This window comes from Triticum aestivum, chromosome 5D (assembly GCF_018294505.1).
Source record: "Triticum aestivum cultivar Chinese Spring chromosome 5D, IWGSC CS RefSeq v2.1, whole genome shotgun sequence".
NCBI lineage: Eukaryota > Viridiplantae > Streptophyta > Magnoliopsida > Poales > Poaceae > Triticum > Triticum aestivum.
This window is the reverse complement of record NC_057808.1, coordinates 10,594,558-10,665,650: the sequence shown is the minus strand read 5'-3', so window position 1 is coordinate 10,665,650 and position 71,093 is coordinate 10,594,558. Positions and strand designations below refer to the sequence as shown.

General features: G+C 48.8%; 2 protein-coding genes and 1 long non-coding RNA gene across 5 annotated transcripts; 1 reads left to right on the top strand and 2 right to left on the bottom strand.

Annotated features, from left to right (window-relative positions):
• Nucleotides 1-17,170: 17,170 nt before the first annotated feature.
• Nucleotides 17,171-22,969, bottom strand: LOC123119111 (CSC1-like protein RXW8). Of its 3 annotated transcripts, XM_044538797.1 has the most exons (12): nt 22,690-22,961; nt 21,782-21,949; nt 21,153-21,514; nt 20,728-20,874; nt 20,417-20,480; nt 20,115-20,324; nt 19,843-20,004; nt 19,446-19,762; nt 18,976-19,252; nt 18,622-18,897; nt 18,040-18,273; nt 17,171-17,903 (listed from the first exon to the last, which is right to left on the bottom strand). In XM_044538797.1, exons 3-12 carry the CDS (start codon nt 21,431-21,433, stop codon nt 17,556-17,558), a joined length of 2,316 nt encoding a protein of 771 aa, XP_044394732.1. In that variant the 5' UTR covers nt 21,434-21,514; nt 21,782-21,949; nt 22,690-22,961; the 3' UTR covers nt 17,171-17,555. The 3 variants fall into 3 exon arrangements, with proteins under 3 accessions (XP_044394732.1, XP_044394731.1, XP_044394733.1); XM_044538796.1 differs by lacking the exon at nt 21,782-21,949 and having other exon boundaries at nt 22,690-22,969; XM_044538798.1 differs by lacking the exon at nt 21,782-21,949 and having other exon boundaries at nt 19,446-19,744; nt 22,690-22,969.
• A 9,357-nt stretch (nt 22,970-32,326) lies between these two features.
• On the bottom strand, nt 32,327-38,514 carry LOC123119110 (CSC1-like protein RXW8). Its single transcript, XM_044538795.1, has 12 exons — nt 38,326-38,514; nt 38,102-38,223; nt 36,714-37,078; nt 36,280-36,426; nt 35,927-35,990; nt 35,632-35,841; nt 35,012-35,209; nt 34,618-34,916; nt 34,033-34,312; nt 33,631-33,906; nt 33,177-33,410; nt 32,327-33,017 (listed from the first exon to the last, which is right to left on the bottom strand). The coding sequence occupies exons 3-12, from the start codon at nt 36,992-36,994 to the stop codon at nt 32,673-32,675; spliced, it is 2,334 nt and encodes a 777-aa protein (XP_044394730.1). The 5' UTR covers nt 36,995-37,078; nt 38,102-38,223; nt 38,326-38,514; the 3' UTR covers nt 32,327-32,672.
• Nucleotides 38,515-64,805: 26,291 nt separating this feature from the next.
• Nucleotides 64,806-66,712, top strand: LOC123124102 (uncharacterized). The gene is made up of 3 exons (XR_006460970.1): nt 64,806-64,891; nt 64,993-65,054; nt 65,168-66,712. It is a non-coding gene; the product is annotated as an uncharacterized lncRNA (long non-coding RNA).
• The last annotated feature ends 4,381 nt before the right edge of the window (nt 66,713-71,093 follow it).

Genomic DNA, 71,093 nt, shown 5'->3' with positions numbered 1-71,093 from the left:
CCTTCTATCACAGATCCGAAGGCAAGACATTCGTTGCTAAGTATGGATCCTTTCTAGAGAAGGAGTTTCTCTCGAAAGATGTGAGTGGGAGGAAAGTAGAACTTGATGAGGTAACTGTACCTGCTCCCTTATTGGATCACAGAAATCTGTTCCTGTGACTTCTACACCAATTAGTGAGGAAGTTAATGATGATGATCATGTAACTTCAGATCAAGTTACTACCAAACCTCGTAGGTAAACCAGAGTAAGATCCGCACCAGAGTGGTACGGTAATCCTGTTCTGGAGGTTATGTTACTAGACCATGACGAACCTACGAACTATGAAGAAGCGATGGTGAGCCCAGATTCCGCAAAATGGCTTGAGGCCATGAAATCTGAGATGAGATCCATGTATGAGAACAAAGTGTGGACTTTGGTTGACTTGCCCGATGATCGGCAAGCAATTGAGAATAAATGGATTGTCAAGAGGAAGACGGACGCTGATAGTAGTATCACTATCTACAAAGCTAGAATTGTCGCAAAAAGGTTTTCGACAAGTTCAAGATGTTGACTACGATGAGAGTTTCTCACTCGTATCTATGCTTAAGTCTGTCCGAATCATGTTAGCAATTGCCGCATTTTATGAAATCTGGCAAAGGGATAAACAAAACTGCATTCCTTGATGGATTTATTAAAGAAGAGTTGTATATGATACAACCAGAAGGTTTTGTCAATCCTAAAGGTGCTAACAAAATATGCAAGCTCCAGCGATCCATCAATGGACTGGTGCAAGCATCTCGGAGTTGGAATATACGCTTTGATAAGTTGATCAAAGCATATAGTTGTATACAGACTTGCGGTGAAGCCTGTATTTACAAGAAAGTGAGTGGGAGCACTACAGCATTTCTGATAAGTATATGTGAATGACATATTGTTGATCGGAAATAATGTAGAATTATTCTGCAAAGCATAAAGGAGTGTTTGAAAGGAGTTTTTCAAAGATAGACCTCGGTGAAGCTGCTTACATATTGAGCATCAAGATCTATAGAGATAGATGAAGACGCTTGATAAGTTTTTCAATGAGTACATACCTTAACAAGATTTTGAAGTAGTTCAAAATAGAACAGTCAAAGAAAAGAGTTCTTGCCTGTGTTACAAGGTGTGAAATTGAGTAAAGACTCAAAGCCCGACCACGGCAAAAGATAGAAAGAGAATGAAAGTCATTCCCTATGCCTTGGCCATAGGTTCTATAAAGTATGCCATGCTGTGTACCAGATCTATTGTATACCCTACACTGATTTTGGCAAGGGAGTACAATAGTGATCTAGGAGTAGATCACTGGACAGCGGTCAAAATTATCCTTACTGGAATAAGGATATGTTTCTCGATTATGGAAGTGACAAAAGGCTCGTCGTAAAAGGTTACGTCGATGCAAGTTTTGACACTAATCTAGATGACTCTAAGTCTCGGTCTAGATACATATTGAAAGTGGGAGCAATTAGCTAGAGTAGCTCCATGCAGAGCATTGTAGACATAGAAATTTGCAAAATACTTACGGATCTGAATGTGACAGACCCGTTGACTAAAATTATCTCACAAGCAAAACATGATCACACCTTAGTACTCTTTGGGTGTTAATCACATAGCGATGTGAACTAGATTACTGACTCTAGTAAACCCTTTGGGTGATGGTCACATGACGATGTGAACCATGGGTGTTAATCACATGGTGATGTGAACTATTCATGTTAAATCACATGGCGATGTGAACTAGATTATTGACTCTAGTGCAAGTGGGAGACTGAAGGAAATATGCCCTAGAGGCAATAATAAAGTTATTATTTATTTCCTTATATCATGATAAATGTTTATTATTCATGCTAGAATTGTATTAACCGGAAACATAATACATGTGTGAATACATAGACAAACAGAGTGTCACTAGTATGCCTCTACTTGACTAGATCGTTAATCAAAGATGGTTATGTTTCCTAGCCATAGACATAAGTTGTCATTTGATTAACGAGATCACCTCATTAGGAGAATGACGTGATTGACTTGACCCATTCCGTTAGCTTAGCACCCGATCGTTTAGTATGTTGCTATTGCTTTCTTCATGACTTATACATGTTCCTTCGACTATGAGATTATGCAACTCCCGTTTACCGGAGGAACACTTTGTGTGCTACCAAACGTCACAACGTAAATGGGTGATTATAAAGGTGCTCTACAGGTGTCTCCAAAGGTACTTGTTGGGTTGGCGTATTTCGAGATTAGGATTTGTCACTCCGATTGTCGGAGAGGTATCTCTGGGCCCACTCGGTAATGCACATCACTATAAGCCTTACAAGCATTGTGACTAATAAGTTAGTTGCGGGATGATGTGTTACGGAACGAGTAAAGAGACTTGCCGGTAACGAGATTGAACTAGGTATCGAGATACCGACGATCGAATCTCGGGCAAGTAACATACTGATGACAAAGGGAACAACGTATGTTGTTATGCGGTCTGACCGATAAAGATCTTCGTAGAATATGTGGGAGCCAATATGGGCATCCAGGTCCCGCTATTGGTTATTGACCGGAGACGTGTCTCGGTCATGTCTACATAGTTCTCGAACCCGTAGGGTCCGCACGCTTAAAGTTACGATGACAGTTTTATTATGAGTTTATGTATGTTGATGTACCGAAGGAGTTCGGAGTCCCGGATGAGATCGGGGACATGACGAGGAGTCTCGAAATGGTCGAGACGTAAAGATCGATATATTGGACGACTATATTCGGACTTCGGAAAGGTTCCGAGTGATTCGGGTATTTTTCGGAGTACCGGAGAGTTACGGGAATACGTATTGGGCCTTATTGGGCCATACGGGAAAGAAGAAAAAGGGCCTCAAGGGTGGCCGCACCCCTCCCCTTGGTCTGGTCCGAATTGGACTAGGGAAGGGGGCGCCCCCTTCCTTCCTTCTCTTTTTCCCTTCCTCTTTTCCTATTCCATATGGGAGGTGGAATCCTACTAGGACTAGGGAGTCCTAGTAGGACTCCACACTTGGTGCGCCCCCTCCTAGGGCCGGCCTCCTCCTCCCTTGCTCCTTTATATACGGGGGCAGGGGGGCACCCCAGAGACACAACAATTGATCCTTGAGATCTCTTAGCCGTGTGCGGTGCCCCCCTCCACCATATTACACCTCGATAATACCGTTGCGGAGCTTAGGCGAAGCCCTGCGCCGGTGGAACATCATCATCGTCACCACGCCGTCGTGCTGACGAAACTCTCCCTCAACACTCGGCTGGATCGGAGTTCGAGGGACGTCATCGAGCTGAACGTGTGTAGAACTCGGAGGTGCCGTGCGTTCGGTACTTGATCGGTCGGATCGTGAAGACGTACGACTACATCAACCGTGTTGTGATAATGCTTCCGCTGTCGGTCTACGAGGGTACGTGGACAACACTCTGCCCTCTCGTTGCTATGCATCACCATGATCTTGCGTGTGCGTAGGAAATTTTTTGAAATTACTACGTTCCCCAACAGGGCCCACGCCCACTCCAGGTGGGCGCGCCCCCCCACCCTCGTGGGCCCCTCGTAAGGCGGTTGATGCTCTACTTTGGCCGGAAGAAAGCTAATTTTTGGAAAAAGATCTGGGCGAAGGTTTCAATCCAATCGGAGTTACGGATCTCCAGATATAAAAGAAACGATGCCATGGCAGAATCCGAGAACGCAGAAACAGAGAGAGACAGAGAGACAGATCCAATCTCGGAGGGGCTCTCGCCCCTCCCACGCCATGGAGGCCAAGGACCAGAGGGGAAACCCTTCTCCCATCTAGGGAGGAGGTCAAGGAACAAGAAGACGAAGGGGCCCCCTCTCCCCTTCTCTTCCGGTGGCGCCGGAACGCCGCCGTGGCCATCATCATCACCGCAATCTTCACCAACAACTTCACCGCCATCATCACCAACTCTTCCCCCCTCTATGCAGCGGTGTAACCTCTCTCCTACCCGCTGTAATCTCTACTTAAACATGGTGCTCAACGCTATATATTATTTCCCAATGATGTATGGCTATCCTATGATGTTTGAGTAGATCTGTTTTGTCCTATGGGCTATTTGATGATCAAGATTGGTTTGAGTTGCATGTTTTATTATTGGTGCCGTCCTATGGTGCTCTCCGTGTCGCGCAAGCGTGAGGGATTCCCGCTGTAGGGTGTTGCAATACATTCATGATTCGCTTATAGTGGGTTGCGTGAGTGACTGAAACACAAACCCGAGTAAGGGGGTTGTTGCGTATGGGATAAAGGGGACTTGATGCTTTAATGCTATGGTTGGGTTTTACCTTAATGATCTTTAGTAGTTGCGGATGCTTGCTAGAGTTCCAATCATAAGTGCATATGATCCAAGTAGAGAAAGTATGTTAGCTTATGCCTCTCCCTCAAATAAAATTGCAATAATGATTACCGGTCTAGTTATCGATTGCCTAGGGACAAATAACTTTCTCATGACAAAAAGCTCTCTACTAAAACTAACTTAGTTGTGTCTTCATCTAAACAGCCCCTACTTTTTATTTACGCGCTCTTTATATTCTTGCAAACCTATCCAAAAACACCTACAAAATACTTCTAGTTTCATACTTGTTCTAGGTAAAGCGAACGTTAAGCGTGCGTAGAGTTGTATCGATGGTCGATAGAACTTGAGGGAATATTTGTTCTACCTTTAGCTCCTCGTTGGGTTCGACACTCTTACTTATCGAAAGAGGCTACAATTGATCCCCTATACTTGTGGGTTATCATCGAGCACCAGGGCACCCGTCGAGGGAGAGGTGTTCGACGACGAAGTGCTTGCCGCCGTCGGGCTTGAGGTCGGCGACGAGCCGAGCGTTGGTGGCGACGGCTCGCAGGAAGAGCGGCTCCTCCACGCCATGGGTGCCAGCTTCCGGAAGCTCCAGGCGCTCCACCGCACCCGCCTGGACAAGGCTAAGTCCAGGACGGCGGTGGTGGAGAAGGCGGAGGCGGACCTCCAGAAGCGCGTCGCCGAGACGCGGGACTGGTTCCGTGAGGCTCGCAACGAGATGAAGGCCGCCCAGGGCGAGCTGGCCAAGCGTGATGTGGAGCTCACCATGAAGCTGGCCGACATCAAGAAGGCCCAGGAGACGGCGGCGAGCTTGGCCGCGGCAGCCGAGGCCGCCCGAACCCAGCACCAGGCCGCGCTGAACTCCCAAGAGGAGGACCTTGCCGCGTGCGAGGAGAAGATTGCCGCCACGCTTCGCGGCAAGGATGAAGAGGTGGAGAAGCTCGTCTTGCAGTGGACCAGTGAGCTGGAGCAGAGGCACAAAGAGGTGCTCGATGCCCAGGCCCAGGTTCACGCCGACAAGGTGAAGGAGCTGGAGGCGGAGCGAGACGGGCTGAAGGAGCATGCCCTGAAGCTGTCCCAGGAGAAGGACACGCTCAACAGCGCCCTGACGGAGGCACAGGGCGCGGCCGTCAGCAGGGCTGGGGAGCTCTCCGAGGCCAACAAGTCCTTCAAGGACCTCACGCTGAAGCTGGAGGGCCTCGAGGGGATGCTCACGGAGGCCAAAACCCGGGAGGGGATCCTGGCCAAGGAGCTGGAGACCGAGAAGCAGCTGCAGAAGAACGAGGCCGCCGAGCACAAGGATTTCAAGGAGGGTGTGAACCGCTGGATCGGCCGCCTCGAGGACGTCGCCGGCAGGATCACCGCGCAGTTGGCTACCATGGGGATGCCAAGCGTGAGGTATGCCCCGGAGCGCAGCGGGACCACCAACGCCAAGTTGACCTTGTTCTTCGAGTGTGTTCTCGGGGCCCTGGAGCAGCTTCATGCCAACCGGGCGGCCTCGCTGGCCGACGAGGCCCGGAGGCTTTGCCAGGGCGCCATGACCAAGGTTCTCACCAAGGTGGCACACTGGTAACCCGACCTCGACTTCGACGCCGCGCTGGAGAGCTTGCCGGAAGGTACCGACCTCGCGCCGCTCAGGGAGCGCATCAAGCCCATCATCAGCCATGTCGGCGAAATTTTGAGGGTGGAGGGCCAGCGCCGGGATTAGGCACCCCGTTTCTTATCGCCGTTGCAGGTTCGCAACCAAGACAATTGCTATCGCTAGTTAGAACCGCAGCAACAATTTGATGTAATATGACTCTGTAGCACTTTTAGTATCATGCATGTTATTTTCCCGTTCGATTTTCCTTTGTGTGTCCACCCTACGTTAACCGGGTAGGTTTGCCGGCGCGTAAACCCAGGGCGGCGTCTTGGGGACGGATCCCCATTGGCCTCCCGGGTGTGCTTGCTGCCAGGCGAACCACCTTACCGCCCTTAGCGCGGCCGCCCGAACTGTCGATTTTGACTCGAGTCAGAGTCGGGAGTGTTGCCAAGTGCGGAAGGCTACCCCGCCACTCTCGACGCGGCCGCTTTGAGCTGTTCAGCGGACTCGAAACAGAACAAGGGCGTTGCCAATTGCGGGAGGGCCCCTTTGCGTGCAGGTTTCTCATACATAGGCAAGATCTCCGAGGACAATAACCTTATACATAAAAGGAAGTAACTCAAAGTTCTGAATGACTTAGCTTTTCTGCTGCCGCGCTGGCATCCTTCGCGTTTGCGGGTGGCGCCCTTTTTCTCCTGGCCATCTCCTTCTTGGGAGTCATGGCGATGAGGAACCGCTAGGCTAGCTACTAGACCAGATTCTCACAATTGCGCCTTCCCCTACCTGGCGCGCCAAAGATGTCGGTGTGGAACGACACCTATGGGATCACAAGAATCCCTACTACGGTTGCCGGGGCACAGGGTTGCGAGAAGAGCAGGATTAGTAATCAGCACGAGGATCGTGTACCCAGGTTCGGGCCGCGAGGATGCGCAAAACCCTAGTCCTGCTTTGGTGGGTGTATTTCAGAGAGTTCTTGAGCTCTCGAACTAGCTATGGTGAGTGTGTGGTTCGAAAAAGCCGAATCCCTCTCCAGTACGCCATGGGCCTCCTTTTATAGGCGAAAGGGGCTGCCACAGTGGCATATAGGAGGTGGAAAGGCGTACAGTATTGCGAGCTTATCGCTTGGATTACAGGACAATTCACATTTAATGCACCGCTGAGGTGTCCCCTAGCTTTATCGGGGATGGGGGCGAGGCCCGTCCCATCCGTCGCCGCTCCTCCTTGCTTCGACACGCGCCATGGCCAGCGATGCGTGCGGCGCCATATAGGCAGGCAGGCAGCTGAGGTGGCGTGGTGGTAGGGTCTTCACGAAGATCTGCATGTCGCCACGCAGGCGCCTGCTGAGTTGGCCTGGAAGCTGCATGTTGCCACGCAGGTGCCTGCCCAGCTGGTTTGGGCTGGCAGCTGCATGTGAACGGTGGTGGAGACTTGGCTGGTGCGGGCCTGGCAGTGGTCCTGCTGGCGTCTTTAGCGAGAGCCTTGCCGAGGGGCCCGGCAAGGGTCTTGCCGTGGCGCGCTGTCGTCCCCGGCAGGAATCTTGCCGGGGGCCTCGTGGCTCTCCTCAGCAAGGATCTTGCCGAGGATTGTTGTCTTCTAATCCTCATCTGATCTTGAATATGTCTTCACAAAGATCTACATGCCACCACAGAGGTGCCTCCCGAGCCCCGGCCCCACGTGGCTGATGGTGTTGGGGACGTGGGCTCAAGGGTGGCTCGCCATGTTGGTGTTGGGCGCGCTGCCCCGGCAAGGGTCTTGCCAAGGCTGCTAAGGCAGTCCCCGGCAAGGGTCTTGCCGGGGGAAACTGCTCCGCCCCTCTGCTTCTTTGCGTTCTTGGTCTTGGCGTTGCTCTGGCTGTCTTGGGCTTCAGTTTTGCCTTGGTTCACCTCCCCTGCTCTGCTTTGTGTGGCCGTGGGCGCGGCTCCGACTGCCTGTGCACAGGTAAAGGGGTACAAGGGTGCGCCCCTTCTTTTGTACACTGACAAGACACTGCGGAGTTCTACCGAGCCGAAGAAGGGGGTTCTACGGAGAAGCTATTTTGGTCGCAGTATGCGATGCCAGAGCATCCTGTGTCCTTCACCGATCAGCTGAAGCAGTTGGTGGAGCTGCACAGGGTGGCCGAACTAGCCATGAAGGATTTGATGATCCGGATGTGGCCCGCCGAAGCTATGCCCGGCAGCTACTTCGGACTCGTGAGGCGGCTAGTGGAAGCCTGTCCGTGGCTTGATACCGTCAAGCGATCGGCCTGCATCAAAGGTGCCCGCATGGCGTTCGCCCGTTGCAAGATATGGTGGGCGAAGATGAAGGCTATTGACGTGGCCCGAGGACCGCCCGAGGGCAAGGAGCACCACACACCCGAGCGATATTTTGCGGATGTCCTAGAAGGGTCTCGACTTGTCGCAGCGCAATGCGGGCAGGACATTATTTTCGAATGAGTACATTCGTGTTCGGTCCATGCCTTGTATGATAAAAACAAAGTCGGTGTGTAATATAATGCTTGTTATGTTTTAATTGTTTCCTCCTGTGCGGCCGTGTTATATGAAATCAGAGGGTTGGCCAGTCGTCGGCTTCTACCCTCACGTAGGTAGTACGGAGGTGTTCGGGATGGTATCTAAACAATCTTTATCCAATTATATGGTCCTTGAAGGAGTTGCTTAGCGCTACGAACCAGGCAATCAGACTATGCGGCTTGAACGCCCTCACTTAGCCATAGGAGTTTTATAATAAAACATGTGCGCAGCCCCTGGTATACGAACCAGAGTGTTGTCGGTGCTTGATCGGGAAGTGCCGATCCTTCGCGGAATGCGGAAAAAATCTCCAACAATTTGTGACCTCCGAACAGCTGACCGGCTCTCGCCGCATCATGACAGTCAGTTTTTGGCTTTCTCTACTGAGGTGCTCATCTGGTCAAGGCCAGGGCACAATCGTAGTAGTTCTCCCTTTACTACCCTAGCCGATATAGCGGAACGTAGGGTAGCAAGCACAGGAGCCGGGCAACCCAACTATTGACCAAAGACATGATTCGGAGCCAATGCATATAATGCTAAATTCGGGGTGCCGAACCTATATATATAAAAAGTGTTCGGACTTTATTGTCGTATTATGGGGCGATGGGGAGCCCCTGGCGAATATGAAACGCACCAAAGTGTACGAATGCGGTCGATAAGAAGATCAAAATAAAATGAAGTAAGAAGCGGAAACCACAAAAACTGGGCCGCAAACCATGTTCATTATAACTGAATGGATACGTCAAGGCGTATCTTGTACAAATAGTGTGATAAGCATCTGGGCTATTTAACATGCCAGGATCAAGAGGGCGCAGTGTGCGGGTCCTGAGAAATAAGAGGAAATACCGTCAAGAAGAACGTATAGAGGTTACCCTACACACCTATTTTGCTTGCCTCCTCTGTATGTCGATCCTTCAAAGGGACTGGTGATCAGGCCCGTGGGAAAAGGAACCTGAAACAAAAAGAAAAAGGTGAAAGTATGTGTGTCCGGGATCGGTCTAGCTGAACTGTAGATCCCGGGTTAGCTTGTGCCTCCGTCGATGTCCATGGGATTTTGAGTGCGTAATTATGTACACGTGGTGTGAATGCCACTACTTCGTCGGGACTGGGACGGAGGCCGAATTGCTAATCGAGCTCTTGATGAGCCGCGATGTCCTGCTGCAGTGTAGTCCGGAACCTCTTGATGATGTCCAGGGGCTCGACAGTCGTACAATGGTGCTGTTTGAGAAGGCCGCTCTGTACCTCTGCTGCTAGGGCGGCGGTGTGCTCCTCTGTTCGGAGGGAGCGTTCCGTATTGCCATTGACTGTTATGACGCCGCGTGGATCGGGCATCTTGAGCTTGAGATAAGCATAGTGTGGTACTGCGTTGAATCTAGCAAACGCGGTTCGTCTGAGCAGCGCGTGGTAGCCGCTGCGGAGGGGGACGATATCGAAGATTAACTCTTCGCTTCGGAAGTTGTCCGGAGAACCGAAGACCACCTCCAGCATGATTGAGCCCGTACAGCGGGCTTCTACGCCTGGTATGACTCCTTTAAAGGTAGTCTTTGTTGGTTTGATTCGTGAGGGGTTAATGCCCATCTTCCGCACTGTGTCCTGATAGAGCAGGTTGAGGCTGCTACCACCGTCCATCAGGACTTGTGTTAGGTGAAACCCATCAATAATTGGGTCAAGGACTAGTGCGGCTGAACCGCCGTGGCGGATACTAGTTGGGTGATCTCGACGATCGAAGGTGATCGGGAACGATGACCACAGATTGAATTTGGGGCGACTGGCTCTACCGCGTAGACGTCCCTAAGTGCTCGCTTACGCTCCCTTTTGGGGATGTGTGTAGCGTATATCATGTTCACCATTTTGACTTGAGGGGGAAATTTCTTCTGCCCCCCAGTGTTCGGCTGTCGGGGCTCTTCGTCCTCGTCCTCACTTTGTGATCCCTCTTCTTTGTTTTCGGCATTTAACTTGCCAGCCTGTTTGAAAACCCAACAATCCCTATTGGTATGATTGGCTTGCTTATCCGGGGTGTCGTGTATCTGGCACGGACGGTCGAGTATGCGGTCTAGGCTGGAAGGTCCTTCGTTATTTCTTTTGTAGGGCTTCTTCCGTTGGCCGGACTTGGAGCCACTGAATCCGGCGTTGACTGTGGTGTCATCGGTGTTATCGCCATTGCTTCGGCGTTTGTGTCTATTGCGCCAGAGCTTGCCGGTGCTGTTCTTGGCCTCCGTGAGGCCTACCTCGCTGGCTGTGTTTTTGCTACGAGCCAGCCAGCTATCCTCACCCACGCAAAAGCGGGTCATGAGTGCCGTAAGGGTTGCCATTGACTTCGGCTTTTCTTGGCCGAGGTGGCGTGCTAGCCATTCGTCACGGATGCTGTGTTTGAAGGCTGCTAGGGCCTCGGCATCCGGATAGTCAACAATCTGGTTCTTTTTGGTTAGGAACCTAGTCCAGAATTTTCTAGCTGATTCTCTAAGTTGTTGAACTATGTGGCTTAAGTCATCGGCGTCTGTTGGCCGGACGTAAGTTCCTTGGAAGTTGTCCAGGAAGGCTTCTTCCAAGTCCTCCCAGCTGCCGATAGAATTTTCAGGCAGGCTGTTAAGCCAGTGCCGAGCTGGCCCTTTGAGCTTTAGTAGGAGGTATTTAATGGCATGGAGGTCATCTCCTCGAGCCATATGGATATGGAGAATAAAATCCTCGATCCATACTGTAGGATCGGTTGTGCCGTCGTATGATTCGATATTGATGGGCTTGAACCCCTCGGGGAATTCGTGATCCAGTACTTCATCTCTGAAGCAGAGAGGGTGTGCGGCACCTCTGTATCGGGCCGCATCGTGGCGTAGCTCTGATGGAGTCCGTCTACGACATTCGGCCCGGGCGTGGTTAGGTTTATCACGTCCGAATAGGTAGCCATCGTCATGCCTCGAGGCACGTCCTTGCGATCCGTAGATCGATCTTGTATGTCCTGCTCTATTGTCCAGGGTCTGCCGGAGGTCGTACGCGTGACTCCGAACTCTTCCTTCTCTATTTTTACGGGGCGGTGGGGCAGGCTGCTGTTCGGCCTGAGTTGCCGCTTTATCCCGACCGCGGGGTGGCCGGTCGGCCGCCCTGTCTCGACCACGTGGTGGTCGTTCCGCATTACGCAAGGGAGATATGTGCTCCGGTGCCTCCTCATCGAATTGAGGTAGCAGTCTGCGTTTCGGGTAGCTCTTGGCTGGGCGCTTGAGGCCGTATTCTTCGGCTGTCAGGACATCAGTCCATCTGTCGACGAGTAGATCTTGTTCAGCTTGAAGCTGCTGCTGTTTCTTTTTCAGGCTCCTTGCAGTGGCTATGAGCTGAAGCTTAAATCGCTCCTGCTCCATAGGATCCTTAGGCACCATGAAGCCTTTGTTGCCGAGGCTTGTCTCCTCGTCGGAGGGTGGACGGTAACTATCGTCCTCCGAGTCATCTTCTATGGCCTGTTCATCAGGGTTGGCTTGCCTGTTGTCATGTTCCTCCTGTTCGGGTGCAGCTCCGACAGGGTCTTCGTTGTTTTCGGTGTCGCCCGGAGTACTATTTCTCCGGTGCCAGTGTTGCCATCCTTTGAGCGACGAGGCTTAGAACGGTGTTTGGGGCGCCGGCGCTTGGACTGCGTCTCAGAGGGTTTATTAACGCCTGGTTCTTCTTTGTCGTCGCCAGATCCTTTAGGTGTATCAACCATGTACACGTCGTACGAAGAGGTGACCGTCCAACGTCCAGTAAATGGCGGGTCTTGGCCTTGCTCCTTGTCGATCGGCATCGTCGCCCATACCGTCGATGTCTTAGAAGCCATAGTCAAGCACGTCGGTTAAGTCATCGACAGTGGCTATGAAGTGGGTGGCGGGTGGGAAGCAAAATTCCTTGTCATCCGCCTCTAGCTCGAACCGAACATAGTTCGGCTGTGAGTCCTCCTCCAAGGATAAGTTCTTTAAAGAGTTTAGCACGTCACCCAAAGGTGAATGCTGGAAGATGTCTGCGGCGCTAAATTCAAAAATTGATAACCGATCCAGCTCGGTGTCTGCATGCGTACTTGGTCCGAAATGTATAGCCGGAGACGAGTCCGGAGTTCCATTGACGCAAACATTACAGGATGTCGAGTCCGTGTGCGGCTCCAATGCCGCGGACTTTGTGGCCTCGGAGGCACGATCTGCTTCGGTTCTGAGGCCGTTGCAGCAACAGGATCCATCTCCTGGATGTAATCCGATGACAGATATAAGTCATGTTCATCGGGACGAGGGGGAGCGATCGCTGCGGTTTCAGACCCCTTGAAGATCGAGTCTCCACGGGTATCTGCGACGTAGTTCAAGCTTCCAAATCTGACCTGGTGGTTAGGGGCGTAGCTATCGATCTGCTCCAGACGACCAAGCGAGTTGGCCCGCAATACGAAGCCGCCGAACACAAAAATCTGTCCGGGGAGGAAGGTTCTTCCTTGGACAGCGTCATTATCGACGATCGAAGGGGCCATCAAACCTTTTGTCGACGGCACAGTGGAACTCTCAACGAAAGCACCAATGTCGGTGTCAAAACCGGCGGATCTCGGGTAGGGGGTCCCGAACTGTGCATCTAGGATCGATGGTAACAGGAGACAGGGGACACGATGTTTACCCAGGTTCGGGCCCTCTCTATGGAGGTAATACCCTACTTCCTGCTTGATTGATCTTGATGAATATAAGTGTTACAAGAGTTGATCTACCACGAGATCGTAATGGCTAAACCCTAGAAGTCTAGCCTGTATGACTATGGTAATGTGTATCCGCCTATCCGGACTACGCTCTCCGGTTTATATAGACACCGGAGAGATCTAGGGTTACATGGGGTCGGTTACATAAGAAGGAATCTTCATAGTTGGTTGCCTGGCTTGCCTTCCACGCCAAGGAGAGTCCAATCCAGATACGGGTATAGTCTTCGGCCTTCATATCTTCACAGCCCATCAGTCCGGCCCAATGGATAACAGGCCGGACGCCCGAGGACCCCTTAGTCCAGGACTCCCTCAACGTCGAGGGGAGCTTCCTGGAGCCAGGCGGAGTCGTCGGCGACGAAGACGAGCGCGCCGAGACGTATCTCGCGGCCCTCAGCCAATCCACCGCCGGAAACCATCATGATGGAAATCGGAAAAAATCACAACCTCAGCAGAAAGTCGCTAAGACACCTACCCCATGGTGGGCGCCAACTGTCGTGGTTCTAAGACTGACAGTAGAATGGGGGGTAGGTATGAGGAGGCAAGATCCTAGCTATGGTGAAGTTGTACACACAAGGTTTACGAGTTCAGGCCCTTCCCAATGGAAGTAACAGCCCTACGTCTCAGTGCTCGGGAGCTCGGTCGATTGGATTATGTGTGTGGAGTTACATGGGGTGCGAACCCTTGTCCCTGATGAGGGGGGTGGCTTATACAGAGTTCGCCAAGCCCCTCCGGCCCTCAGTTACACAGGGTTTAAGGTACATAAAGATAGGGCGTTACTGATAACGCCAGCAATAAAGATACATGAATGACCATTAAGTCTACAGAGTAACGCCTGTCCGTTGCCATACAGAGTGACTTTAGATCTTCTATCCATCGAGTGATTCTTGTTTCGGTCGAGTGAGTACTTCCTGGTCGAATGAACTTGAGTCTTCCGAGTGGAAAGTTTCTGGTCGAGTGGATGATGGTATCCCTTGAATGCTTCTAACTTTAGGTAAATGTCCTTGGGGAGGGCGTCTAGGTCAGGCCTATGACCCTACCCTAGGTACATGTCGTCATCACCTACCACTGTCCCGGGGCTGAACTAAACTGCGAGGAGATAAGTCATTATGTTTCATGGCTTGAGGATCTTGATACTGTTAAGTCAAATTATTTTCCTGGACTTGAAAATCTTAGTACTCAAAACGTGCGACCAATAGTGTTCGTGTTTACGGTCACAACTATTTAGGGAAGATGGTAAGATTTTTACTATTTGTCCTCAGTGCATCTTTTGCATACATTATTTTTTAAGCTAAACTTCATTGCTAAGTATGTTACTACGATGTTCTTCAATAGGGACTCCCGATGATAGTTGTGCCTCATTGGATCGAGTCTAAAGGTCGCATGGCAATGGTTAGCTTACGACCAAGTCATCCTACATTGCACATGAGTGCATTCAGGATTTCTAAAAGCGAGCAAGTCTTAATAGTGAAAGACTGGAGCAAAATTGTGAAGGATCGCAGAGAAGTACTAGGGGCAGCAATCAGAAGCGCAGCCCACAATTAGGAGACAGGTTCATCTGCATGCTCCAATATGATGAATCAGGAGTGCTACACATGTTCTATGCTATTTTACCCTGAGAGAGAGAGCAGTATGAGTGATTAGCTAGCTAGAATGAGTTTGAAGATGATGATGTGCTACACTATGACTATGATGATTAAATAGCTAGTGTTGGTGGTAATGACTATGATGATTACTATTAGCTAGTGTTGGTGGTGATTAGATAGCTACACTATGACTATGATGATTAAATAGTGTTGGTGGTAATGACTATGATGATTATTAGCTAGTGTTGTTGGTGATGATACGATGCAAGAGTTTTTATATTAATATGATGATGATGATGATGAGTTATTATATCATTGGGTGAAAGAACCGCGATTAGTTTTAAGTGGATGGATCCTAGGTGATCAAGTCATGGATTATCGTGATAATCCATGACTTGGTCACTTAGGATCCATCCATTTGAATCTAATATGCGGTTCTTTCATCTAGTGATTTAATAACTCATTATAATGTAAAAACAATCTCTAAATTGCTACTGTATGAAAACTTGTATAGAGGTGTATGAATACGACATAAATTAAAAAAGAAATAGAATACGGAATAATAGTAGTAGCGCGGGCACTGAGAGCACTACTAGTAATTACCAGTAGCGCTTGTTGCAGGACACGCTACTACTAAGTATATATAGCAGTAGCGCGTGCTGACAAACACTACTGCTAACCTTTAGCTGTAGCGCCGTAGCAGTAGCGCGGTTACCCGCGCTACTGATAGTCCAAAAACCCGCGCTGCTGCTAGGCTTTTCCCTAGTAGTGGACAGTTGGGCCAGATGCGGGAGAGATGTATATGCACATGAGATCCGACGGCGAGAAACATCCAGATCGCAAAAACGAACAGTCAGAATCACGATCAGATGCAAATCGCCGAGAGGGGCTCGCTTTAGGCTCAGTTTTACTGTCCTAAATTCATGGTGTATATCAATGTGCTAGATTAGATGCTAAGATGCAAGCTCCCACTGCCATGCTAGCTTGCTAGGGGTTCCTACCCTTTCACCTAATTGGAGCAACTTACTATCAGCATGCCAAGAATTGATGATTTTACACCCCTTCCCAAAAGAATTGAAAGAATATTATCTACCTTGTGAAGAAGAAGAAATTGGAACAGAGGATAAGGGTTCTCATTTCGTGGAACAAAGTCTGTAGGACTACAACTCGGGGACGTTTGTGAGTTTTGGATATACACATAACAAAGCTTTACTAATCAAGAATCAATATAAGGTTTATACCAAGGCTAGTCTTCCTTAGTTGAAGCTCATTTGGGAAAGTTACTATTCTAATACCCCTCCTCGGGGCAGAACAGAAGGGTCTTTCTGTTGACAATTTCTCTTGAAGCACATCCCAAATTGTAAAGATGTGGCCACATGTATTGTTGGACAAGGGCACTCTGTGTTATTTTTACATGATAAATGGGTAGTACAAACTCTCACTAAAAACTCCCTGAGATGCATCGTCTGCTCTTAGTGATAAAGTTTCTCTGGCTAGTATCCTTAACTCTGGTGATCTTGCAGAAGAATGCCACAAGCATTTGTCTAGTCAAGCTTTCACTTGGTATACTGAAGTACAAGACTTGCTTCATCGAAATCCTCAATCGGATGAGCAAGATAAATAGGGCTATATTTCAAAATCACATGCTTACTCATCAATGCGAACATACAACTTTCTCATGGACAAGACAGAGGCTCGTCTTTTGTTTAAATTGCTTTGAATAAGTGCATGTAGATCAGGAGATAAATCTTGTTTTGGTTGTCCATACATGACAGGGTCAACACTAGGATCCTTCTCAAGTGCAAGTCTCTTCATATGAACATCTGTACTTGTATCTTATGCAATGAGGGCACTGAGGAAACCCCTACACGTCTTTTTTGGGACTGCAATTTTGCTCAAGAATGTTGGCAATCTATTATTCATAACAGATTGAGGGGCATTTCAGTCTTCCATGAAATTCTGTTGGCAAGTCAATGGTTCCTAAGCAGATTGCAATGGATATTTTAACTATGGGTTGCTACTTGCTAGAACGGTGGATGCAGCGCAATGATGAAATTTACAAGAATGAAACTCCCAGGGATTAACTCTTGGCGATTCGAGCTGAAGCAAGATCTTATTCTGATTGGACACAGCCGCACAATCTTAAACGAAAAAGAAAAACCAAACTATTTTAGCACTTGGATAGACCCACATCTCTGCCTAACTTCCCTTTGCTTTCATTCTGTTTTATTCTCCCATTCTTTATTCTTTGCATGTACATTTGTATATAAATCTTAATAAAATTATACACTGGGACAATGTCCTACTGTCAATTGCATTAAAAAATGATAGTGATAGATAATGGCTGTAAAGTCTGAAATCATCTACAGATATTGTAGATGACAGGTCAAGAGCTGCCACCAAATACAAAAATGATTGCACATGCTTCTTCATAAATACAGATTAAGTTCATCAAACAGAGTTGCACGCCCTCAGCCGGGCATAAAACCCAAAATTCTTCAATATTACGACACAATATCATAGAGCATCAAATGAGAAGAGTTTGCAAGAAATAGATCATATCCACAATTTCATATCGAGGTTTCACAACTGAACATATCAAGTGATAATGTGATACTAATGTATGATATCATGCAATGTGGATGCAGTAACTAAAGTAGTATCATGCGTTATTATGATACTAGCCCATGATACTATGCATTGTGGGTGGCCTTAATTCCTGTTTGTCCAAACTTGGAATGCTGGCCCTAAAACAAAAATTGCACCCCAGCAACCATGATGATGCTTCACTTGGATTTTCTAACTAATGCATGCTGTACTATACTTGTATGTATGACCTATACTGACGTACATTTACACGAGCGGACGGACAGATGGACAGGTTAGTTAATTGACGCGCTAATCAATGCGCTATCGCCGGACCTCTTTTCTGCAGTCCAGAGGAAAGCAATGGATCTCACGGAATCCCGCAGACGGCTAACAGGGAGTCCTTTCAGAGTTGGGTGAGACAGATCCCTTCTGCTGGGTTCTTGTTCCTCGCATGTTTCTTCTCCGTTGGGCTCGCCCGAGCTAGGGCCTTCATCTTGGTCCTCGTCATTCCCGACGGTCACGATTTTCTCCAGCTTTATATCTTCATTGCCAGGGAACTGCCGGTATGCGGAACGGAGTCTGTGGTGAATATGTTCCATTCTCCCTGACCTTTCGTCTTCCCTGTCCAAGTCGATTAAATCCTGCGCAGTCGGAACACAGCCAATCAGTGGAACAGGGATAACAACAACTCATCAGTCACCATAACAATAAATTTCACTCCTGGGTTATTATTCCCAACTAGTTTGGAGTGTTATGTATGGAAATAATAGCACGAACCTGTGACGGAAAAGTTTTGAACAGGGGAAGGAATCGGGTTCTACAATACTGATTGAATGAAAGAATAAAGAAGATAGGAGGTATGGTGAAGCCTGCGGCTACTGGTGATTCTTTTAGGCCAAATACACCGAAGCAGATGACCTGGGTGAGCACGAGAGAGAATATCACCGTGTTGTGTACAATTGGCCAATACAAACCACCACTGTCATATCTCATGCGGTAAACATTGAGCAACTGAAAACAGATACAAGATGGCAGATCATTAGCATACAGAACCAATACGGTTCATATGAAAAAAATCGGCAGCATAATGAAACCGGCAGAGCTCCTGCCTTGCTCGTCGAAAAAAATCAACAAAAATACTTTTATCAAGTATTTGCCGTCAAGAGCATGTACTTAATTTTTTTTCCTATTTTATATCTGCAGATAGCACTGTATGTTGCTAAACTATCTTTAATTGTAATGGCAACATGGTTGTTCTTTTTTTGCGGGGGCAACATTGTTCTAAGAAAATAGAATGCAACATAGCAACTGCCATGGAATTATTAGTATTCTAGAAGCCGTCTCTAGTTTCTCTCTCACCTGATTGCGGTATACAACATAACCCAGGAAGAAGTAGACTAGCAGAAAAGGTAAGATCAAGGGTGCCAGTACAGAGCACGAGAAGCCCAATAGTCCAAACAACATAACTTTTGGTATTTCTGTGTGATAAGGAAATGTGGGAACAAACGCGATATCTTCTTTCATTCTCAGAACATACTTTATTATAAAGTTATAGATCAGACCAAAGAGTTGCATAAGTTCAGATGATAAACTGGCCCATCCTGAAGTCAGAACATAGGTGATGAAGAACGTAGTCTGAAATCACAGATTTACAGTGTATTAGTTAGAGGAAAAATGATCTTTCTGCAGCATGAAAGACAAGATAGAACTAACCTGCTCAGGTATGACATGAGCGAGCCGGACAGCGATGTCCTTCGTGCTCGAAGAAGGGCTCAATTGGCTTATGACAGCACCAGATGCTAAACTAACAAAGAACACATTCCAAATGTAGAAGTACAGCACTTTAGAGCAAGCACTCTTCTTCCTTTCACTGTGAGATGTAGGCCCCTCCATTGTCGAAAACCGTATCATTATTGGCGAAACGGTGTACAGGAATAATAGCAGTATGACACTCGGAAGGTATCCAGTTATTATTTGGCTCATGTATGGCCTGCACGTCAAAGAGACGGGGGTCAATTCTCGAAGCCAACTACATATAAATGAGAAAAAAGCCATATGTTCAAGATACATCAAGGTAGAATGTGGTAACCAGTCTAAATGAGACCTGATGCATACTAGAGTCTACGAGTCAGTGGATATCAAGATGAGCTTAGAGAGGTTTATTCCAGTACATGGGTACTTACTTCTTCAATAACCCATCAAGGAAAGGAAGCTTCTTCTGCAACTGATCAAGCCGGGATAGACCTTGAATAAATGCCACTGGTAGCAGAAATGAGACCAGAAAAACAAGAGAACCTAGAACTGTAGCTATCCGTCGAATCCAAAGCTGCTTATAAGGAAGCCAAATGTTTGACCAATACACATCATCTGGTTCTGGAGCTAGATCAGTAACCCAGTTCGTAGGGTTCGAAGTCTGAAGTGCTTCTGAAGCAACAAGTGCTCCATACCGAGTTTTGAAAAATACAAAAGCAGCCGCACATTCCTGTAAACAGTTCCAGAACTGAAGTTGCTGACTTTATTATACATACTGATGAACTTAGTAAATAAAGCAATCAATGAACGCAAAACTGCAAATCAAACCTCGTTATCTATGTTCTTTGCAACTTCGGCAGTCGGTAACAACCGGAAGGAATCCGAAGAGGCTCCACAAAGAGAACACGGGTATGTAATTGCCTCACAGCTCTGATCTAGAGTTGTGTCTGTGGAAGGGTCCGACATTCCACATGCCTTCTTCGCGCCAGTCTGCAGCGTATGAAACAGTTTTACTCCAAAAGGTACAAATCCAAGCCAAGCGATTTGAGATCATCCCCCACCCTCCAAACAAATAGAAATGTTGTATGACAAATGCTTACGATTATCTTCTGAACTTTCCCAGCCTTGTAAACAACTTGATGGAATAGGTAACTTGATGGATGATACTTGGTGAAGAAATCATCGACGTCAGTACTGCACGATTCGTTTGTTGTCTTTGGTATTCCGCGAACAAGCACAGTAAATTGGCCTGGATTTACTGTTGCACGTTTAAGGTGAATGAGCCTCAGCCTAGCGATGTGCCTATACTCCTGAAAGATTTGGGTACAGAAACAACATTACATGTGTTCCTCAATATGAGGAAACAGAATACTCCGTACTTTCTACGAGCAAAAAAACTTACAACATATAGGAGAAAGCAAGCTACTCCAGATATTATGTAGAGGACTATAGAATGAACCCAAAGCCTGCAATACAGCCAGCACATAAAATGAATACAGAAGTATGGATGTATGTTGCGCCACCATACCATGCCTGTTCTTTTCTAATGTCTTGAAGAGTGGACATACAAGGAACTAATCAAGTCAAGGTAGAGGCAAAACAAGATAACCCTATAAATCCAAATAATCAACGCAGCATACCACGAATAAATATACAATTTCAGCCTTGATAAAACTACCTTATGATAAACCTAGAATAAATTGTTCAGCTCACCATCTTGATTGCACTTCCACATTACCAACTGTGAACATATGCAATTGTTCTGAAGAAATCTCAAGGCGATGCATCTTTCGTCCAAAATAATGCACTGGAAGAATTCCAAAAAGACACAGGATGGCAGCTAGGGAAAAGATGCGTATGCTGCAGAAAAAAAATGAATACATCAGTTTGCAAATTTGGAATCTGAGGTCCATTAAGCCGATAGAAAAAGGATTCTTCTTAACAAGCACTAAAACAAGCCCAATTTTGTAAGGTAGCTGCCAGAGCTGCCACTTTCCGTCTCCTGATTTTATAGTCAACACATAGATAGATGGATGTTAATATGCTCATCAACCAGATACCGGTGTCTTCTTCTAGCCAGCAGAATGATGATACCAAGGAAGGAGTACATGGATATCAGGACGAAAACTCGGGAGTACCTGAATACTAGCATTCTATTGAAAGCAACAGCATCCAGCCCAGCAGCTGCCAATAGCTCTTCCTCGGTACACTGCAGGGCCTTGACGATCCAGCCAGTGGATGGAACAAACCTCTCCAAGATGAAGGCCTCTCGGAGCAGTCTATTCTCCTCGGCGATCCTCCGGCCGAAGTAGACCCTTACAAATGCTGGCTGCTTTCTGAGAACGGAATAGAGCGACCACAAGAGCACGCAGATCCCAATATTGATGCCAGCAGAGGTCATGAGCGCGCTGATCTTCATGGCTTCCTATCCTATCAGACCAGCCACGGACAAGAAACAGGGCACATGTCATCTAAGCATCATCCTTGATGTCCTCGGGACCTACAGGTACAGAAAGATGAAGATATTTCTTAACAGTAGTAGACACTGAAGTAGTCTAAAGTCTAAACTGCACAAGTTCCAGATGAAGCAAAAAGCTACTCAACGTGGTAGTGTGATAAGACCATAGTTAAAAAAGGCGTGCCTGGGCGATAGCAGCACGTAATATGCGCATAATTACGCTTGAGCGTGTGCTTTTGTCAGAAAAGCACAATTAACTCCTAGTGCTGTTTTTTTCAAACTTTGGATGTATCAGTTAACTGAGATTACCAAAGATTCCCCTCTAAGTGGCTACAGAATCCGAGCACCGCCCCCCTGGCTCGATCAAAGCACAAATTCCATCAGATGTGAACTGGAGGAATCCGAGCTGTCCGGCTGATTGATGTCATCTAACTATCTAAGCATATACAGAAGCATCATTCTTGATGTCCTCAGCACCTACAGATGCAGGAAGATGAAGATATTGCTTAACACTAGAGACTGAAGTAGTCTAAAGTCTAAACTTCACAAGTTCAAGATGAAGCAAAAGCTGTTCAATGTTGTAGTGTGACAAGACCATAGTTAAAAAGGCGTGCCTGCGCCGGGATAGCGAAACCCCTGGCGCTTAATTGCGGTTAAGCCTGCGCTTTTGTCAGAAAAGCGCAAGGCGGTGCCAAAAGCACAATTAACTCCTAGTGCTGTTTTTTCAACTTTGGATGTATCAGTTAACTGAGACTACTAAAGATTCCCCTCTAAGTGGCTACCGAATCCGAGCACCGCCCCCCTGGCTCGATCAAAGCACACATTATCTAGCACAACATGGTAATATTGGATGCTCCGAGCACAAATTCCATCAGATAATTTTCTGCGACAAATTCTGAGCAGAGATTCCATCAGATAATTTTTCTGAGCACAAATTCCATGAGATATGTAAACGGGAGGAATCCGAGCTGTCCGGCTGAGTTTAACAGGTAGTGGGCTATATTCGATCAAAAGTAGTGAACAGGAGCACTTCAAAATCAGATTCTTCGACCAACTTGGAGGATAATAATTTTACTACTAGGAACAAAATGAAAACTTCCAACCTCTGACCAAAATGCCGAGAACAGTTGAGACGAATTCAATCTGCCGCTCTGATGGAAGTAGCAGAAGAATACATAGGAGCAGAACAAAAGGGAGGATGAGGAGGAATCCGCTACCTCAGAGTGTACAGGACAGGACTGGGACAGCCGCCGGAGCCAAGAAGTCGTCCGCCCGCCGCCGCGAGAACAGGAGGAACCCTACGCCACCCTCAAGCGACCAGAAAAATCAGAAGGGAAACGCGGCGGGCATAGGGAGCATTGGCGGGGAGCAGCGCCGACGGAGCGCGGCAATGGCGAGGGGCCGAGGCCGCCGGCGATTGGTTGGTGGGAGGCGGGTCAGAGCCAGAGAGAGTTGATTTGTCTCGGCAGAGCAGAGAGAGGGAGCAGGCAGAGCCCATCCTACTCCTCCGAAACCAACCAATTCTAATGCGGGGCCCACCCAAAGTGTATTAAAGAAAATTATAGTAACATGTTTAAAAATTGGCCACTTGTACATATTTAGAAAACTTCATGCATTTGAGAAAAGTTGTTCATACGTGGTAAGAGTATATGTTCATGTGAATTTTTAACAAGTTCGTGCATTCCTCCTCGTCGCCGAAAACGATGCAAAACAAAAGGGAAAGATGAAAAAAATGATAAAATAAAAACAGAAAAACAAAGGGAAAACATGAAAGCACGTAAAAAGAAGCAGATTTTTTTTAAAAGGCAGGAAAAAATGAGAAACGAAAAATATAAATGAAAAACTGAAAAACAAAACAAGAAAGCTCATAAAAGAAACAGAAGAAACAAAAAAAGAAAGAAAAGCACTCCACGCTTATTATGTCGGCTCAACAGTAGAGACGCTTCGGACGTCGACTCCTTGACGCCTGCAACGAGCGGTGTACATACAAACTGCGGACCCAACCACGTCACTCAGGCTGGCAAGAAGGAGCAGCAATGCCCCCACAAGGAAGGTAGACTATTCACTAATCCTGCTTTGTGTTTGCTTCCATACATAATTAATCATTCCTCCAACTTGGTCAAGTAATACAATTTTGGAATCTAATTTGAATACAATTCCTCAAGCTTCCTCGCGTGCACTCCACGCCGCGCCGGCCCTCCCAAATTGTAAGGATTATTATTAATTATTTTTCGAGAAAACGCAAAGCGATCATTGCATTGAAAAGGTGGGAAAGTACATACCTCCTAGGAGGTTATATTTACAGGGTCCTAACTCCTTCGATTAGTGGACATCCCAGGAGGCGGGCAAGACTACTCGCAGCCCCTGTGCCCCAGCTTGTGCCCAACAATTGGCCCCGTCTTTAATCCTATCAACTAGCGCATCTATCGATGGTCTTGACTTGTCTAAGACGCACTCGTTCCTCTGTTTCCATATCATCCAGGGAACGAGCGGTGTGATCGATTGCAGAGCTTTGTGCAGCGTTGGAGGGGTTTGCGCCTTCGCCCGCAGCCACCAGTCCATCAAGGTGGTGTCATTGGCCGGCGTTTGGGCAGGGATGTGCGTCCAGTCTAGGGTGCGGTGCCAGATCTGCTTAGTAAACGGGCATGTCAGTAGCAGGTGTTGGATGGTCTCCGGGTCTTGATCGCAGAGGAGGCACCTAGGGTGGTGCTGCAGGCCGCGGCTGGCAAGTCTTGTCGCCGTCCAACATCGGTCCTGGTGGGCAAGCTAGTGGAAGAATTTGACGCGGGGTGGCACCCAACTCTTCCAAATCGGCTTCCACGAGTGGCAGCGTGTAGATCCCTGGAAGGTGGCTGCATAGCAAGATTGGGCCGAATATGTAGCGTTTGTTGTCCATCTCCAAAGCAGCCGGTCAGGTTCTTCCGATAGGGTGAAGTGTTGTATCGCCTGCCATAGCATCAGGTACTGGCCAATCTCGTGTATCCCTATGGTTCCTTGGATGTCTCGGGCCCAAGTGTTCCCGTTGAGTCCATCAGCCACTGTTCGTGTCTTGCGTCGCTGCTTGGGTATGCATTGGTATAGCAGGGGGGCAATCTCGCGGACAGATTGGCCGCTGATCCATCGGTCGTCCCAGAAGAGTGTTGTCCGGCCATCGCCGAGCACCATAGTAGTGGATGCGAAGAACAGTGCACGCTCCTCCTTGGAGAACTGGAGATCAAGGCCTTGCCACGCGCGGTCCGTGTCCGTGCGGGCGAGCCACATCCATCGCAGCCGTAGTGCAAGGCCTGCGCGCTCCAGGTCTCGGATCCCAAGGCCACCATATTCCACGGGGCGGCAGGCGCGGCGCCAATTGACGTGACAGTTTCCTCCGTTGGCGACGGCGCGGCCCGCCCACAAAAAGCCCCGCTGGATTTTCTCGAGCTGCTTTAGTGTCTTCTTGGGCGGGGCAAAGGCGAGCAGCTGGTGGACTGGGATAGCACTCAGCACCGACTTGACTAGTGCGAGCCTTCCGGCTTTGTTCATGAGCCAAGCTTTCCATGTCGGGAGTCGGGCGGCCACCGAGTCGACGAGGGGCTGTAACTGTGCAGCAGAGGGTCGGCAGAGTGTTAGCGGTATACCAAGGTAGGTGATGGGCAACTCAACCACCGGGCATCCAAGTTGGGTGATCATCTCGGCCGTCGTGGGTTCGCCATGGAGGATGGTAGCTGAGCTCTTTGCATAATTCACCCGGAGTCCACTTGCTTGGCCAAACAGGGCTAAGATGCCCTTGATGGCTGCCACGTCGTCCTCGGTGGCATGGCAGAATATCATCACATCATCGGCGTATAGTGAGATCACCGGAATAGCTCGTCGGGGGTGCAGCGGCTGTAGTATTCTGTAGTCATGGGCGCGTCGCATGAGGCGGCTGAGGGTGTCGACTGCGAGCACAAAGAGCTGCGGGGACACGGGGTCGCCCTGGCGTAGACCACATCGCAGCCAGATTGGTGGGCCGGGATCGCCGTTGACCATGACGCGGGTGCTGGACGTTGTGAGGAGGATTGCTATCCACTCCCTGAATCGAGGCCCGAATCCATATTGACCAAGAACCTCAAAGAGGAATGGCCACGATAGGGAATCGAAGGCCCGTGTGAGGTCCAATTTGAGCATAATCCGCGGGGCCTTGAGCTGATGCAGCAGCTTGAGAGATTGCTTGACCAGAACGAAGTTGTCGTGGAGGCTTCTTGCTGGGATGAACGCGTTTTGGTTTGGACTGACCAAGCCGCCAAGTCTGGGTGCAAGTCGGAGGGATATCACCTTCGTGAATATTTTGGCCACGAGATGTATCAAACAAATCGGGCGGTAGTCGCGTAGTTCGTTGGCATCGGCACGCTTGGGAATCAGGGTCAGTAGTGCCTGGTTGAGCTTGTACAAACCTCGGCTTCGCAACTCAAATAGCTGCTGGAAGACGTCCAGGAAATCTTGCCGGATGGTGCCCCAACAGGCCCTGACGAACTCAGCAGTAAAACCGTCCGGCCCGGGGGCTTTGCGAGCCGGCAGGAGCTTGATGGCGTTCCATATTTCCTCGGGGCTGAACGGCTCGTCGAGGCCTGCCAGGTCGCAAGGCTCGATGAGGTGCTCGAGGTCCAGCGAGCAGTCGCGTGCGGCAGGGCAGCCAAAGAGCTCGTCGAAGTGGGCGAATGTTGTCTGCGCCATCTCCTCTTGGCCGGTGATAACCTGGCCGTTGACGGTAAGGGCGTGGATGTGGTTCTTCTGCCGACGGTATGAGCATTGCCTGTGAAAGAAGGCCGTGTTGGCGTCGCCGTCTTTAAGCGTGGTGATGCGGGCACGCTGCCTGGCTATGGTGCGCTCAAGGGAGGCCAGTCCGAGGTATGCGATCTTGATCTGCTTGCGTAGCCAGTCCTCCGGGAGTGATAGCAGGCGATCCTCTTGGGCCTTGTCGAATCGTGAGATGAGCTCGCAGGAGATCGCCATCTTGTCCCGTATGCAACCGGTGGTCCTGGCACTCCAGCTCGTGAGCATGAGCGCAGTTGCCTGTAAGCGCAACATCAAGCGACGGAAAGGATCCGAGTCATGGACCGATCCCCATGCCGTGGCCACCGTGTCGTGGAACCCAGGTAGGCGCATCCAGTAGTCTTCAAAATGGAAGCGTCGTCTCGCCGTGTGCGTAGGTGAGCAATCGAGCAAGAGTGGGCTGTGGTCTGACACGACGGACGCGAGGCAACGCAAGTGGCAGTCTGCGTGCGCGCCTTCCCAATCCGAGGTGCAGAGTACGCGGTCCAAGTGCACCAAAGTGGGCGGCGATTGTTCATTCGACCACGTGAAGCGCCGTCCGTTGAGGTATACCTCTTTCAGCATGAGGTCATTGGTGAGGCGGCGGAACCGGCCCATCATGCGGCGGTTCAGATTGCCCCTGCTCTTGTCCTCGTCACGGAGTATTAAGTTGAAGTCTCCACACACCATCCATGGCCCGGGGCAGCTCACGCGCACGTCTGCGCACGTCTCTCAGTTCTTGCATGAATGCAATCTTGTCTGCATCCTCCTGGGGGCCGTAGACGACCGACAGCCACCAGAGCGCCCCTGTGGCCGTGGTCACCTTGGCGGTGAGAGCGTTCATGGTGAGCAGAGGATCCGTGATGGTCACGGTGTTGCTCTTCCATGCAAGCAGGATGTCGCCCCGTGTGCCTTGCGCCGGGAGGTATGTGTAGTCGTCAAATTCGGAGCCCAGGGTGTCCAGAACAACCGATGAGCAAATCAACGCCATTTTTGTTTCTTGAAGGCAAACAATGGAGGCGGAGGTGGTTACAATCAACGAGCGGATCGCCGTGCGTCGGGCGCGCACATTAAGGCCACGCACATTCCAAACAACAAGTCTAAGGTTGTGATCCATGCACACCAAGTCGACAGGGGGGCGCGTGCGTACGGCTCATTGCGCGCGTACCGCAGCATTGCTTGTCGGGACAGTTGCTGGAGTGGCCATGCGTGTAGGTATGTCACGGTCAACCAGAGCGGCGATGGCTGTGAGCACCGAGAGTGGGATGGGTGCTGCAAACAGATCATCATACGCCTTCATCTCGGCCGGTGTGATCTTCTGGCTTGTCCCGACTATCCCCAGGGTGCGCAAGATCTGAACTTGCGATTGTCTTTCAGCAGTGGGCGGAGCCGCCGGTGGGGAGGCCGCTGTCGAGGCCGAGCGGCCTCGCCGCAGAGTGAAGTTGAGCGGGCGCCGTGGTCTTCTCCCCGGGGTAGGCAGGGCTGCGGTGATGTGCTTCGTGGCAGCGGCCAGGAACTCGCCCAGAGTCCAAGTGCGCGGCGGAGCTGCGCGGCCTCGGGATCGACGTAGCGTGATCGGCGGGGAGGCGAATCGCGCTGATGCAGAGTTGTGCTGGTCTTGCTGTACGCTAGTGGGGGCTGGCGTATCCGCAGTGGGCCTTGTCATCTTGGGCGGATTGATCGTGGGCTGGGCCGCAGGTCTTTGCAGTATTCTCACCGGGGTGTGGGGTTCGGCTTGTCTGGTGGTGGGGCTACCGCCAGCGGTGAGTTGCCCTCCTCTGTCCTCCTCATCTCATGCGTGGAGTTGGTCTGGTTTGTCTGGCCCCATAGCAGATGTTGGCATTAGTGTGGAAACACTTTGCCCCGACAGGATAGCTGGTCCCTCTGGCTGGGAGTCTGGCACCATGCTCAGGGCAGACCGGTCGCTGCAACGCATCGGATCAGGCGAGCCAGGCGTGGGGCTGTGCGCGGGGCTCTCGTGATCCGCCTCGGGCATGGGGTTTTTGCGATCCGTCTCGGTTGCGGTGGTCTCGGCCTGATTTGAATCTGGAGATGCTTCTGGGGTGGCTGCCACCAATGACAGGTCGCCAGCTGGCTCCTGCACCAAAGCTCCCACGATCAAGGATGGGCCACCAGCTGCCACATTCGTCATCGCCCTGTGGGGCTCTGCTTTGTCTGCGTCGCTGCGCTCCTGGTCCACTGGCAAAGCCCTCTTTTGCTTTCCTCTTCCCCTCCTTTTCTGGTAGCGTGACGGTGGTTGGTTGGCCCATGCTGACCCGGCCACGGGGCCATGCTGCAGCGAGCATGCTGTACGGGCGGCGGTGCATCCATCGCGGCGGGAGTTGGCCAGGATGGAGCCATGGTCACACCATCCGCGCGGACAGCGCGGTTGCCGGCGCACCAGAGGGTGGAATCCACGGCCATGCCATCCGCACGGCCTGCAGGTGGCGCATCCGTACGCCGGCGCTTACGGCCGCGGCGGCGCGCCCTGCCTGGGCCGGGGGCGCGGTCACGGCCGGCATCATCACGCGTGCCCGCTCCACCTTGTCCAGCGCCAGGTTGGGCGTCGAGGGATGATGCGCCGGTCGGTACTACGCGCGCCAGCGCGATGGCGACTGGGTATGTGAGCGTCTTGATGATCGGCGCGGCGGAGCTCAGGCGGGCGGGGATCTGCTCAACAATCTCCAAAATGGCGTTGCGGCGAATGCTGTCTGGACAATGTGTGCGCCCTACCAGCCGGAACGTGGCCAGGTCCGCCCTGGAGCGTGTGTTGGGGTGGAGACGCTCAATCCAGTAGCTCGCTCCCAAGATGTGCTCGGCGGTGGAGAGGTGCCAAGCCTGGGCAGGGAGCTCCAGCTCGACGCAAAACTCGAACTCGTCGGAACCGGCATGAGCCAGCTTGCTCCAGGGCCTGAGGGGGAGGGAGAAGCGTGGCGAGTTAATGAAGTGGTCGCCGTCCAGCCGGCGTTTGGTTGCGTGGGAGCTGAATAGGATTAGGAAGTCCTCGGGATGGTGGGCATGGACGGTGAAGTGGCCGTCAGCGAGGTCGAAGGTGTCAAGCAGCACGTCGGAGACCTCGACGGCGGACACGTGCGGCCTGTTGCCGGTGATGCATGCCACCATGGCGCGGCTCAAGACCGCCTCGGCCTCTTCCATCTCGACAGAGTGCGCCATGATCACACGGACTGGCTCCTGCACGCGCGCCGCCGGCGTGGCAACCTGCTGGGCTGCAGGCGGCGAGGGGGGTGGTGGCGGGGGGTGGCTTGGACTGGAGCGCGCTCCCAAACGGCCGGTCCTGCGCGGCCAGTTGTGGGGTGAGGCTGCGCGGCGAAGGCGTCGCAGGAGCGCGAGTCATGGCCAGAGATGAGGCAGCGTCGGCACCTGATGTCGTTGGTGCAGTCCCGCACCCGGTGGCGGTGGTCGAGGCAGCGGAAGCAGAGTCCCGCGACCTCCTCCGGGGAGGGGCTGCACTGGCGCAGCGGGGGCGGGCTGGGCTCTTCGACCTGGCGCGGGCGGCAATGCCGATGCCTGCGGCGCGGTTGCTGATATCCATCGGCGTCGACCGAGACTCCGCCAGGTACGCGGAGTACCTCTGAGCGAGGACCAAGGCGGGTCGAGGCGTGCGCCCGAGCAGGGCCTGTGGCCCGCGGGGCGGGGGGCGCCAGCGGCGCAGAGGGGGCCGGCGGAGCACGCGCGACTTCGCTGTACGAGCGCAGCGAGGACTCACTCTCCGAGTCCGACCAACGGCTGCCAGAGGACACGCGGTCGCCGGAGAGGGTCGCTCGAGGCTCAACAGGGTCAGCGCTTGCGGACACCATGGCCGGGGGTGGTTGGCTGGGAGGAGGAGGGCTGTGGAAGAGGGCTGCCGTCGGGGATTCAACGGCGGCGGGGTTGGTGGGTGGCTGGGTCAGGCGAGAGGGAGCGGAGCGGGAGGGAGGGAGCGGAGCGGAGCCATCCCGGCCCTCTAGTGAAATAATTCATTATTAATTATTAGCCACCGATAATAATTGATCTCTAATCAACATCCCAACCAAGGGATCATTTCATTTCATCATTTTACCAAGGGATTTTTTTGATAATTATTTAACCAAGGGGGCTTGGTTGCACGCTTGGTTACTATTTTTAGACCGACCATACCACATCCTAGCCGCCAATAATACTTACAAGGATATAAAAAGAACAATGGACAACAGAAATGACAACCCCCCCTCCCTGGTTTTTATCATCAACTTTGATCAAGTAATACAATTTCGGAATCTAATTTGAATACAATTCCTCAAGCTTCCTCGCGTGCGCTCCACGCCGCGCCGGCCCTCCAAAAATTGCAAGGATTATTATTAATTAGCCACTGATAATTGCTCTCCAATCAACATCGTGACCAAGGGATCATTCCATTTCTTCATCATTTAACCAAGGTTGCACGGTCGGTTACTACTTTTGGACCGACCATATGACGTCCTACCCGCCAATAATACTTACAAGATATATGTGGCCAACAGAAATGACAACCCCCCTGATTTTTATCCTGTGATAATGGCTGATGTGGAGTTCACAGTCGACCAAAGATATATTTTTTAGAAAAGGAGGATGACCCCCGGTCTCTGCATCTGGGAGATGCATGCGGCCACTTTATTGATTATTCTCGAGGACCTTACAAAGTATTACAACAATATGCCCGAATCCATCATCTTGGCTACATATGCCACTACTCCTATCCATATGATGAAGGGGTGCTAGCTGGGCCAAATACCCAGACCACTCACCTAAGCCTATCATCAAAAGCCAGAAGCCCCAGCCGAGCCACATACCGGGTCTGGGGCATAAACTGGTCTGACGCACCCACAAGTGTCGCCGCCACCATCCTCTACAGGTCCGCCTTCAGAGCAGATATTGAGGCTTCTACCTTGTCAGGCCACTCTGTCATCGACGCCACCATGCGACAGACAACTACCTCCTCCTGCGTGAGTCCATCACCGCGCATCGGGCGCCGAGTCTCTACTGCGCCACGCCGCCGAGATCCGCCGTCATCAATGTGTAGGATGAAGCACCGCTCCACCAAAAAATCCGCCCACTGGTCCCTCGATCCCGTGTACGCCTCCAAGAATGACGCCCCCAAGGAGGAAACGACACCAACGCGCCGCCGTCATCCGATCTACTGATCTAGGGTCCCTCCCCCGGAGGTAGCAGATAGAGGTCTGGAGCTTCTCCGCGGCGATGCCCTTCAAGAAGGTAATGACACAAAAGAGTGCCGCCAACGCCGGTTTTGGCATCAAGCCGAGAACAAGGTTTTCACCTGGATCCGCTCGAAGAACCTCCATCAAGCATCGTGTGCACGGGTCGCCGCCGATCTGAGCCGCGGCACATCGAGCAAGCCGCACCGGGCAGATCAGATCTGTCCGGAGGGCAAACCACGCATGGCGCCGACCCAACCACCAGGCCCTCCATGCCACCACCGCCGATCCGAGGTCAGATGGTTCGTCGCTGCAGATCCGTTCGCCGCCGCCGAACGCAGCCATGGCCGCTGCCCGACGTAGGGCCGGCCGCCGCACCCGCCACCACCACCGCCCTAGGACGAGGCCGCCGCACCCGCCACCACCACCGCCCTAGGACGAGGCCGCCGCCGCGCCGCCGCCGGTCAAGGCAGGCCCGCCACGCCACGAAGGCCAAATCGGCCGTGCCACCACACGCCACGGGGCTCCGCACCGCCCCCATGGCGCGAGAGAGAAGGAAGGCCCCCGCCACCACCGTCAGCCCCCGGGCTATAGGCCGGCGGCGTCCTTCGGCGGCGGCGGAGGGAGGGATGGAAGGACGGGGAGCCCCCGGCGGCTAGGATTGTGATCCCGCCCGAGTCACCCGAGCGGGGGCGACGTGGGGGAGCCACAAAAAAATGATCCCGCCCGCGGCTAGGGTTGTGATCCCGCCCGAGTCGCCCGAGCGGGGGCGACCACAGATATTGTGTCTGACCAATGCTAGATGCCAAGAGCCAGCCATCAAATACAAAAATGATTGCACATATGCTTCTCGACAAAAGCAGGTCAAGTTCATCAAACAGAGATGCCCAGGACAGAGCTAATCAGACAAGCATGAAGACCAAAGCCTTGGATGTTTACAGCTAAGAAGACTTTACAGGTAACGATGATCATGATAGCCCACGACACCGATCACTTTCATGTCTGCCGAAACTTCCGGACGCTGCCCCAAAACCAAAATTGCACCCCCAGTTAACCATGATGATGCTTCACTTGGATTACTGGTATTTCTTAACCTATTCTCTAATGTATCTTGTATACTTGTATGTATGATCTATAACCCCCTCTTTTTCCCAAAAAGAAACAGAAAAAAACTTGTACGACCTATATATTGCTGTACATTTACATGAGCGGCCACATGATGAAAGGGGTTAGTGGTTAGTTGCCCAACGCTGGCTGTATCATGACAAGCCTCTTTTCTGCAGCCGAATGAGGAAAGTGACGCATCTCACGGCAGTCTGCAGACGGCTAACGGGGAGCCCTTTGAGTGTCGGGTGAGACAGATCCCTTCTGGGCTGCTGCTGTTCCTGGAGGGTCTCTTTGCCGCTGGGCTCGTCCGAGCAACCTTTGCCGTTGGACCCGCCCGAGCTACAACCTCCGCCGTCCTCATCATTCCCGACGGTCCGAATTTCCTCCAGTTGTATATCTTCAGATTCAGGGAACTGGCAATACGCGGTATGGAGCCCGTGGTGAATATGTTCCATTCTTCCTGACAGCTCGTCCTCCCTGTCCATGTCGATTAAATTCTGCACGGTCGGAACACAGCATCAACAAAACAGGGATAACAACTCAACGGTCAGCAAATTCTGCTCCTGGGCTATTCCCTAGTTTGTGGTGCGCCTAGGTTCATTTTCATCAATACGTTATTTCCTGCTAGCTTGGAGTATTATTGAAGCAATACAAACCTGTGCTGGGAAAGTGCTGAACAGTGGAAGAAGCCGGGTTCTGCAATACTGATTGAACAGAAGAGTGAAGATGATGAGAGGTATGGTGAAGCCTGCAGCTACTGGTGATACTTTCAGCCCAAATATGCCGAGGCAGATGATCTGGGTGAGCACGAGAGAAAATATCACTGTGTTGTGTATAATCGGCCAATACAAACCACCGGTGTCATATCTCGTGCGGTACACATTGAGCAGCTGAAAACATATACAAATGGCAGATCATTAGCATACCAAACAAAATAACAAATATACTTTGTATCAAGTATTTTGAACTAAAACCAAGTCACTTATTTTGGGACGGAGGGAGTACTAAACAACGAAGTTCACCATTAAGGGCAACATGGTTGTGCTACGAAAACAGAATGCAACAAAAAAAATGCCATGGACTTCTCAGTATCCATCTAGAGTTTCTCACCTGATTGCGGTATACGACATAACCCAGGAAGAAGTAGACTAGCAGAAAAGGTAAGATCAAGGGCGCCAGTACAGAGCATGTGAATCCCAATAGTCCAAACAACAAAACTTTTGGTACTTCAGTGTGATAGGGGAACGAGGGGACAAACTCTGTATCTTCTTTCATTCTCAGAACATACTTCCTTATGAAGTTATAGATCAGACCAAAGAGTTGCATGAGTTCAGATGATAAACTGGCCCATCCTGAAGTAAGAACATAGGTGATGAAGAAGGAAGCCTGAAATCAAAATGGATTTACAGAATTGCAGTCAGAATATATTGACCTTCCATAAACAAAATGATCTTCTGGAGTTTCAAAAAGAAAAAAGATCCTTCTACAGCGTGACAACAAGATAGAACTAACCTGCCCAGGTATAACCTTAGCGAGCTGGACAGGAATGTCCTTCGGGCTTGAAAAGAAATCCAATTGTTTTAAGACAGTGCCAGATACCACATTAACAAAGAATACATTCCAAATCAAGAAGTACAGCACTTTACAGCACGCACTCCTCTTCCTTTCGCTGTGAGATATAGGCCCTTCTAGTGTTGAAAATAGCATCATTATTGGCGCAACGGTGTATAGAAATATTTGCAGTATGACACTCGGAAGGTATCCAGTTATTAGCTGGACCAGGTGGTGTGGCCTGCACATGGAAGAGGAGTCAATAGAAGCCAAATACAAATACATGCCATATGTCTAAGCTGAACAGTAGTACCACAATAATCCCAAAGCACTCAACTAAAATGTGTTAATAATCGGTCTAGATATATATGATTTTGCATGCTGTTAGCTCTACATGTTAGTGGATAAGAAGATGAAGTTCAATAGTACTCCCTCCGTAAACTAATATAAGAGCGTTTAGATCACTATTTTAGTGATCTAAATGCTCTTATATTAATTTACAGAGGGAGTAGTAGATATCAGTTCCAGTGCAACATAGGTACTTACTGCTTCAATATCCCGTTAAGGAAAGGAAGCCTCTTCTGCAACTGATCAAGCTGAGATAGACCATTTATAAATGTCACCGGTGCCAGAAATAAGAGCATAAAAACAATAGAACCAAGTAGCGTCGCTATCCGTCGAATCCAAAGCTGCTTATAGGGAAGCCAAATGTTTGACCAATACACATCATTTGGTTCTGGAGCTAGATCAGTAACCCACTTCGTAGGGTTTGATGTCTGAAGTACGTCTGACGCGACAAGTGCTCCATACCGTGTTTTGAAAAATACAAAAGCAGCTGCACATTCCTGTAAATAGTTCAAGAACTGAAGTTACTGATTCTATACAGACTTGTTGATGAACTTAGCAGAAAAATCAATGTTTGCAAAATTGCGAAGAAAACCTCATTATCTATGTTCAAGCTAGAATCGTCCAGGTCAACTTTTCCTCTGCTCGGTACAACTTCATCAGTGGGCAACAACTGGAAAGAATTTGAAGAGGCACCACAAAGACAACACCGGTATGTAATTGCTTTGCAGCTCTGATCTACAGTGGTGTCCGTGAAATTTTTCAACTTTCTACATGCCTTCTTCGCACCAGTCTGCAGTATATGAAACAGTTTTACTCCAAAAGCAGAAAGCAAAATACTAACATTCAGATAAATTCAAATCCAAATCAAGCGAATCTGAGATCAATTCACTAGTTCAGGGAGAAAACAAAATATATCATATGAAAAAGAATGTGCAATATGACAAATACCTTTGCAGATAAAAATTATAAATCTAACTTAAATGATATGAGATCATTTCACAAATTCATGGAGAAGACAAAAATTATCATAATGAATGTGCGGTACATGAATTATCACTTGCATGACATAGTGGTTACCGAACCACAAGGAAAGTAAGTCTTAAGACTGACAGCATTAAATCACAAAAATACTACCTTAGCGATTGTGTCGCATTCTCCCCACCCCCACCCCCACCCTCCAAACAAATAGAAACGTTGTATGAGAATTCTTACCATTATCTTCTGAACTTTGCCAGTTTTGTAAACAATTTGGTGGAATAGGTAACTTGACGCATGATACTTGGTGAAGAAATCATCAACAGCACTACTGCACGATTCTTTCTTTGTCTTTGGTATTCCGCGAACAAGCACAGTAAATTGGCCTGGATTGGGTGTTGCACGTTTAAGGTGAAGGAGCCTCAGTCTAGCAATGTGCCTAAACTCCTGAAAGATTGGGTACAGAAACAACATTACATGCGTTCCAAAGTATGAGGATGTAGAATACTCCGTAGTTTCTAAAAATACTTACAAGATATAGGAGAATGCAAGCTACTCCAGATAGTATGTAGAGAACTAGACAATGAACCCAAAGCCTGCAATGCAACCAGCAAATAAAATGAATACAGAAGTATGTATGTTGCGCTCCCATATGCATATTCTTTTCTCATGTTTTGAAGAGTAGAGACGTGCACGGAACTAAATCGAGTCCAGTTAGAGGCAAAACAAATAACATTATAAATACCAATAAAAAATGCAGCATACCACAAACAAATATACAATTTCAGCCTTGATAAAACAACCTTATGATAGCCTAGACAAAACCACCTTATGATAGTCTAAAAAACACCTTATGATAACATTAAAATAAATTGGTCAGCTCACCATCTTGATCGCTTTTCCACATTTCCAATTGTGAAGATATCCAGATCTTCATAAGGAATCCGAAGATGCTGTATATTTTGTCCATAATAATGCAGTGGAAGAATTCCAAACACACACAGCAGAGCAGCTAGGGAAAAGATACGTATGCTGCAGAAAACGAATGTATTCAGTGTGCAAAATTGGAATCTGAGGTTAAACTGATATAACAGAAAATAGCCACACAAAAAAAGAGAGAGGGAACTACGATTTCGCATAACAGCGTTAAAAGAAGTTCTATTTTATATGCAGCTGCCAGATTTACGAGTTTTCGGCTCCTTCTGATTCAGGTCACACGTGGATGCTAAAAAGCTCATCAATCATATGGTGATGCCTTCTAACCAACATGATAATAGCACAAAGGGATACATGGATATCAAAGACGAAATTTGGTGTACCTGAAGACTAGCATTCTATTGAAAGCGACAGCATCCAGCCCAGCAGCTGCCAAGACCTCTTCCTCGGTATACCTCAGGGCCTTGACAATCCAGCCAGTTGATGGAACAAACCTCTCCAAAATAAAAGCCTCTCGGAGCCGACTATGCTCCTCGGAAATCCTCCGGCCGAAGTAGACCCTGACATTGGCTGGCTGCTTCCTCAGAACAGAATAGAGCGACAGAAAGAGCACGCAGAGCCCAATATTGATGCCCGCAGAGGTCAGGAGTGCGCTGATCTTCATGGCTTCCTACCGGGTCAGTCACGGAAAACAGAGCATATGTCATCTAAATATGCACAGAAGCATCATCCGTGATGCCCTCGGCACCTGCAGGTACAGGGAGAGAAAGATATTGCTTAACACATTTAGTCTACAGGCTGAACTGTAAACTGCACAATGGCATCACTGCCAATTCCAATGTCAGCCCAGCAGTGGTGTATGTGCATTTCAAACGTGCTTAACAAGTTCCCCCTTCACATCAGTATCCAAACGAAGCAAGCTGCATGATGTGGAAGTGCGACAGGACAGCAGAAGCGTCGATCAAGCGGTGGCATTTGGAAAAGCACCCGTTTACTTTTATGCCCTGGGACTGGGATGTACTCCCTCCGTTCCACAATACATGCCTTCCATTTGTTAAAATATAGATGTATCTAGACATGTTTTAGTATATAGGTGCATCCATTTTTGGAGAAATGGAAGTCAAGTATTTTGGAACGGAGGGAGTACCAGTTAGGTTGAAGTCATGTTTTGTTGATGAGAATGTCAGAAAAGGCATACTGAAATTACCAAAGATTACCCGCAAATTAGCCCCCCTCCCCTTGGTCGATCAAAGCACATATCAGTACTACTCCAACCAAGGTCATAGTTTATATAATCAAATTAAATTCAATGATTGGGCAGCAGCAGCAGCAGCAGCATGAGCAAGCATTGCATTGCAAACTGGAAGTGGGCGAATCCGGGCTGTCCGGTTGAGCTGAACAGGTAGGCCAGATTCGATCGCTTCTGTGGGAGGGGTTGGTTCGCGTGCCAGCACCAGCAACGCAACGCTAGGCTACCCCGCAATCCTCAAAAGTGTAAGTAAGACTAAACAAAGCTAACACGGAACGGAACAATACAAAATCAGAGCAGAACAACTGCTGAAAAAACACACCAACCAACCGCAGGCTAGCTAATATCGCTGAAGAAAGAAGAGGAAAACTCCGGGTTTTGCGCGAGGTGACGAAGGGAATGCATCGCAATCGCTGCCGCCACTTGGCAGGAGCTCGCCAGAACCGAAACCAATCTGCCGAACTAAAGCAGTAGGAACAGCAAAATAAGCGCGGAAACGGAGGAGGAGCGGGAATCCGTTACCCTCCTAGTCGACGACGGGGAGGGAAACCCGCCGGAACCAAGCGAGCGAGCGAGCGAGGGGCCGCCGCCCGGCGTCGGTCGTCCTCGAGTGAGTCTCGTGCCGCCGCCGCCGCCGCAGAGCCCTGCACCATGAAGCGGAAGCGGAATCAGAAGGCGGCCGACGGTTACCGGGAGCGCGGGCGGGCGGGCGGGGAGAGGAGAGGAGCGGAGCGGCCGCCGCCCACCTGGGAACCGAGCGCGGAAATGGCGAGGGAGCAGCCTCGCCGGAGATTGGAGCGGAAGCCTCGGCCGCCGGGCGTCAAGAGTTTTTGGCTGCGGCGAAGCGCCCGGGAGCGAGAGCGAGAGGAGTTGATGGATTCCTTCCAAGTTTTATTTCTCCTCCGTAAGCAACGCGAAAAAACCAACCAATGGTATTTTATTTCTGGCGAATAAATCAATCAACAGGCGAACAATAAATAAATGGAGGGGCTTGGCCGTGACGGCGGCCCGGGGCACGTGGTGGGAGCCGGCTGGGCCGCGGGGCCCATTTGCGGCGGCGGGTGTCATGCGGGGAGCCACGTAGGAGGACCGGGTCCGTCCGTGGTGGTGTCGTCATGACGGCCGCGCGCGCCCCTGGGCCGTCGGATCGGGAGGCCGCGGCCGCGATTGGGTGGGTCGGCCTCCACCCTCCAGCGAGCTATGCACGCGTGCTCTTGTCTGTTCGCCCACGAGTGGAAAACGCGTGCCATATTTCAGGTAAATCACGTCACCTTTTGCTTTAAGACTGGTATATGTATTTATTTTTTCGGGGAAGACTGGTATATGTATTGTTTTTTTCGGGGAAGACTGGTATATGTATTTAGGATAACTTGCCGGTAATTTTTTTCATATTAAAATAATGCCCTTCCTGCTTACTCTTACATTTTCTTTAGAAAACTCAGATCTACTGGGAAGATCAGAAGTACATCAAATCTCATCATCTTACACACGATGAGAAATGTCCCAACAAGCTAGTACGAATCTACGCCTGCTGAAGCTCCGTCTGATCTGTCCTGAAAAACTGACTCAAAAAAAAAGCATTGTCATCCGTCCAAACACCGCCTTGCCAGAACTAAAACCCTGCCTTGCGTTCTAACCAAAGCCGATACATCAGGATTTTCATACCAGCCGATGTAGCCTTATTGTTTACTCTTAAGCGCTTTGTGTTCTCGCCAAATGCTAGACTTGCAGGAGCAGGTGAGCTAAATTCCACGCCACACAAGTCACAAAGGACAGCGACGTACGGCTTTATTTGACCAGCCAGCTTATTCCGATTTTCATGACGCGCGTATTGGAACGGAACGGAAGAATCAGAACGAGTGGCCACGTCAGTGCGGCTGGTCGATCGTTTACACGCACTACAAAGTTCGTCCAAGTATTGCATGTGGTGCACGGTGCATGCAGGGTCTAAGAGCATCTCCAGCCGTTGGCTCCTCAGGCAGCGCTTTTACGCGTCCTTTGGGGACGAGCCGGCGCAAAAAAACGGCATGGGGGCGAGCGGGTTCCCAGCCGCTCGCCCCAGGGTCGCCCCAGACGCGTTTTTTTTAATTTAAAAAAATCAGAATTCGGCAAAGTTCGGCTAAAATTCGGCAAACTAGACATTCATATTCAACATGTTCGGCGTTTACATAAATTATTAAAAAAAAACATCTACGGGGCGAAGTAGTTGATCAGCCGTGCCCAGTCGCCGCCGTCCTCGTCGGAGTCGTCGGCCTTCTCCTTCTTGATGGCGCGGCCGTCCCTGCTGGACCCCTCCCCAGCATCTCCATGGCGGACCGGTGGTGGTGGCGCGTTGTCGTTGTCGCTGTCCTCGAGGACGACGATGCCTCCCTCGTCCCGGCCACGACGACGAACTTCAAACCGCACGAAGGCGGCGTACTGGCGCTCCCTCTCCGTCTGCAGCTAGTCGTCGTGCGCCCATTTGAGGGCCGCTTCGTCGTCGAGCGCCTCCTCCTTGACGCCGCCGGCGAGCCCCGGCTTCGTCTTCGGCTTGACGAGTCGGGGAGGAGCCGAGGACGAGTCGCGGCCGCCGCCTTTGTTGATGACGATGCCGGCCGAGCGCGATCCCCGCTGCGGGCTCAGCCTTGACGCCGAACACCGCCGGAGAGCCGGAGGAGTGGGAAGAGGAGTGAGAGGAGGAGCGGGACGAGGACGACGAGCCAGAGGCAAACCTCCTTGGCATCCATTGCCCTGCGCCGCGATGGGGGACCAGGGCGGCGGCCGGGTATGCAAGCGGCGGGTTGTTGCCGCCCTCTAGGTGCGCGAGAACCTCGCGGAGCGTCCGGCCGGGACGGACCACCACAGGCGTCGACCCTCGCTGTTCCACCGGCCGCCCCCCACCACCGGTGCCCCGTTGGTGGAGGCGAGGCGTTGCTCCTGACGGCGCTGGAAGTACGCCGCCCACGGCTCGTGGTTGTCGGCGGCGTACTGCGGGAAGGCGCGCTGCTCCTCGGCCAGCGACGACCGAACGCGGTCGACCTCGCCGGCGAAGTAGTCGGGGCGCGCGACGGCGTCCGGCAGGGGGGAATGGGGACGCCTCCGGCGCTGAGCCTCCATCCTGTCGGCCCAGCGCGCATGTCTGGAGGCGCCGGGATATTGGCCTCGAAAAGCAGGTGTGCCTCCCACGATTGTAGCGAACGGCGACCGAAGCCGTTGGCCGCCGCTCCGTCGCTAGGGAAGCACTCGCACATTGTCGTGGCTGCGGCTGGGAGAGAGGAGAGATTCGGCGGCGGCGGAGAGAGAGAGGCAGAGAGCACGGCGTCTGTGGCCAACGGCGGGGGGGGAGGGGGCGACGCTTTTTATAGCCGTCGGGGAGGCGTGTGTATGCGGGGCAGGGAGTGAGGCGTCGCCGCGCCGCCCGTGAAGAGCCGCCCCGTGAGGAATCACTGGAAGGCTGGCCGGCGGCAGCCTTGGCATTGATTTCCCGCGGGAAACCGAGGCGTCCTGAGGACGACGAGGCGAGTGTCGCTGACTCGGCGGGCCCGCGGCTCTTTCACGCCAAAAACGATTCGCCCAGCGCCCCCGAGCGCCCCCCCAGCGCGCCGGGTTCCGCCTGGGTCCGCCGGCGCCAATTTCGGCCCGAGCCGGCGAAAAAGGGGCCTTTGGGGGTGCGACTGGGCCGATTTTGCAGCGCCGGCGGCCAAAAAACCGCCTGAAGGGCCTTGTTGGGGGCGCAGCTGGAGAGGAGGAAGGAGAAACCGTGAGGGGAGGGGAGGAGAGGAGGGAGGAGGAGATCACCGGAGAGGAGGGAGGAGAAACCGTGAGGGGAGGGGAGGAGAGGAGGGAGGAGGAGGTCGCCGGAGAGAAGGAGGAGGAGGTCGCCGGAGAGGAGGAGGTCGCCGGAGAGGAGGAGCGGAGTATGGTGGAGGAGAGAAGGGGAGATGGGGAGATGGAGTGGAGGAGAGGAAGAGATGGAGTGGAGGAGAGGTGGAGTGGAGGAGAGGTGGAGTGGAGGAGAAGAATAAAGAGGTAAGGAGGAGAGGACCACGCCCAGCCATATATACGGCATAGTAGTGGCGCACCGTGGGCAGGTGCGCCATTACTAACTTTTTTTATTTTTTTAATTTATTTTGAATTTTGAAGGCGGGAAGATAGTAATGTCGCACCATGGGCAGGTGCGTCATTAGTAAGTTTGTATTTTTTTTAATTTTTTTGCCTCTCCAGATCTTAAAAGCCCTGTATCTTTTTTTCTGTTAGGTTTTTGAGGATTTTGAAAATGTTTAACGGGTTCTCCCGGTTAAATTCGGATGTAACTTTTCGAGTAGATGATTTTTCATATAAAAAACTTTTTCATCCGAGTTCGGGGGGATTACTAACTTTTCGAGTAGATGATTTAAGTTATGCCCATTTTACAAATTCTCGAGAGATTTTGCAAAAAAAGTCAAAAATTAATGTTTGTAAATTTTACTAACAACTAGACTACATATCACATGAGAATCTTATTTTCTTTTATTTTTTTATATTTCTATCATTTTCTTTTTTTTTTAAACTGAAAAGGCGGTCCACGGGGGATGCATTCGGGGGGAATGTTTGGGCCAAACTACTAATGGCGCACCGTGCGCCATTAGTAAATATGTTTCAAAAAAAATCAAATTTTTATTTTATTTTATTTTTTAAACTACTAATGGCGCACCGTGGGTGTGGTGCGCCATTACTAGTTGAACTAGTAATGGCGCACTATCCCCTAGTGCGCCATTAGTAGTTTTAAAAAAATAAAAAAATAAATTTTTTTACTAATGGCGCACCGTGGATGTGGTGCGCCATTAGTATTTGCACACTAATGGCGCACCAACACATGATACGCCATTACTATTTAGTAATGGCGCACCATATGCATAGTGCGTCATCAGTGTCCATATTGGCTATAGCTGTTTTTTAGTAGTGTGGAGATGCTCTAAGGGCGTGTTTGGTTCGTGACTACGCATGCCACAGCTCGCCACAGCTCCCTACGCCTAAACTTAGCTGATGTTTGCTTTATGCCAGTGTTGTGACGTGCCGCACCGCTCGCCACAGCTTGCTAGTTCATTTTTCACGCCACAACTCGCCAAAAGTGTGGCGCTCATTTCGTTCGCCACACCTATGGCGCGGCCGCATCTTCGGCGTGGCGAGCTGAGGTTGAGAACAAACAGCCTCTAAGTGCATGCGTTTGCCTGAGGGTGACTAGACCTTATTTGTCTCACTTCACCGCCGTTACCTCCTGGTCGACGGGAACCCGCCGGAACGAAGCAAGCGAGCGACCGGCCGCCGCCCGGCGTCGGTCGTCCTCGGGCTCGTCCCGCCGCAGAACCCTATACCTGGAAATCAAGCGTGGCATTGGCGAGGAAGCAACCTCGCCGGAGATTGGAACGGAAACCTCAGCCGCTGGGCGTACAGCTTTTGGTTGCGGGGAAGCGCCCAGGAGCGAGAGCGAGAGAGTTGATGGATTCCTTCCAAGTCTTATTTTTGTTGGAATATTAGGCAAGTTCATGATTAATTCCAGTAAATAATTCATGACTAGAAGAGATACTAGCATGCAAAAATCTAGCAAACTAGAAGAACAGCAAGACATGCATAGCAGCAGCAAACACGTAACAATAGCTGTAGAAACAGCCATGAACAGAGGATGTTGGACGTACTGATCGTTAGCTATTATGGGTGCGACAGGGTTGATGACGATGTTGGCAACGATCTGCTGCTGACGGCGATGAATACGACGATGAGTAGCACCGCCCGACTTGGACGGAAGACGACCCGTGATGACGAATTTGAGCAGTCGCGCACAGCGCTTCCCAAAAACCTAATTCGTCCTCTCCCGGTGCAGGATCGCAAAGACGAACGGTTCCGGAGACCTGCTCTCCCACGCGCCGATGCACGCCGGCGTTTGGGATGGAGTAGACTACGATGGCGGCGCAAGTTGTGAGATGAGGCAAAACCCTAGGTGTTTTTCGGTGTCTCTGGCCGCAGCCGGTAGCTGTATATATATTAGGACCAGAGGCGGTATTGTGTCGCGACCACAATCCCAAACCGACTCGGTTTCTAATTCGTATACTTACCGGACAAGAAATCAAAAACTTGTCTGCCAAGACAAAAAAATAAAACGGCAAAAGGAAGCTGCGCTCCTGCAAGGAGACGGACCGGATTTCGGCGGACCATTCGCGCGCATGTCGCACGCCTCGGCCCGGCGAGGCGAGCGAGCGCGCGCGTGTGGTTTTCCCTTTCTCTTCTCACACACGAGTGGTGGAGAGAACCCACTATATAAAGAGGTCCAACTCTTCTTCAACTTTCAAGGTGGGACTAAACTTAGCACCACCACTTACCATTTTACACATGGGCTTTGAGATTTCAGAAATTGCTATGGGCCTAGCCCATTAATTCTAACAATTTTCTGCTCCCGCTCTCCTCCATAAGCAACGCGAGAAAAAACAACCAGAGGTATTTATTATTGCCCATAAATTGGTGAACAATAAGGAAATGGCCAAATATTTTGCTCGGCTGTCTGTCCACGGAGAAGGAAGGGGCACGTGGTGGGCGCTGGATGGGCCCACGGGCAGCAACGCAGGAGTGGCGCCGGGTGTCATGCGGGGCGCCAGGTAGGTCGGACCGGGTCCGTCCGTGGTGGTGTCGTCATGACGGCCGCACGCGCCCATGGACCGTCGGATCGGGGGCCAGCGGCCGCGATCGGGTGGGTCTGCCTCAGAGCTAGGGATTGGTCCGCCGTGCTGTCTGTTTGGTCGCCCACGAGTGAAAAACGCGTGCCAAATCTCCAGTAAATCACGTCACCTTTTGCTTGCTTTAAGGTTTCACATTGCATGTGATAAAATAAATTTAAGGTCTCTAGTTTGAGGTGTCCGGTTGTAGAATCAAATATTTGAGACGTGATCGATCACTGTCCGTAGACACGCCCGCTCGCGTCCGTGAGCGTTTGAAGGATCGAATTTACCAAGTCCGACTGTAGATGCTCTTATAGGAGGACTCAAATGCTTACGAATGTTTATGAAAAGTATAAAGAATCCCAAACATAATTAAAATTACAAAGATATATTCCTAAATCGTGGAACGGCCATCCATGCGTCGATGTTGCCGCTCTCATACCAGAGCCGGCATAAAACTTATCGATGATAGCCGAAAAATCTTTGTACGTGTGCCTCTAATTAAAAACTAATGCCCTGAAGCAGTAAGCGTTATCGTTGAACCCTTGAATCAATCCGAAAAGACATGACAACATATCTCATTTTCGTACACGCGCAACAAAAAAACCCTAACCTTAGTCTATCTAATCTATCCCAACGGACTAACTTAAAGAGTATTGGACTCCGAAAGACCGACTCAATCAAAGAAGAAGCGCTGCAAGCGATGAAGATGGAAAGAAGGAAGACTTTGGCCTAATCGCCTAGCTCGGGAAAAAGGGAAAGGAAGATGAAAAGCGCCCCCGCACTAGTAGAAAAAGAGGCTTCCATACGCCCCTATTAGTCCCCAAAACAATCGAACCGCGACAAAAGGGGCCTTTAGTCGCGGTTCGGGAGGAGACCCGCGACCAACTATCTGGGCCCAGCGCGCTCGGTCGACAGCTAGCGAAGGCCTTTAGTCGCGGTTGGCCAGGCCAACCGGGACTAAAGGCCCATCCAGCTGGCGGACGGGAGGGGCTTTAGTCCCGGTTGGCCTGGCCAACCGGGACTAAAGGTCCCCGAAGGCCTTTAGTCGCGGTTGGCCAGGCCAACCGGGACTACAGGCCCATCCCTATATATAGGACTCAGCTCACTTCACTTCACTCAGCTCACTTCACAATTTTCAGAAGGGGGTGGTGGGTTTGCTTTTGGTTCCTCCTATGCACACAAGGTGTTCGATGAAATGCCCGAGAGCCTGAAACAAACATGATATGAAGTGTCCGAGCCACACTTGAGCTTTCTCATTTATTTTTCCTCCGCGATCGCGGTTAGCAACTTGAACCTTTCATGTGTCATTGATAAAATATGCATGTGTGTAGTTCATTGTTTAATTTGTATTATTTCTAGCTAGTTAGTTTAACAAATGCATGATGGTTAATTATATACTTTATATAATAATAATGCAGATGAATCGGCGATGGATGTACGGTCCCCGACTCTCCGGCGAGTTCACTACGGGTTTGAAAGATTTCCTCGTAGTGGCAAATGCGAACAAGCAGCAAGGTTTTATTATCTGTTCATGTGCTGTCTGTAAGAATCAAAAGGGTTACTCCTCCTCAAGAGACGTTCACATGCACCTGCTTCGGCACGGTTTCATGCCAAGCTATAATTGTTGGACCAAGCATGGAGAAAGAGGGGTTAGAATGGAAGAAGATGAAGAAGGGGATGATATCGATGACAACTATCATGATCATTTCGGTGATACTTTCATGGTGGATGATGCTGAAGGTGGGGAAGGGTTAGGTGAAGGTGAAGAAGAGGCACATGATGAGCCCGCTGATGATCTTGGTCGGACCATTGCTGATGCACGGAGACGCTGCGAAACTGACAAGGATAGGGAGAATTTGGATCACATGTTAGAGGATCACAAAAAGTCGTTGTATCCAGGATGCGATAATAGTCTGAAAAAGCTGGGCTGCACACTGGATTTGCTAAAATGGAAGGCACAGGAAGGTGTAGGTGACTCATCATTTGAAAATTTGCTGAAAATGTTGAAGAATATGTTTCCGAAGAATAACGAGTTGCCCGCCAGTACGTACGAAGCAAAGAAGGTTGTCTGCCCTCTAGGTTTAGAGGTCCTGAAGATACATGCATGCATTAACGACTGCATCCTCTACCGCGGTGAATACGAGAATTTGAATGAATGCCCTGTATGCACTGCATTGCGTTATAAGATCAGAGGCGATGACCCTGGTGACGATGTTGAGGGCGAGAAACCCAGGAAGAGGGTTCCCGCCAAGGTGATGTGGTATGCTCCTATAATACCACGGTTGAAACGTCTGTTCATGAACAAAAAGCATGCCAAGTCGTTGCGATGGCACAAAGAGGACCGTAAGTCCGACGGGGAGTTGAGACACCCCGCTGATGGACCGCAATGGAGAAAGATCGACAGAGTGTTCAAAGATTTTGCAGCTGACGCAAGGAACATAAGATTTGGTCTAAGTACTGATGGCATGAATCCTTTTGGCGAGCAGAGCTCCAGCCATAGCACCTGGCCCGTGACTCTATGCATCTACAACCTTCCTCCTTGGTTGTGCATGAAGCGGAAGTTCATTATGATGCCAGTGCTCATCCAAGGTCCAAAGCAACCCGGGAACGACATCGATGTGTACCTAAGGCCATTAGTTGATGAACTTCTACAGTTGTGGGCCAGACCTGGTGTACATGTCTGGGATGAGCACAAAGGAGAGGAATTTGACCTACGAGCGTTGCTTTTTGTAACCATCAACGATTGGCCTGCTCTCAGTAACCTTTCGGGACAGACAAATAAGGGATACAATGCATGCACGCACTGCTTACATGAGACTGAAAGTGTACGTTTGGTTAATTGTAAGAAGAACGTGTACCTGGGTCATCGTCGATTTCTTCCCCGAAATCATAACGTAAGAAAGAAAGGCAAGCATTTCAACGGCAAGGCAGATCACCGGCCGAAGCCTGCGGAACGTACTGGTGCTGAGATATTTGATATGGTCAAGGATTTGAAAGTCATCTTTGGAAAGGGTCCTGGCGGACAATCAGTTCCGCGGGGAGTTGACGGGCACGCACCCATGTGGAAGAAGAAATCTATATTTTGGGAGCTAGAATATTGGAAAGTCCTAGATGTCCGCTCTACAATCGACGTGATGCATGTTACGAAGAATATTTGTGTGAACCTGCTAAGCTTCTTGGGCGTGTATGGGAAGACAAATGATACAAAGGAAGCACGGCAGGACCAGCAACTTTTGAAAGACCCAGATGACCGGCATCCGGAATGGTTTCAAGGTCGTGCCAGCTACACTCTTACCAAAGAAGAGAAGGTCATTTTTTTGAATGCCTGAGCAGTATGAAGGTCCCGTCTGGCTTCTCGTCGAATATAAAGGGAATAATAAACATGGCGGAGAAAAAGTTCCAAAACCTGAAGTCTCACGACTGCCACGTGATTATGACGCAATTGCTTCCGATTGCTTTGAGGGGGCTCCTACCGGAAAATGTTCGAGTAGCCATTGTGAAGCTATGTGCATTCCTCAATGCAATCTCTCAGAAGGTAATCAATCCAGAAGATCTACCACGGTTACAGAACGATGTTGTCCAATGCCTTGTCAGTTTCGAGTTGGTGTTCCCACCATCCTTCTTCGATATTATGACGCACCTCCTGCTCCACCTAGTCGAAGAGATTTCCATTCTCGGTCCTGTATTTCTACACAATATGTTCCCCTTTGAGTGGTTCATGGGAGTATTAAAGAAATATGTTCATAACCGTGCTAGGCCAGAAGGAAGCATCGTCAAGGGCTATGGAAATGAGGAGGTAATTGAGTTCTGTATTGACTATGTTCCTGACCTTAAGCCGATTGGTATTCCTCAATCGCGGCACGAGGGGAGACTAAGTGGAAAAGGCAAGATCGGAAGGAAATCCACGATATGTATGGACGGTCATTCTATGACTGAAGCACACCACACAGTTCTGCAAAATTCCAGCTTTGTGGCTCCGTACTTCGAGCAACACAAGAATATTTTACGCTCGGACAACCCGGGGAAGCCTGAATCCTGGATTAGAAAGGCCCACATGGATACTTTCGGCAGTTGGTTGCGAAAACATTTAATGAATGACAATGATGTTGGAGATCAGCTGTACATGTTGGCCAAGAAACCATCTTCGACTATAACGATTTTCCAAGGGTACGAGATAAATGGGAATACATTTTACACCATCGCCCAAGATAAAAATAGCACCAACCAAAACAGTGGTGTCCGCTTTGATGCAGCAACCGAGAATGGGCGAAAGGTCACATATTATGGTTACATAGAGGAGATATGGGAACTTGACTATGGACCCTCCTTTAAGGTCCCTTTGTTCCGGTGCAAATGGTTCAAGCTAACAAGAGGTGGGGTAAAGGTGGACGAGCAATACGGAATGACAATGGTGGATTTCAACAATCTTGGTTACCTTGACGAACCATTCGTCCTTGCCAAAGATGTCGCTCAGGTTTTTTATTTGAAGGACATGAGTAGCAAACCGAGGAAACGGAAAGATAAGAAAACGATCAGTACATCATGCGATGATCCAAAGCGCCACATTGTTCTTTCAGGGAAAAGAAACATCGTGGGAATGGAGGACAAGACAGACATGTCAGAAGATTATAATATGTTTGGTGAAATTCCGCCCTTCAAAGTGAACACTGACCCAAGCATTAAGTTAAATGATGAGGATGCTCCATGGATACGGCACAATCGTAAGCAAGCAGGGACACAAGGAAGAATTGATGTGTAATAATTTATTGTACCAAACTTTGTATTTGGTCGATGAACTGAATGATGTATCAAACCTTTTGTCAAACCTTCAAGGGATCGATGAACTGAATTTTTGATATATTATTTGTATTTTTAAGATTTTAAAATGAATTAGTTTTATTTTTCTGATTCTTTTGATATATAATTATATTTTTAAGATTTTAAAATGAATTAGTTTTATTTTTCTGATTTTTTTGATATATTATTTGTATTTTTAACATTTTAATAGCAAAAATAATTATCATAAAGTAAAATAAATAAGTAATTAGAAACAAAATAAAATAAATAAGTTTTTTGTTGTAAGTAGAAACAAAACAAAATAAATAAAGCAAAAAAGAAAACAAAAAACAGGCAAAAAATAAAAAATATGCCACCTACTGGGCCACCACGGCCTGAATACGACTAGAAACCCATCGATGGGCCAGGATTCAGGCCCGCAGAAGGCCTAGTAGGCCCATCAGGCATAGCAGTGACAATTAGGCCCGTAAGCCTGCAATGGAGAGGAGCTCAAGAGGGGAGCGGCAGTGGGGCTTATAAACCACTGCGCGCCCCTCTCAACTAGCGAGGTGGGACTAAACTTTCGACGCGGGCAGCACAATGCCTTTAGTCCCGGTTGGGGAGGCGGACCGGGACTAAAGGTACCCTTTATTCGCGGTTGTTGTCCCAACCGCGACTAAAGGCTCTTTCTGCGCGGGAACGAAAGCGGCGCCAAAACCCTTTAGTCCCGGTTGGGGAGGCGGACCGCGACTAAAGGTACCCTTTAGTCGCGGTTGTCCACCAACCGCGACTAAAGGGTACCTTTAGTCGCGGTCCGCCTCCCCAACCGGGACTAAAGGTATGTCTATATATACTGCACTTAGCAGTTTCCGCCACTTCCCATTCTCCTCTCTCGACGCCGAAGCCCTGCCCGACGCCGATCGACGCCGAAGCCCTGCCCCGACGCCGACGCCGACGCCGAAGCCCTGCCCCGACCGCCGACCGCCGAAGCCCTGCGGCCGCGCCCCCGTCCCCAGTGAGCGCCACCGCTGCCCGTGCCCTGCCCGCCGCAGCCCTTGCCCGCCGCCCGTCGCCCGCGCCGCCGCCTGGCCCCCTGCCTGCCGTCCTCCTGCATGCGCCTTCGCCCGCCGCCGGGAACAAAGGAAGAAGAAGAAAGAAGAAAGAAACAAGAAGAAGAAAACAAAAGAAAACAGAAGAAAAACAAGAAAAGAAGAAACCAGGAAAAGGAGAAAAAAGGAAAAGGAAAGAAGAAACAAAAAGAAAAAAAGAAGACAGAAAGAAAAAACAGAAAAACAGGAAAGAAAACAGAAAGAAAAAAGAAACATAAGAAAACAGAAAGGAAAAGAAATGAAACCAAAAGAAAGAAGAAAGAAAAAGGAAGAAGAAAAAAAGAAGAAGAAAGGAAGAAGAAAGGAAGAAGAAGAAAGAAAGAAGAAAGAAAAAGGAAGAAGAAGAAAGAAAGAAGAAAGAAAACCAAATGAAAAAGAAGAAAAGAAAGAAGAAAGAAAGAAGAAAGAAAAGGAAGAAGAAAAAAGGAAGAAGAAAGAAAAAGGAAGAAGAAAAAAAAGAAAACAAAACAAAAGAAACCAAATGAAACCAAAAAGAAAGAAGAAAGAAAACCAAATGAAAACCAAAGAAAGAAGAAAAACAAAAGGAAGAAGAAAAAAGAAAGAAGAAAGAAAGAAGAAAAAGGAGAAGAAAAAAAGGAAGAAGAAAAAAAGAAGAAAGAAAAAGGAAGAAGAAAAAAAGAAGAAAGAAAAAGGAAGAAGAAAAAAAGAAGAAAGAAAAAGGAAGAAGAAAAAAATGAAAACCAAATGAAACCAAAAGAAAGAAGAAAGAAAAAGGAAGAAGAAAAAAGAAGAAGAAAGGAAGAAGAAAGGAAGAAGAAGAAAGAAACAAGAAAGAAGGAAGAAGAAAAGAAGAAGAAAAAAGAAGAAAAAAGGAAGAAGAAGAAAAAAGAAGAAAAAAGGAAGAAGAAAGAAACCAAATGAAAACCAAAAAGAAAAACAAAGAAAACAAAACAAAATACTTGGCAGTGCTCAATAATCTTATTTTTTAATTCCTCCTCCTCTATGTCCCCTTAATCTTATTTTTTAATTCCTTTATACTTAAAGAATTTTTACTACATGCAGGAGTGACATATGGCGGACGATAGAGCCGAGCCGCTTAGGGATCCGGAGGCTGAACGTTATTTAATGGGCATCATCAACAACGAGATTCCTTATGTGCCGGGCTCAGAATATGAGCAAGAAGAGGATGTAGTCTCTTCTTTTCTGAACCTTGACGGTGGAACAGAGATTGTCGATGATCAAGAAGGTGAAGGAACGGACATTGTCGACGGAGGTCAACCGTCAACAAATGACGATCTCGAATTGCAAGTAGCAACCACCTCCGGCGAGGTATATATATACATTGAGCCTCTCGTGATACAAACTTACTGAAATGTGAATACATATGTATTAACGCGCGCGACTCTCTTTCTTTTTTTAGCCCTCCGGATCGAGTACGACAAAGCGTGGCAAATCCAAGGCGATGAAAACAGGAGAAACATATGCCATTGAGTTTGTCAGTGAAACCGGCAAGCCCCTACAGCACACCTCAAAGTTTATCAACCAATGCGGAGTCGTTGTTAGAGACAACGTCCCGATCACCGTCCAGGAATGGAAGGAGCCAAAGAAGGCACGTCTTGGTTTCAGTTTTGTCGACAAGAGAACGAAAAAGGATTGCTGGAGAAAGCTTATGGAACATTTCATTCTACCTCCAGGAATACAACAAAGTCGATGAATTCGGTAACGAGGTTCCGGGTGGACGTCAGAGGAGGAGGCTAGTTAAAGAGTTCGCTCTTCAGAAGATGGGCGAAGCATTCCGGAACTTCAAGAAAAATTTAACCCGTGACTATGTCAACAAGGGCAAGACTCCGGATTTCAATGGACAACATGAGAAACTGAAAGATGATTGGCCAGAATTTGTGAGGCAAAAGCAATCGGAGCATTTCAAGGAAATATTAAAAAAATAAGGATAATGCGAGTAAGAAAAAGTTCCATCATATTATGGGGCCAGGAGGATACCGCCTTTCGAAGCCTAGGTGGCAGAAGATGGAGGAGGACCTGAGGGTGCGAGGAATCCCTCTAGGTACAGAGGGATGGGACCCAAGGGCCAAAAGCTGGTGGTACGGGCATGGGGGATCGCTAGACCCGGAGACAGGGGTGTGTGTTCACCGGCAGAGACAGTTTGCTCCCACCCAAGCCCTTATTGACGCAATGACCCAAGCTCAAGAGGGCTTGATCAAGTTCAACAGAGAGAAAGACGCACTGACAACAGCCCTCGGGAATGATGAACACGGAGGACGTGTACGAGGCAAAGGCAAAGTTCCGTGGAAAGTAGGGTTTTCCCAGGACAATGACCCGTACTGTTACAGAAGCCGTAAGAGAAAGACGGACCGGGATGCAGATCTTATGACGAAGTTTGCATCGGAACTCCATGAGTTGAAGCAGACCGTGCATGAACTAGTGAAAGAAAAATCGGCTGCAGGGCCGCATGAAGATCATGAAGCGGATCGCGGAAGCCAGCAGCGGAGAAGCAGCGTGGCTTCCACGGATGCCCCGCCTGGTGCTAGTGCACCGATGATCGAGATTCGTGCACCGGAGCCTCACTACCCCGTGGATGATGTAAAGGAGATGAAAGAATGTGATCTGCATTATCCCGTGGGGAACGTTTCCACGAAGGTAGCTAGCGGCAGTGCTTTACCCTGTACACCTGGAGCACTCCACCACAACAACCCCATTGCATATGGCTATGCTCGTGTCACGGTGGAAGACATAGTCCAAGGGTTTGAGGACCTGGAGATTGACAAACCTACACCCGAAGGGGAGAGAAGACTTGGAGATGTCAAGCGCCAGATCATTCTATGGAAAAAGAAGTACATAGTGTTTCCAGGCGAGGCGCCAAGGCTAGCAAGTCCACCCCCCTCCGATGGTGGTGGTGGTGGTGGTGGCGTGGTGGCGGTGGTGGTGGTCGTGGTGGTTCACCTACACCTCCTTCACGCCATTCGACGCCGTCCCCCGATCCACAACCTCCGGCGGGTACGACGCCCCCCAATCCTCCTCCGGCGGGTACGACGCCCCCCAATCCACCTCCGGCGAAGAAGCAGAAGCAGGCGGACAGCAAGGAAACCCGCTCCTGGACTATTAACCCGGACCCTTATGTACCTAAGACCACAAGGGTACCGGAGCCATCACTGAAGCCTCTCCTCCCAAGGCCTTGGGAACTTAGTGAAGCTGAAACCAAATTGGCCGCGTCTGCTGATTATGAGAAATGGAAGGCGGATATGAAGGCGATAAAAGAGCCTGAGCCCAAGCAAGTATTCACTGAGAAGCAAAAGAAGTGGGCTAAGGATTTTTTGACGACACCGTCCCAAGCCGAGCTGAATATGCCTGACGACTATGGACATGAACTTCGTAGGCAAGCAAAAATATTGAAGGAGGAGAAAGAAGAAAGTAAAAAAAGCGGGAAACAAGTTGACCAGCTCGGGATGCAGAAGAAACAATCGATCCCCCCGCTCATAGTGAAAGCCGGTCCGGAAGAGGACCCCGAGATCATAGCAGCTGCGGCAGCACTTGGATTGACTGTAGCGAGTGCCATGAAATAAGCGTCCGAGATGGGTTTGACTCTTCGTGCCTTTTTAGGCCTTGAGGATGCGCCAGTATGTGAGATAGCATTACAATATGTGCGGAATGGGCCTCTCGTCGAGCCTGCGCGGGAAAAGAGTCTACCACCACAAATGCGAAATATGCTACGTTGGTACAAGCAATTCATAACATGGGCCGACAAAGAATATGTTTATGCGGATGTTACAGATGAGCATCACACCAAACGGTACTCTGTACAAGTTCATATGAGTGAATTGTTCCAGCTGTTCAATCTGCGCGACCTCGACAAATCTATGCTGAGTTGCTACGTTCTGTAAGTGATTTATTTCTACCTCATCTCGTTCTTCATTGCCTGCACTATATATATATATATTGTCCTAACTATATTGTTGCGTACGCTATTATGCAGATTGAAGATTTGGGAATGCAAAATAAGAAACATCCATGATGTTGGGTTCATTGACCCACATATCGTTAATGGACATGTGTTACAACATCACCCCGAAGACGTGGAGAAAGACTTGTACAAGTTTCTTAGAAAGCATCAACTCAAAAGTCATATTCTATTTCCTTACCATTTTGGGTGAGTGTTTCTCTCTTGTGCCCATTCTCTTTTGTTTACTCCATGCATGGTATGTCTAATCGATGAGTTATGCATGACTGTGCATGTAACGTGTCCGCAGGTTCCACTGGATTCTGCTAAATATTGAACTTCACACCTCCAGAGTTCTAATCATGGACTCTATGGATTCGGATCCAAAGCGTTGGGCCGACATGAGAAAAATGCTGCAAAAGTAATTATTTTCAATCATTTGAGCTCTATATCGATCGGTCTCTTTCGTTCATTTCCTAATATAAAGTAACTAATAACTCCCTTGTTCATTTAATTTTCTTTGCCCTGTAGGGTTTGGAGACGGTTCTCAGAAGAAATTGTCGGTGAATTCAAACATGAGCTAGATTTCAGAAGGTTAGTTAATGTGGATAAGCAGCCACCAGGGGACCAATCTATGTGGATACTATGTTTGTGAGAACATCCGGAGACACACCTCTGAGCGGAAGGCATCGGATAGCGTGCGGAACGCGACGGATAACTTGCGGAGGAGGCTTAGTCCAGAAGCTCGCTTCCGACCAATTCAAGAAGAATTAGCAGGATTTTTCATGAGGGAAGTCATCAATCCTAAAGGAGAACACTATACCGAGGACGAAGAAATTTATATGCATACCCGAGATTGAAATTGTTCGAAGTTGTATATGGTCATCCATCTTAATTGTGTATGGAAACTTGTTCGAAGTTGTATATGGTCACCCGAGGTTGAATATATATTATATATTCCTCTTGAATTCTTCTTGTTTGAAATTTCATATGCATGTATATAGTAGCGTAGAATATGTGTACTGAAACTTCATCAAAATTAAAATAAAATACAAAATAAAATATAAAAGAAATAAAACACTACAAATTAAAAAGAAACCAGGTTTAGGGGGCTAAAACCCTAAACCTGCGGAGGAGGCCTTTAGTCCCGGTTGGCCACGAGAACCGGGACTAAAGGTCCTCCGCTCCGACGGACCACGGGCGCCCACGTGGACGGGCCTTTAGTCCCGGTCAGCCACAAGAACCGGGACTAAAGCCTTTAGTCGCGGTCCGTAAAAGGCGCAATTAAAGGGGAGTCTTTAGTCGCGGATATTTAGTCCCGGTTGCACAGCCGGGACTAAAGGCTGTTGCGAACCGGGACTAAAGGGTTTTTTTCTACCAGTGCCGGTTCGAGTAAGACGTTATCTTAACTCTTTAAGGGCTATGTGCTCTCGCCAAATGCTAGGCTTGCAGGAGCAGGTGAGCTAATTCCACGCCACACAAGTCACAAAGGACAGCGACGTACGGCTTTATTTGACCAGCCAGCTTAATAGTTTCCATTTTCCTGACGTACTTATTACGTGTTTTTGGAGCGGGAGAACCGGAACGTGGCCACGTGCCGACCGCTTCCCCTACAAAGTTCAACTATTTCATGCGATGCGATGCTACAGGCCGGTTTCGGCGGGGAGCACTGCTGCGAAACCGTGATAGGTTGGCAGATGCCTCTCAGCCTGCCGTTTATGTGGAGGCAGCAACGCCTGAGCGGCGCACCGGAGACATACACATCCGTGGTGATGGCATGCGTGGGCGTGGGCGTGGCCGTGTCGGCCGGAGATATTCGTTCGGGGCCAGGCAGTAGGCACCGTCCGGGGGATCCATCAACGTCGGTCGATCGCGGTCTACACGCGCTACACCACCACCAATTACGTCACTCTCGCTAGCTGCTTCCGGTTAAACAGCCACGCGCCTTTTTTTAAAAGAAGTTGACGACGACAGCGCCATATTATTCAACTTATTAATTTTTGAGTACAATGCATCACTGATCGTTGTACTTGTGTCGAAAGCTCACTTTGGTCACTGTACTCAGGAATACGGTCAATACGGTCACTAAATACAACTCAAGGTGATTATACGGTCACTGACTCATCGTATAGCTTCGTATTTTGCCTACTTTGACCGGTCAAACTGCCTATGTGGCAAATAAGTAGCCTAGTCAGCTAGTTGAATGAAGAAATAAATAGGAAAAATTATGTGCAGTAGGGATTAGAAACTTGGACTTTTGGCTACCGCCGAAACGAGCTAGGCAACTGAACCACCGGTTAGTCATGCTAAATAACAAGAGCCTATCCCCTTATTATCAGAATACGAAACACGCATGCACACACTCGCTAGCAGCCTAGCACACACCACACAGCATGCACACATGACACATCGGAGGCCGCCGGGGCGTGCTCCAGCAGCCGGGCCGCCATGGTACGCGCGCACGGCAAGGAGAGCGACCGGTGTGGGTGTCGCCGTTGTCGTCCATGTGGCCATCTCACACAAACAAAGAGTTGGTATGCGTTGCACCGCCTCCTCTCGCAGCTCCTGTGCATCCACTGACATCTATCAGTTGGCCAGCGCATCTGGTGAATGATGCGAATATGGTGAGAAATTGCACGAGCGCGCCAAGCGGCGGCAGGCTGCATGCGAACCAGCTGACCCTGAAGGCCAGGAGATACATGGTCGCGGTGTAAACGTGAAAGACATGGCGCGAGGGCTGAGACCTCAGGAACGGCAGACGATTGTTGGTTTTTACTCTCTCCGTTCCTAAATATAAGTTTTTTTAGAGATTTAATATGGACTACAAACCGAGCAAATTGAGTGAATCTACACTCTAAAATAAATCTATATACATCCGTATGTAGTTCGTATTGAAATCTTTAAAAAGACTTATATTTAGGAAGCAAGCAAGCTAGCGTTTATCGGTTTCTTTTCATTATATGAAATGAAATCGGGGCATCGCCCCTCAATTCAAAAAGAAAAAAAGCAAGCAAGCTAGCAAGCTGCTTGATTTTTTTTTGCAGGGAAATTTGGGAGCTCTTTATTCAACACTAACAGCTCCAGCTGAATCAGCTGAGAGGCTGGTTACAAGAAGACTCGGAATGGAGTCCATCCAACATTCGGTTACATCCAGGGTGCTAGCTTGTTTAGCACAAAGGTGAGCCGAAACGTTAGCTGACCTCCCTACATGCTGAGTTACAAAAGACTTAAAATAAATAACATGCTCCCTAATCTCGGACAAGATAGGCGCCACGACCGCACGAGCATTGTGACGCGAGTTCCAGAGATTCACAATCTCCAAATTATCAGACTCGAAAACCACCTCAGAATAGCCTCGAAGATGAGCAAAGAGAACACCATCGTGTAGAGCGAGTGCTTCGGCTATAAGAGGATCTGTGATTCCCGGGTAAGGTTTGCACCATGCAGCTAGGAAGGATGAGTGTGTTCTTGCGACTCCACCCGCCCCTCCCCTTCTAGCTTCCATTGCAACACTACCATCAGTGTTGATCTTGATCCAGCCCAAGTCTGGCGGTCTCCAACCATGCCCCGGCAAAATTCACGCATGGTCGCGAGGTAATTCAAGCACAGTTAGAGCTTCTTGGGTTTTCTTCATGGACTGAAAAGGATCAAGTTCCTTTTTGTCATGCGTGGCATTGTTTCTTGAGGTCCAGATCGCCCACTTGACAGTAACCAATTTAGCTCTCTCAGACTCAGAGAACATAGGATCGCAAATAACATTCCGAGACCATGTAAGTGGGTGCAACTCCGGTCGCTTGATATCAAGCCAGTCCGGAGCCGCGTTCCAAAAACGTTTGGCATGGGTGCAATCCAGTAACGCATGCTTCATGTCTTCCTCTGCGTGAAGACACAGTTTGCAGGTGCCAATGGTCGTGATATGGCGGTGCATGAGAGTAGATTCAGCCGGAAGAATCCCATGCAACACCCGCCACCAGAACACTCTCACCCTTGGCAAAATCTTAAGCTTCCATAACCGCGACCATAGCTGTTTGTCTGTCGATGAAGTCTCGGTGATCGTCCCTTCCTCTAGAGCCAGATGCTCGTTACGAGTCATTAGAGCACGATACGCTGATTTTACAGTATAGCATTCCGACCGTTCGTGAGCCCATGCAAGAACATCATCGCCCCCACCCCGCATCAGGGGGATGTTAAGGATTGCATCCGCATCGGGGGTAATGAAGTTTTGACGGACCACATCTGTCTTCCACGACCAATTAACCGTATCAATAAGTTCTGAGACTGTTTGCAATTGTGTATTAGTACTTCTGACAGTCGGAGTCATAGAAAGAGTACCGGGGATCCACTTATCAGCCCAGATAGAGACCGACCTGCCATCTCCTATGCGTTTGATCAGACCGACTTGAAAAGAATCCCTCCCTGCAATGATAGCACGCCACATCGCCGAGGAAAAACGCGGGACTGTAGCTTGCATAAAATCACAAGTGGGAAAATATCTCCCTTTGAGAACTCTAGCACAAAGCGATGATGGGTTCGTCATCAGTCGCCAACCATGTTTGCCGAGAAGAGCTGTGTTGAAAAGCTCAAGATCCCATAATCCCATTCCGCCCTTCTCTTTTGGACTTGCCAGAGCCGTCCAAGCCTTCCAATGCATTGAATTATGATCCAGGGAGCTGCTCCACCAATACTTAGCGAAGGAGGAAGTGAGGCTCTTACACACCTTCTTTGTTAACTTGAAACAACTCATGCTGAAAATAGGTATAGCTTGGGTTATAGTCTTTATACGCACTTCCCTTCCAGCACAAGAAATCATTCTTTCCGACCCGCCTTGGAGTTTGCTTCGAATCCTCTCTCCAATATGGCCAAAAGTACCGCTTGTGATCCTACCCACAGCTGTAGGTAGACCAAGGTAACACTCGCTGAAAGCTTCTACCAAAATGTTCAGAGTTTGCTTCAGCAGTAGCTTATCTGGGGCAGAGGTGTTCGGACTGAAATAAATAGAGCTTTTCTCTTTGTTGACAGCCTGCCCTGAGCCCCTTTCATAAATTCTCAGTATCTCATTGAGCCTTTGGGCACTGTCCACCTTTGCCTGCATAAATATTAGACTGTCATCCGCGAAAAGAAGATGATTGATCCACGGAGATCGGTAGCTGACTCGAATGCCTTTGTCTACTCTCAAACCACCAAAGTGGTTCAGAAGTGAAGTTAATCCTTCCGCACATAGCAGGAATAAGTACGGAGATGCTGGGCACCCTTGTCGTAGCCCCCTAGAGGGAGTGAAAAAAGGAAGAAGTTCACCATTCACCCGTATTGAGAATCTGACTGAAGTGACGCACTTCATGACTAGGCGAACAAACTCCATACAGAAACCAAGCTTCAACATGATCGCTTGCAAGTAGTGCCATTCTACACGGTTGTATGCTTTCATCATGTCCAGCTTGATAGCACATACAACATTCCCCCCTTTCTTCCTTCTTCTCATCGCATGCACACTTTCATGTGCAATTAGCACATTGTCAGTAATCAGGCGACCAGGGACAAACGCACTTTGTTCAACACTGATAATATCATCCAAGAACTCTCGGAGACGGTTAGCAATGGCCTTGGAGGCGATCTTATACAAAACCGGACAGAGAGAGATAGGACGATATTGAGTGATACTTTGTGGGAATCGTGCCTTGGGGATCAATGTGATAGAAGTGTCATTTATCCCCGGTGGTAGTTCTCCCCCATTAAGAAAGTCAAGCACCGCTGGAACAATGTCATCTTTGAGCCAACTCCAATGGCGCTGAAAAAACCCAGCCGTGAAACCATCCACCCGCGGGGCCTTCGAAGGAGCCATCTGGAAGAGAGCTCGGCGCACCTCCTCCTCTGTAAAAGGCTTGCTAAGTGCATCGTTCATAACAGGAGTCACCCGTGGCGGTACAACATCCAACAATTCATCCATCTGATGAAAACCTTGCGAGGTATACAACTGCTCATAAAACTGCTGCACCTCAGCACGATCTTCCTCCAAACTAGTACACATCGATCCATCACTGCGGACAAGATTTTCTATCTTATTCATGCGCTTGCGTTGGGCGGCCCGGGCCTGAAAATAACCCGTGTTTCGGTCCCCTTCCCGCAGCCATGGAACACGTGATCGCTGACGGAGCCAGATTTCTTCTTGATGCAGAGCCAGCTTAAGTTTCTGAGCCACTGCTTTCTCTTCTTCCGTAGGTCCCCGTCGCAGAGGATTGGCACGCAGTCGGGAGAGCTGCTCTCGCAACTTCCTGATCTTGCGCGACAAATAGCCAAACTCCTTTGCTCACCACGCCACGAGGTTGCCCTGTAGCGCCGTAAGAGCTTGACTCACTCCTCGTAGTCCTTCCCGGCCCGCACCCTTTTGCCATGAGTCAAGTACCAGCTTTTCGTAGTCCACGTGAGTTTGCCACATGTCATCGTATCTAAAAGGTTTTGGCCCTCTGGGTACTGCCGTTTCCAAGTGCTCGCGGAGATCTGCAAACACAAAACAATGATATGACTCCGTTGTTACAATATGTCTGACCTTAATGTGTGAAAACATTTGTAAGAGAGCGGAGTTACCAAACGCCCGATCCAGCCGGGCTCTCACATTCGATCTGCCGAACTGCATATTATCCCATGTGTATTCAGTCCCCGACCAACCCAAATCAATAAGAGAGCAGTCGTCCGTCACTTCCCTAAAAGCCCTCATTTGCCACTCCGGTCTGGGATTTCTGGAAATGTGCTCTGAACCACTCAAGGTCTCATTGAAATCTCCAATGCACATCCACGCATCATGCTGAATTGCATGCGGTGTCCTCATAAACCTCCAGCTATGATGACGATCCTCAACTTTCGGGGCTCCATAGAACCCTGTCACCCGCCATTGCTTCGCGCCATCACATTTCTTCCGCACCATCATATCAATATGGCCGGAACTATAGTTCTTCAACTCTGCATCCAGTTCCCCGGACCAGAACATACCAATTCCCCCACTGAGGCCGGCGCTGCTAACAGCAAAACAGCCCGCGAACCCAAGCAGGAGTTTCAGACTTTCCACTCTTTTTGCCGAAATCTTCGTCTCCATAACAAACAGGAGATCGGGCCCTTCTTGCTTCACAATATTGCGAAGCTCACGAACTGCCGCGGGGTTCCCAAGCCCCCAGCAGTTCCAACTTAAGCAACTCATTGTTCCCGGCGGGGCTGCATCACAGCCACCGCCGATTCATCCGAGTTCTGAGAATTGGTGGGTGTGGGCTTTTTCTTCTTCGGATCCCGTTCTGTCCCAACGTCTCTGTCCTCACCCACCGATGCATTCTCTCCCGCTTTGAAAACCACCATTGCATTGGTGGCTCCTTTCTCTTGCACCTGCTCCACGGTAGTCACCGGTGGCAGCGCAATCTGTCTATACACTTGTTTCTGACTTTGAGGACCTCCCTTCCTCTTATTCTTCTGATTGTTTTTCTTTGGAGGGGAAACAACCTCAGTATAGGCATTTGTTTTTGCATCTGTTTTTGCATTCGTCGTACGAGCCTCCTTGTTGCTATTCTGACTAGATTGCTGCTCTTTAGACGAGCCCTCGCTGGACACTGTTTTCTTCTTCTCTTCCGGCGCTCTCAGGCTAGTTTTGAAAGGTAAATCACCGTTCTCATCCCGTGACCCAGGCGTCGGACAATGAAGATCCGAGTGGCCCAATCGTCCGCACGAGAAGCAGAAATTGGGCACCTGCTCGTACTGTATGTCATACCAATCCCTGCTGCCTCTCGCCGCAGAGTCGATCAAGATCCACCTGCGCAAAGGCTTCCTTACATCTATGGTCACCCTTGCACGCAGGAACCCCCCAACGGGATCAAACTGGACAGCAGATGCATTCGTATCAATTTGCCTGGCCACAACCTTGCCCCTTGTGTCACTCCTCAGATTGAACGGCATGTTCAAAACCCTAGCCCAAATCCTGAGTTTGTCAAATTGCAGTTCGGACGGCTGCATACTCTCCTTGAACTCGGTGAGAATCACAACATGCTTGCTCACATGCCATGGTGAGCCATCCCACACGCGATCACGATCGCGTTGAGTCTCAAATTCCGCCACAAAGATATTCTCACCAGCCGATCGGAACACCAGACCTCTAGGGTTTCCCCAAGCCGGGCGCAAAGCATTGGCGATCGTCTGAATATGCAACAAATTCCGGTGGAGTACCTTCCCCGCAATCGCCCAGACTGGCCTTGCGCCGTCATCAACATCATCCAGGATCAATGGCGTTGCCTCCTCTTCCGTGAGATCTAGTTTCCCCATGGCATCCTCCATGCGCGCCCTCGCCGCCCTTGGCGAGAGAGCATCCTTGCCGCTCGACGAACCTGATGCCGCGGCCATCAGGATTCCCTGTGTGCAGCCCGCCGACAAGAATTGACCGGCGGCCGCCCTCTTTCCACTCGAAACCCTAATCGCCTCCTGAGGTGGCTCCTAGTTTTTCGGGGAAAACTCGGTCTCAAAAGTTGCTTGATTGATCTCTTGACTAACAACACGTGCACGTTTAGTCTTGCGGTAGACGTACGTACATATCGCTTCTGGCCGGTGGCTTGCACTAGCACCAACAGGATGGATACGATCGCGACGGAACGACTCGGCGGGACTCACGTAAACCTAGTGAACGTAAGATGGCTTGCGCCGCCCTGAGATCTCAAGTTCGAACCTCATTGATGCACTCTATTTCCTTTTTATTTCTTTCAACTCACTAACAGGTGGGACTCGCATAAAGGTAGAGAGAACGTTGGCTGACTAGGCTGCTTATTTGTCACATAGACAGTTTGACCGGTCAAAGTAGGCAAAATACTAAGTTATACGGTGCGTCAGTGACCGTATAATCACCTTAAGTCATATTTAGTGACTGTATTGACCGTATTCTTAAGTACAGTGACCAAAATGAGCTTTTGACATAAGTACAATGACTAGTGATGCATTTTACTCTTAATTTTTCTTACGGAAAGGGCAGAAGCCGTACATTAGCCAAGCAAGGGCCTGGCACCAACACATGTCGTCACTATTTTGACTTTTTAGAGGTCACAAGGGAAGCGGGTGACTCGCAAAGAAAAAAACACGAAGCGGGTGAGCTACTAATAACTCGAAGGCCACACACACACACGGGGACAAGGTCGTCGATCGCCCGTCCACAACGACAGCGGCATTTCGTTTGACGAAATTACTTCAACTTCATGGCGTACGTACGATTTTGGAAAAGGAAGAATCAGAGCGAGTGGACACGTGCGTGCGTGCCGTTGGTCCATCGCTTCCACTAGAAAACACACAAAATATTGGACGCACATCAACAATGTGTATTCAGAGATTTCGGCAGAAAGCGTCAAGGGAATACGCCGCGATGGATCACCTGGCATTTGGCAAAATCAAGTGGCTTCAGTGCTTGTATATGTGTTTCTTTCTTCTTTCTGTCGTGGCAGGAACGCTTCAGCCGCGCACCAACGTGTCCGTGTGCCCCGTGCTCGTGTCGGCTTGCCGGCCGGAGAGATACAATTATTCGGCACCGTCCGGTTCATCCATCAGCGTCGCGCCCGGTCTGCATGCGCTAGCTAGCTACTGTAGAGAACACACTCTACGAGATGCCAATTTTTTTAAAAAATCTCTACCTCTTTCCCTAATATATCTCTATTATTAAAGGAGAATCGAACTCGTGATGGTTCGACCTCCCTCCTATCGCTAGCTATCGATACATCCTCCCACCCACGTGGCCCCATCTAATTGTTTTTTTTTTCGAGTTAACCAGCGTAAGTAAACGAGGGAACCGACCGGTTAATCAATCCCAGCTCGAAACAAGAACGAAAACTGTCGTCACACAGGTCGCAATTCCCAACCCCTCGCCCCCGATCTCGTCGCCGCCCCTTGTGCTCGCCTCTGCGCAACCCACACATGATCCTCTGCGGGTGCCGTAAGGGTCTAGAGGATTGGGATGCCTCCCATCCCGTGCCTTCCGCTTGCCGTGGAAGAGAGAGAGAGAGGGAGATACGGGAGAGGCAGGAGCGCAGCGGCGGTTCTGGGCTTCTGGCCGATCTCGTGCTTTCCCCTCGCTCCCGATCCATTCTCCTCGACTGGTGCCATCGCAATCGTCCCGTTGCCTCGACTCCTCCAATCACTCTCCTCGAACAGCTGGGTGGGTTGAATCTGCGGCACCGGAGTAGTCATGCAGCGCGTGGCCGGAGACGAAGGAGAGGCGAATGGAATAGGTGTCAAATAGGTGGATCGCCGGTTCCAACACAGTGTGAACACGGTGGAGACGTACACGAGGCGGGAACGCACGCGGGTCCTTGGGGGAGCAGCGGCGTCGGAGGCGAGATCTCCCTCTTGAGCCGCCGTGGGAGGCGGAGGCGGCGGGATGGGAACAGGGACGCAGGCAAAAAACTCTCTATCCGGGCTAAGTAAACGGCGAGGGAGAGGATCGTCCACGGTCGAAGTAACGAGATGGATCATGCGGCGGACGCTTTCCGGACGGACCTGATGACCATCACGCGATACCTGCTGAAGGAGCAGAGCAGGCACCTGGAGTCGCGCGGCGACTTCACCATCCTCCTCTCCCACATCGTCCTCGGCTGCAAGTTCGTCACACTCAACAAGGCCGGCCAAGCCAAGCTCATCGGCCTCTCAGTTCAGAGCAACGTCCAGGCAAGCGCTTGTTTCCTCTCTTCATCAAAGTTGTTCTTCCGTGAGAATGGTGCTATGATGATGATTGCCTGTTTTCTTTGCCGTGGGTTCTTCAGGTGGAGGAGCGGAAAGAAGTTGGACGTGCTCTCCCAACGAGGTGTTGGTCAATGCCCTTGTCAGCAGTGGCCGCACCGTATGACTCTTCTCTCATCTCGGTTCTTTTAATTTTTGAACAAGATCGTTGCTTCTATTCTGTTTTGTGACACTGCTCTGCGAACGGCGTCATATATGCAGTGCGTTCTTGTGTCCGAGGAGGACGAGGAGGCTTCATACTTGGACCGAAAGCTCCGTGGGAAGTGTGTAAAAAACCTCCGCTCCATATGCTCTGCTCACAAGCTTGATATGGTCGAGCAATTTTACTTCTGCTGTTTCTGATGAAGTGTACGTGTGGCTCTTCATTTCCCATCAGGTACTGTGTCTGCTTTGATCCCCTGGATGGCTCCTCCAACATCAACTGCGGCATGCCCATCGGAATGGTATGCACACAAGTAATTTCACCGCTTAAAAGGTTCAACGGAACACACAATTAATAAGAAGTTGGAGTCACTATCTGACTTGATTTGATTGTCGGGCACATGGATAAAACATGATAGTCACATCACGAGAGGCAATTTCAAAAGGAGCATGAACCGCTGCATGCCAGGGCAGTGAGTGTGTATTCCTGATGGGTGTTGGTGTGATTGTTGTGTTATTCTGAATTTAGGCATATGACTGTGTGTCTTGTGTCTGATTCAGTCCGTCATTGAATAATCAGATGACAATGGAGGTGCTCGACTCAAGGCAGAGGTACTCAAATTTGATCACTTTGTTGTAGAATCATGGTGCTAATTAAATAATCTCTTGACTGATTTTGAATCTTTGCCAATAGTTCAACATCTTTTTTTATCACAAGGTCTAAAAGGTATCATTTAAAATGTGCAGATGATCATTCATTAGGTGTCAAACCCACGTCCCGTTTGTCATTTTCTAGATGAACTGCGTTATAGAAAGTGGAAAATTGTTGCTTGTTATGTTGATATGCAAACTACCAAATTGGGAAATTTTCGATGATGATGAAACTACATTGTAAAAAAGTGAATCATATTAGGAATGTCTCCCAACCCTCAAATTGTTGCTTGTTATATTGATCTGCAGACTACCAAATTGAAAAAAAAAAAATCAATCCTGATATGATTCTGAGAATTGATGCATGGTTGCAGATGGCTACCAAACTATAAAATTATCAACCTTGAGAAAATATAGATGTATTTTGTACATGCAGGTTTGATGCATGATTTCAGCTGCATGTAGGTTTCGGTTTGTGTCCAAGACAAGTATATGTATACCAATAATGATTACTTTCTTTTTCAAATGGTTCCTGCTGCGGGCATGACAAGTGCGTGTGTATAAATTAGTATCATGTTGCCTGCACATTGAATTTATAACTCTTTTTTCTAAATAATGTGTCATATTTTGATTCCTGTCAAAATGACCATTACTATTTACTTTCTAGACATCTTGTATGTTGCTTATGCTGATAATAATTTTATTTTTCTTAGGATTTCATTATGCTCTCGAAGGGTACATTAAGAGCATGTAAACTTCGATCATAATGAAAGTGCCACATAGACTAATTTATTCTGGTAGTGTACTGCCTTTTATGCATTTATCAGAGCTATTCCACAATTTTGCCCTCACTTATACCTTTTTACACTTTTATATGTGTAGCTTCTTTTAATTTTCTAAGACATTGATTTTTGCCTTTTAAGTCTTCATGTGTGCAGAATTACTTCTGCGGTGCGCCGGCATCTGGTGAGCTTGACGGGTACTTCCTGAAGGTTGATGTCCGCTCATGTTGCGTCACTAATCAAGGCCCCATTTGCGTGAGAAGCTGATTTTTTTGTTAGATTGCCAATGAGACGCTTGGATAGGAGAAAAGAAACCGGATGCACACACACATTTACATACTTCATGTGATGGTAGTATGTCGTCGTAGTTTTCGTCATAGTATGTCGTTGTAGTTTTCTGATTTTGTTGATCTGTGGCAACGCACGCGCATTCAGCTAGTATATATATATATATAATAATAAAGCAAATTGGATTTCTGGTCGTACGTCATAAAAACTACCCTCGAAGTTGGCAAGAATTACCCACCAATGCCACCCGTAAGTGGCAAAAACGATTCGGTTTTTTTAAGTCACCAACGTTGCGATTAGCTCATTTACAGTGTTATTCCATTATGAATAATAAGTACTCTTGTAGTTTACTGGTTTGAGCCCTGCGCTCCCACCCAGCCGGCCTGAGTTCGATCCCCACTTCTCCCACTTTTTCTTTGTTTTCTCTTGATTTCTGTGAGCGGAAGATAGAACAGCATCGCCCAAGTGCCATCTTATCTGATGGGTTACACAATTTTTCAATTTCGGCCCAGCCATTTTGGTCTTAAACTTTTTTGGCAGATTCAAGTATTTAAAAATATATTCATATCTTTCAAATCCTAACTTTAAATTTAGAATGTTATATACGACAATCACTCAAAAAATGTGTACATTCCAGATATGATATTATCTTGCATGATAACCATTTCTAAAATTATTTTTATGTTCCAACTTTAATTAAATACTTTTCTCTATATGGGGAATTTGAAAATGCCTACTCGTTATACATGTCCTTATAGATTGATTGTTTTTTATGGAGATATCTAACATGCTCCTATGCACGTGCTATCATTGTGTACTAAAGTGTAATTCGCTATTTTCAGCCTAATGCATTATTTCTTTTTCTTACGGTAATGCATTATTTCTTAGGTATCAATAAGGAGGAACACCACAAAGACGTGAATTGATACCGGCAAGTAGATAGATATTTTTGTTTTCTAATCAATTGGACACAACTTTAGTTACTTAAAAAATCATCCCACCTTTATAATTGTGCACAACACTACTTATAATGTTGTTTCTCGTACGGCATTGTGAAAGATTTCGTATGATTTCTTGGTGTCATCGAGTGTGTGTATGGGGGTGATTTATTTTCTCCCGTTGCAACGCACGGGCATGTTTCCTATAATAATAAAGCACGTTGGGTTTCTACCCGTCCGTCGCGCCAATTTGCAAAAAAATCCCTGCATTTTCATGAAATCAACCCGCAGTCCAGATTTAAGTCACACCGAACCGTTATTTTCCAATTTTTCAAAACCCCCCCTGACTTTTTAGGTATTCCATCCGCGGATCATATTTAAGTCAAACAAATGCTTTTCTAAACCATCCATATCTTTTAAACCGTAACTCCGATTTAAACATGTTATATATGAAATTTGATTAGAAAAATATGTAGAATATGAATATAAGATTATTTTAACATGTTAATTATTTATAAATATTATTTTGAAAGATATTTAATTCAAAGAAATGGTTTTCTAAATTATATGTATCTTTTAAACCGTAACTCTGATTTTAATATGTTATATATGAAATTTGATTAGAAAAATGTGTGAAATCTGTATATGATGTTAATTTTACATGTTAAATATTTTTTAAATATTGTTTTGGAAGCAAACTTATAACTATAGCGCACGATCCATTTTTCTTTCATACAGGCGGCGATCCGGATTGCAACTAAACACCCACTAGAATCATATAGGGAAAAGAAAACATCGAGAACTACAAATGCATACCTCTGAATACGTCGGAGGGGAAAACAACAAATTTCTCATCGCGAGTGTGATTGAAAGCGAGAGAGAGGGAGAGGGAGGAGAGAGGGAGAGAGAGCCGTCTTAGGATTAACCACATTCTAACACGTTTTGGTTTGTGTGAACACTAAGGCCACCGCCGGCGAGGGTGAGAAGCAGGATAAGCGGCAACACAAATATGATGTGTCGCTAAAATAAAGGAGATGGACCTATTGTGGTCTTGAGTGATGGTTGTTCGGTTAAGAGTGTGTGTTGTGTTTTTTTTCTCCCGTTGCAACGCACGGTCTCTTTTGCTAGTTATAATAAAGCAAATAGTGCTTCTGGTCGTCCGTTCAAAAAAACATCCCTGAAGTTGATATAAATTACCCACCGTGCCATCCATAAGTGAGAAAAAACGATTCGATTTTCAGATCCAAAGGCGCCGTCCTCCTTTGTTGTTTTATAGTGGTGGTACCAACATAAGTCTCAGGTTCACTGATAGTATAGTGGCGAACGCCTTGGTCTTCCAGCCAACAGAACCAGAGTTTGATCCCCCCAGCCCTCACACTTTTTTTGCCCTCCTTTTCTCACGTCCTCCTTCCATGTATGCGTTCATGGGCCGGCCCATGCGGGAGGCTTCACTCCCCTGTTTTTGCTAATTTCGTTTTTTGTCTTTTCTTTTCTCATTCTGTTTTCTTCTTTCTTTAAATTAATACGGGATTTTCAAAATTCAAAAGTTGCGAGTTTTTGAGAAAATGTTGGTGATTTTTTGAGTCAAAGAATGTTAATCATAAAAAAATTGGTGGTTGGGTCAAAAAAATATTTGTGGTTTGTTGAGTACAAAATGTTGGTGGTACGCGAATTAAAAAAAGTTTAGAAAATCATAAATTTTTGCGGATTCAAAAAATGTTGGTGAATTGCCAAACTGTTGGCAAATAACAAAAAAAAACACGATTTGGAACAAAAGGTCGGGAAATAAAATCATGTTCATGATTTTGAAAAAATGATTGTGTATTCAAAACATATTGTGAATCTGAAAAAATGTGCATAAAATTTTAGAAAATGTTCACAAAAATAAAAAATAAAGGAAATGTTGTTCCCCAAATTTAGAAAGGTTCATTGATTCAAAAAATGTTAATGAATTAAAAAAAAGTTCGTACACAAAACTAATGTTCGTGCTTTTTTTTGAGGAAGTCCAAATTTTCAAAAAAAAAAATTTGTCGATTCGAGAAACTATTCACCGATTCGAAGTCTTTTATGTCTAGGATTTATTTACTTTTTTGAAAGTCTTTATATGTTTTGGCGTTGATAGTAGTTCGTGATAGTTGAGATTTGTTTTCAAAGTTTTAAATATTCCCTTGCGCAACATAATGTTTGGTATGCACTGGCAAGCTTATAGCGTACCACGTCGAATGCATTGTGATCACGTGGACATCGCAGCCATCATGAATGAGGGTGAGAAGAAAAATAAATGGCAACATGGTGAGCCACCGTGTTAAAATAGAGTACGCACATATATCAGGGTATTGAGTCATACTTATTTGGCTAGTGCATAATTTTGTTTGTCTCCCGTTGCAACGCACGGGCATATTTACTAGTAATAATAAAGCACGTAGGGTTTCTGGTCGTACGTCGTCGGTGTTTTTACAGAAAACCCCCTGCTATTTTGGGTATTCAACCCACAGTACTATTATAGCTCAACCCGAAGCGGTACTAACAAGAGAAAAAAAATTAAAATAATTAACCCACGCACCCGCACGTCCCTGCCTTCCAATCCCATCTCCACCTCCTGCCGCCGGCCAAACCACGCGCCGCCGGCCCACCTCCGCGCCGTCGTGTGTCGCCGGCCCACCCCCACGCCGCTGTGCGCCGCCGGTGCATCAGTCCTTCCCCACATCGGCGGGCCGCCTGGATGAGCCATACGGCAGTAATCGCCCTTGCCTCGGGAAAGCAGAACAGAGTCGTGGGCCGTTGGAGCGAAGCTGGGGCGGCCGTCGTCGCCTGCGGTGGAGGAGCGGCGCTGGTATCGAGCGGGACTTGTGCTTGGACATCGCGGGTGCTCCTGACGGCGGCTCCCGACACGGTCGGAGAAGGTGGGGCGGCGCGGATCTGGCGCTGAACAGCATCGGGAGCTTGGGCGTCGGGGTTGGAGGTCCTTGGCGCGGGTGTGATGCTCCCTATACAGAAAAGATACGGGGAGGTGAGAGGTGAGGGAGAGATCCAGAAGGGGAAGGAATGGAGAGGGAGAAGGTCAGCAGAGCAGCGGCCGGTCGCCGGACCGGAGGCAGGCGCCCGAGGTCGAGGGGAGCTCCTTGCTCCGGCGTGGTTGGTGTTGGGAAACGTAGTAATTTCAAAAAAAATCCTACGAACACGCAAGATCATGGTGATGCATAGCAATGAGAGGGGAGAGTGTCGTCCACGTACCCTCGTAGACCGTTAAGCGGAAGCGTTATGACAACGCGGTTGATGTAGTTGTACGTCTTCACGATCGACCGATCCTCAGTACCGAACGTACGGCACCTCCGCGTTCAGCACACATTCAGCTCGGTGACGTCCCGCGAACTCACGATCCAGTAGAGCTCGAGGGAGAGTTTCGTCAGCACGACGGCGTGGTGACGATGTTGATGAAGCTACCGTCGCAGGGCTTCGCCTATGCACCGCTACGATATGACCGAGGTGGATTATGCTGGAG

Coding starts and splice junctions, on each gene's coding strand:
- LOC123119111 (XM_044538796.1), bottom strand. CDS start 21,433: ATGAAGATCAGCGCGCTCATGACCTCTGCTGGCATCAATATTGGGATC. Junction 19,253..19,445: donor CTTGATGGGTTATTGAAGAA/GTAAGTACCCAT, acceptor TTTGACGTGCAG/GCCATACATGAGCCAAATAA. Junction 17,904..18,039: donor TCAAAACTTTTCCGTCACAG/GTTCGTGCTATT, acceptor CCGACTGCGCAG/GATTTAATCGACTTGGACAG.
- LOC123119110 (XM_044538795.1), bottom strand. CDS start 36,994: ATGAAGATCAGCGCACTCCTGACCTCTGCGGGCATCAATATTGGGCTC. Junction 35,210..35,631: donor GCAAAGTTCAGAAGATAATG/GTAAGAATTCTC, acceptor CATATACTGCAG/ACTGGTGCGAAGAAGGCATG. Junction 33,411..33,630: donor ATGTCGTATACCGCAATCAG/GTGAGAAACTCT, acceptor ATATGTTTTCAG/CTGCTCAATGTGTACCGCAC.